At 42.6% G+C, this 65,216-nt stretch overlaps 3 protein-coding genes across 4 annotated transcripts; 1 reads left to right on the top strand and 2 right to left on the bottom strand.

Moving 5' to 3' along the window:
* Positions 1-4,584: 4,584 nt before the first annotated feature.
* LOC124135176 (neutral cholesterol ester hydrolase 1-like) lies at positions 4,585-35,286 on the bottom strand. 2 transcript variants are annotated; one of them, XM_048396282.1, is made up of 6 exons: positions 35,168-35,286; positions 9,937-10,101; positions 9,317-9,445; positions 8,856-8,976; positions 6,706-6,769; positions 4,585-5,468 (listed from the first exon to the last, which is right to left on the bottom strand). In XM_048396282.1, the coding sequence occupies exons 2-6, from the start codon at positions 10,087-10,089 to the stop codon at positions 4,688-4,690; spliced, it is 1,248 nt and encodes a 415-aa protein (XP_048252239.1). In that variant the 5' UTR covers positions 10,090-10,101; positions 35,168-35,286; the 3' UTR covers positions 4,585-4,687. The 2 variants fall into 2 exon arrangements, with proteins under 2 accessions (XP_048252239.1, XP_048252240.1); XM_048396283.1 differs by lacking the exon at positions 35,168-35,286 and adding an exon at positions 16,874-16,920.
* On the bottom strand, positions 22,180-25,676 carry LOC124135177 (chitin deacetylase 1-like). Its single transcript, XM_046500409.2, has one exon. It carries the CDS (start codon positions 25,598-25,600, stop codon positions 24,467-24,469), a length of 1,134 nt encoding a protein of 377 aa, XP_046356365.2. The 5' UTR covers positions 25,601-25,676; the 3' UTR covers positions 22,180-24,466.
* A 5,275-nt stretch (positions 35,287-40,561) lies between the features above and the next one.
* Positions 40,562-64,307, top strand: LOC124135242. Its single transcript, XM_048396281.1, has 19 exons — positions 40,562-40,704; positions 42,763-42,839; positions 42,980-43,095; positions 43,931-44,020; positions 45,138-45,278; positions 47,313-47,428; positions 48,117-48,217; positions 48,546-48,634; positions 48,795-48,910; positions 49,149-49,273; positions 49,917-50,006; positions 50,236-50,408; positions 52,565-52,660; positions 54,363-54,491; positions 54,993-55,139; positions 61,481-61,565; positions 62,177-62,289; positions 62,786-62,939; positions 64,150-64,307. Exons 1-19 carry the CDS (start codon positions 40,601-40,603, stop codon positions 64,209-64,211), a joined length of 2,124 nt encoding a protein of 707 aa, XP_048252238.1. The 5' UTR covers positions 40,562-40,600; the 3' UTR covers positions 64,212-64,307.
* Positions 64,308-65,216: the final 909 nt, after the last annotated feature.

Genomic DNA, 65,216 nt, shown 5'->3' with positions numbered 1-65,216 from the left:
CCTACCCTCCCGTATAGTAAATGGCCAGCACATTTTACCTCATGATCAATGCCAACCCACCTACTCTATCATAAATGACCAGCCCCTCTTCCTGCACCTGTGGTTACAATGTAATAACAAGTACATTTTCTAAACGTTGCTGTTTGGTTTCAACTGTCTGTGCCTTTGAATAGATTATGTCATTGGTGAAAACAGGTCACAAATTCTGTTACTTTATGAATTAAGATTATTGGACGATGTCATTCAATGTTGCAATAACCTTGAAGTGGTAGGTAGTTATGCTTGAAAAGCAATTAGAAATAAATATTCAATGCAAATAAATAAATACATGATAGTTCTGTTTGTTTTGCTATATCTGTTGTTCTTACAGTTATACTCAGGGAGTGGTGGTGGTGGGTGGGTGTTTGGGGGCACTCGCTGTGCCGAGTTGCATCCCTTGGGCTCGCCACAAACCGAAACCCGGTTCGCCTCGATTATGTTTCTAGGTTTGTCAGCACCATACTCGTGCTCGTGGGATTCACCGAAGTGGTAAACGTCTGAGACCTGCATCACTTCGGTCTTTCCTCCAACATTAAGCTGACACGCCGCGATACAACTGGAATACTGTTAAAAGCGGCGTTAAACCCAACTCACTCACTCCCAGGATTGTAATCGGGCAAATCCAGAATTAAACCCACAGAGGATCCTCGCATCAATGGCAGCAACTGTTGGGCTGGATGGGTATCTCTTCCACTTGTCTACAGTCTCCCCTCATTTACAGTGAACTGTTTTCAGGAAGACATTCCCAGTTTGGAATCCAGCTAAGAATCGTTTCCTTCACAAGGCAACTAAATGGATCGATCAGTTCGTCAGGCTCTAAATGGATCGTTTGATCAAGCTAGGTGACTTGGTTCATTGCATGTCCTCCTACAATGACCGCGTGGGACGTTGCTGGCAATGTCAATCGCTGGTTTGTCTGGTCCAGATTCGACTTATTTACAGGTCACAGTCATGTCCCTGGATCATTGCTGAATGTGGAGTTAAACAACAAACGTGAAGACAGTAGTTTAGAAGGAATTTTAAGTATGGCCACAAACCAAATGCATGTTCTGTTTCTAATGAGAACAAGACATGGTTCTGCCCTGTATGTTTTGCAGGTTTGAACTTTTCGCCTCCGTGGTCTAGTGGTAGAGCGTCCGCCCGGAGAGCGGAAGGTCCGGGGTTCGATCCCCGGCTGCGTCATACCAAAAGACGTTAAAAGATGGTACTTGTTGTTACCCTGTCTGGCGCTCGACATTAAAGTGCTAAAACAAGGACTGGTCGGCTCGGAGTCAGTATACTGTGTATGTGTGGGGTATTCATGTTAAACTGCGGCATGGTATCTCAGTGAGCTAGCACTATAAATCGGCATCAGTCCGGACTAGTACAAGCAGCCACACACACACGTGCATGCACGTCGCTATATAAGTGCAATAATCTTGCACACGACGTTAAACCAAATTTCACCTCACCTCACCTCAAAAGCAACATAGGCCAAATAGGCGAAGGTGGATATCTTGTCAAGATGGCGCTGAACTGTCTGACTGAGATACAGCCGAGCCTCCTGTCGGGGACCTGGGGGCGATGCATCAATGTATGATATATTGGGACATTCCAGATTAACGGGCATCCCCAAACAAAGGAACAATGAAGCAACGTCGTTTACCTTTCTTGACTAAGGGCCGCCTCCGTCGTCTTGTGGTAGAGCGTCCGCTCGGAGAGCGGAAGGTCCGGGGTTCGATACCCGGCTGCGTCATACCAAAAGACGTTAAAAGATGGTACTTGCTGTTACCCTGTCTGACACTCGGCATTGAGGGGCTAAAGCAAGGACTGGTCGGCTCGGAGTCAGTATACTGTGTCTGAGTAGGGTATTCATGTTAAACTGCGGCATGGTATCTCAGTGAGCTAGCACTATAAATTGGCATCAGTCCGGACTAGTACAAGCAGCCACACACATGGGCATGCACGTCGCTATATAAATGCAATAATCCTGAACGCGGCCTTAAACCCAATTTCACCTCACCTCACCTCTTGATTAGGATGAAAAAATATTTGAAATCCGACGGCGTTCTATTGAGACAGACATATTGGTATAATCGTGACGTCACTATATGGCTGAGATAATTCCGATGGGATGATAACATTTTAAATCTTAGTAAAGATGGTGTTTCAGCAGACAATAAGGAAAGCTTCATCATGTGTTTACCGTGTGTGAACAATCCGTTCAATCAAATGTACCTCTGCGACCAGAACATTTTAAATATCCACATCTGTATTCGTTTTTTTAACGTTTCCTAAAACACTTGCTTTGAAAGTAGTTCTGTCGTGTGGCATGGTGGAGTCCAAACAGGATGCAGGATAGTGATCAAATATACTACATATGCATGCAACCCGTGAAGACCCGGTGTAGAATAGGTCTTCAAAAACCCATGCTTGCCGTAAAAGGCGACTATGCTTGTCGTAAGGGGCGACTAGCGGGATCGGGTGGTCAGGCTCGCTGACTTGGTTGATGCATGTCATCGATCCCAATTGCGTGGATCGATGTTCATGATATAAATCACTGGATTGTCTGGCCCAGACTCGATTATTCACAGACCGCCGTCATATAGCTCGAATATTGCTGAGTGCGGTGTTAAACAACAAACCAACCAACCAGCCAACAGACACACATGCATGTACGTCGCTATGTATTGCAGTAATCTTGAACGCGACGTCAACCCCATTTCACCTCACCTCGAACCTCACATACATAAAGCACTTGCTGTTCAGTATATAAAGGTTTCAAGACTACGTGGAAACAGCATCTCAAAATGATCCGTGTCGCCCATGTACAGTTCCTGCAATTATCTGCACAATAATGAAAAGCTCAGAAATTCCTTTGAATCGTTTTATTATATATGACATCACAACTCACCCGAACGAACGAAATATGCTTTAAGACTAATTACAGAATATGTCAAACACCACATTGCTTTCCACGGTGGATCAGACACTGTTCATCTCTGTATAAGAGCAAAAAATGTGAGTTAGTGAGTTCGGTTTAACGCCTCTTTTAACAGTATTCCAGTTATATCGTGGCGTGTCAGCTTAATGTGGGAGGAAAGCCCGAAGTGATGCAGGTCTTAGACGTTTACCACTTCGGTGAAACCCACGAGCACGAGTATGGTGCTGACAAACCTAGAACCATAATCGTTGCGAACCGGGATTCAAACCCACAATCATAGGTTTCTGGCGTGCCCAAGGGACGCAACTCTGCACAGCAAATCGCGGCGCCTTAGACGACTGGGCCACCCGTGCCCCCGCAATAAATGTGAAATGGACATGTATTTAAAGATACATCCTCGTCAGAATGTCTGACACATGTGCATCTATACTCGCGTTGCAGGCAGAGTATAGCATACAATGAACCGCAAAGAGACGCTGGAGACACCCAATGTTTCAAATAAAATGCATTGTATTTGGACAATGATTAGTTGTTAGGAATGTAGTACTATTTAATGTAAGCAGAGGTGAGGAAGTTATTATTTTTAGATGCTCGAATTATCTGTAAACTTCTGGAATCGCATGGATGGATGTCAAGCGTTATAGAAACATATCGAATATTCTGTAATTTTCTAGCCGCTAGACTGGTCTGGCACTGTGTGGAAATTTCCAGAACCTTGTGAGACCACATAAGTGGAGTGGGTGCGTGCCTGTCTCATCTCACATTACATCAAGACCAGCTTTCGTGTGAAGATCACTTCTCACCACTCTCGGAAGCTTGACCACTGTGTTGGCGAGGTGTTTATTATTCTTGTCGTTGTCATTACTCACCTTTTATACTGCCATTGGATATTGTATATACCACTCTATTGTGTACTGCCATTGTAATTTGTATTCCTTGTTAGTTTTGTAATACAATTGTTGATTGCATACCAGTCGTTTGTTGTTTGCTGGTTTCACACTAAATTCTTGTACAGTAAACTACGTTTATAACGAACACACTTATAACCGACAGATATAACGAACTTATGTTTTGGTCTCGGCCATTTGCTGTATATGTGCTGTATATATGCATATAACGAACTGCGGTTATAACGAACTAAAATGAGTGGTCCTTTTGAGTCCGTTATAACCGTAGTTTACTGTACGTGCATATTTCTGGGTTTACATATTGTTTCAATTTGGGAATCGACACGTGACATATTCATACGCGATTTCGTATCTCTTTGTGACGACATTGTCATTAGGGCACCACCATTGCTAACACGCGAGATGAATTAACGTTAGCGTTTTCATTCATATATCTATTTATTTATCATACACTTATATATCTACGTATAAAGGAGAAAATGTATCTCCCTCAATGTGTCTAATTATCCTTTGTCCATAGCCTAAAATTAGTGAGTAGATGCAATACTAGACTGACCTTTAGTCCCAGAAATAAACTTATCTGATTTAAAATATGTATCTACAAAATATAAAAGTATAATCCAAATGGATCGCAGAACAATGCTTAATTCCTAGAGCCGAGGCAATCTAGACTTGCCCAATCTTTCTAGACTTGAGTTGGACTCTTTTATATTCTCTATGGTCTGGGAGACGGACTAATGCCATGTGTAATTCGACCATACTGTAATATGCATGGAGGGGGTACAGGAGAGGTACACACAGCGCCTAGAGTTTATGTTCATAAACGTTTCTTCAAGAAGGCCACAAGATCTGCCAGAGCTCGCTTGCCCACTTCAAAGGGGATCGGCCCGTCAAAGAAGAAGATCATTCCATGGAAGCCTTCTTTATAGTGGGCCAGATGTACATCCACGCCTGCATTCTTCAATCGCTGCGCATACATCAACCCGTCGTCGCGCAGTACGTCATATCCGGCGGTTAACACATAGGTCGAAGGTAGATCTCTGTACTCGGCGTCATCGGCCATCAATGGCGCGAAGTAGGGATCAAGTACTGTGCGTTCAATTGACGAGAATAGTTTTTCATTTCCGAAATCTGTGGGTTTGGATGGCGACTTCAAACTCTCTGTCCTGATGTGCTCCTTCATGTAGTATTTCGGGCTAATTCTTTCCGCGTATTTCGACTTCTTGATAGCAGGTGAAGTGTGCTTGTTGGCGAGGATGTCGTCCATGTGATCGTAGCTGATGTTGCCGTAGTTCAGCCAGTATGACAACATGGAGACGTCGTTCAGCATCCCGGGGATATACATCCTGTTCTCGATGTACGAAGGAGTCTGGAGATCAAGCAGCTGAAGACATGGGTATATCGGAACTTGGATCTTGATTTTTTTCTTCAGGCGGAGGGCCACTGCAGCAGTGAGATGTCCGCCGGCGCTGTCTCCAGATATCGCTACTCTCGTCGGATCTACTTTCAGCTTAGCGGCGTTGTTCAAAACGTACTCGGTTGCGGTGAGGCAGTCTTCAAAGGGAATAGGATGGGCATGCTCTGGAGACTGGCGGTACCTGTTTAAGGAAAATACAATGCAATTATTTAGTGCGCGATGGATATATTTGACGTTGGCACATAGTCCTTGAGGTTCATATACCTTTCGGGGGCGCGGGTGGCCCAGTCATCTAAAGCGCCGCAGAGTTGCGTGCTTTGGGCACACCAGAACCTATAATCGTGGGTTGGGATCCCGGTTCGCCCCGATTGTTTCTAGGTTTGTCAGGACCATAACCGAGCTGGTGGGTTTCACCAAAGCGATGAACATCTGAGACCTTCATCCCTTCGGAGTTTCCACCCACATCAAGCTGACACGCCGTGACACAACTGGAATACTGTTCAAAGCCGCGATTGGGCGGTCGGGTAGCCTAGTGGTTAAAGCTTTCGCTCGTCGAGCCGAAGACCCAGGTTCGATTCCCTACATGGGTACAAATGCGAACCCCATTTCTGGTGTCCCTCGCCGTGGTATTGCTGGAATATTGCTAAAGGCGGCGTAGATCAATACTCACTCACTCAAAGCGGCGAAAGCCCAACTCGCTCAATCACTCATATGTCATACAGTGCCCAATAATATAATAAATAAGCGCAGGGCGAGATGGATCTCTCAGCCATACGCAAGTGCTGAGGTTGAAGGGTTAGGACGTCCACATGCAAAGGTTCCACGAAGTTTTTTAAAGATCTGCATTTTCCCTTGTTCAGTGACATTATACAAAGTGTACTTATGGCAATGTTTGTTGGGTTCAATTACGACAAAGTCTACGTGTAAAGAAGGTTGATGAAAGGCATTTAGAGGTGATACACATGAGGAAGATAACTTATGGATGTCAAATACCCAACGTTTCGTATTGTCTGTTCTACAGTTGGTTGTTATCCCGATAAGCTGTAAAACTTGAGGTTCATAAAGAATTGAATTGTTGTCAATGCCGTGGTTATCGGAGGGTGAATCGTGCAATGGAGATTTCGTCTGTTTATGGAAAGGCTAGTGTCAATGCTTATCAGTCACTTGTTGATAGGCGTGTCACAACCAGATGAGCAGCCGTTACTTTCAGGATGTGTGTGTGTGTGTGTGTGTGTGTGTGTGTGTGTGTGTGTGTGTGTGTGTGTGTGTGTGTGTGTGTGTGTGTGTGTCTGATGAAAGAGTAAGCATTTACTCCAAAACGTTGTGTTCCTCATAATAAAGAAGTTGACATCCATATATTCTCTTCTTTAAGGTTAATGTTGTTCAGTTCGTCTGAAATCCTCTAACATGTATCTCACCCTACTGACACGACGACCATGGACACTCTCTTGGCCAGCTCCCTCATCGTCGGGTCGTACACACCTGGAAACAATGGTGACGAGTGTGACTACGTCGGGTTAACACCGTTCAAGATGTTAATATGGGTATTGAAGGAAACAATCGAAGGATACCCAAAACTGGAAGACCTTAAGTAACACGTGACCTTATTACGTCACAATGAATTCCCTTTTCGACGCCAGTGGACTACCACTGAGGATCCCCGTGCGCCAAAAAATAAGCCTCGTTTTTATGAAGCAGTCTTGAAATGTTCGTATGATGACTTACACCAATTCAATAACGGACGCCTAGTGTGTTTCTGAAGATTAAGCAAACCGTAGTCTTGTTTTTGTGACAGGTGAGTTGTAACCTACCTACAGACAGCCGGGACACCACCAATGCATGCGTCATGTGTCATGTGTCAGTTGATTGTAACCTAGCTACAGACAGCCAGGACCTGCCACCATAGACAGCCAGGAACAGGTTGTAACCTACCTATAGACAGCCAGACACTCCCACCACATACTGCGTCATGTGTCATAGTGACAGGTAGGTTGTAACCTAGCTACAGACAGCCAGGACCTGTAACCATCACGTCATGTGCCATGTGTCATGTGACATGGTGAAAGGTAAGTTGCAACCTAACTATAGACAGCCAGGACACCACCACGTCATGTGTCATGGTGATAGGAGAGTTGTAACCTACCTATAGACAGCCAGGACCAGCCACCACCATGTCATGTGTCATGTTTCATGTTGACAGGTAAGTTGTAACCTACCTTTAGACAGCCAGGACACCACCACCACGTCATGTGTCATGTGTCATGTGTCATTGTGACAGGTAAGTTGTAACCTACCTTTAGACAGCCAGGACATCACCACCACATCATGTGTCATGTGTCATGTGTCATGTGTCATTGTGACAGGTTAGTTGTAACCTACCTTTAGACAGCCAGGACATCACCATGTCATGTGTCATAGTGACAGGAGAGTTGTAACCTACCTATAGACAGCCAGGACCAGCCACCACCATGTCATGTGTCATGTGTCATGTGTCATGTTGACAGGTAAGTTGTAACCTACCTTTAGACAGCCAGGACATCACCACCACGTCATGTGTCATGTGTCATGTGTCATGGTGGCAGGTAAGTTGTAACCTACCTTTAGACAGCCAGGACATCACCACCACGTCATGTGTCATGTGTCATGTGTCATTGTGACTGGTAAGTTGTAACCTACCTATAGACAGCCAGGACATCACCACGTCATGTGTCATTGTGACAGGAGAGTTGTAACCTACCTATAGACAGCCAGGACATCACCACGTCATGTGTCATGGTGACAGGAGAGTTGTAACCTACCTATAGACAGCCAGGACATCACCACGTCATGTGCCATGTGTCATGTGTCATTGTGACAGGAGAGTTGTAACCTACCTATAGACAGCCAGGACATCACCACGTCATGTGTCATGGTGACAGGAGAGTTGTAACCTACCTATAGACGGCCAGGACCAGCCACCACCATGTCATGTGTCATGTGTCATGTGTCATGGTGACAGGAGAGTTGTAACCTACCTATAGACGGCCAGGACCAGCCACCACCATGTCATGTGCCATGTGTCATGTGTCATGTGTCATGGTGCCAGGAGAGTTGTTACCTACCTATAGACAGCCAGGAGATCACCACGTCATGTGTCATGTGTCATGTGTCATTGTGACAGGAGAGTTGTAACCTACCTATAGACAGCCAGGACATCACCACGTCATGTGCCATGTGTCATGTGTCATTGTGACAGGAGAGTTGTAACCTACCTATAGACAGCCAGGACATCACCACGTCATGTGTCATGGTGACAGGAGAGTTGTAACCTACCTATAGACAGCCAGGACCAGCCACCACCATGTCATGTGCCATGTGTCATGTGTCATGTGTCATGGTGCCAGGAGAGTTGTAACCTACCTATAGACAGCCAGGACATCACCACGTCATGTGTCATGTGTCATGTGTCATGGTGCCAGGAGAGTTGTAACCTACCTATAAACAGCCAGGACCAGCCACCACCACGTCATATGTCATGTGTGATGTATCATGTGTCATGTGTCATGGTACCAGGAGAGTTGTAACCTACCTATAGACAGCCAGGACCAGCCACCACCATGATAATACACCAACACCGGTCTCTGCTTCCCAGTACAGGAGACGGGCTCGTACACTCTCACATCCACTCCGTTAAACTGGGTGTCCGTTATCTACAGGTTAATAATGATAATCATATTTAGTTCGCTGACAGTAAAAACGTATAAACATTAACGTATACCGATATCACAGGTGGCTTATCACTGTTTTGTGAAACATTTTAACCACTGAACAAATTAATCAAAGTCAATCATGGTTCTGTTGTCGGTTTTCTTTCGGAGAATACTCTTCTTCCTGTCTGGGGAATTAACCCGTTTTAAAGAATACGCTCGCATGTGATGACACGGTGGAATTTAGACGGTGTGTTTGCTGTGTTATTTATGAAAATTAAATCTTTCAAATCTTCAGGCTCTTTGTCTGTAAATTGAAAACATCCCATGTGTAGTTGCCTACCTTTATTTCTGGATCTTCGCCTTTTCCAAACGGATTTCCGGTAATGAGCGTTGTCAAGACAACGTCCACCATCTTCCTGGTAAACCACGTGACACCGCCGGTAACGCCGAAATCATGGAGGGACAGTATCTGTTTTTTCGAAGAGGCGAATTTTGAGTTTTAGATTTATGTACCCACAACAGTACAGTAAACTACGGTTATAACGAACACGCTTATAACGAACTGACGGATATAACGAACTTACTTTTTTGGTCCCGACTGTTTGCTGTAGCTATACTGTATATATGCTTATAACGAACTACGGTTATAACGAACTAAAATTAGTAGTCCATTTGAGTTCGTTATAACCGTACTGTATTCATATAAATTTAACACAATCTTAAAACCTATATGTCAAGGGTTATTTCACATTACCCCTTTTCCATGGTTCAAAGAGAATTCTTTGATATTGACGTTCACAGCCACACTCTTTACGAGTAATAAATAATTCAGCAATATCCTTACATTCTGTTGTGTGGTTTTATATCGGCTCACTTTTCAGACGTTTTGTAGAAATATGTCAACATAGATAATGCACGTTTTACCAATCTAATCGACTTTTTTCAGTTATTAATACATACTAGTTTGCCATTAGTTCTGAGAGCAGCGTCCAGGATCCTGGCATTCCAGACTTCTGGCACCCCCTCGGGGACAGGCGTGTCCAGGTAACGGAACAAGCCGAAGGCCAGGTAGGACGCCACGACGGCCGTCAGCAGGTGCTTCATGATGGCCATCTTGATAATGACCTGCGTGGATGAACAGCGCATACGATAAGATGATTATGTTTCAAGGCTTGTCAGCACCTTATCAGTACTGGTGGGTTTCACCAAAGTGAGTGAGGGAGTTGGGTTTAACAACGCTTTTAACAGTATTCCAGTCATATCTCGGCGTGTCAGTTTAATGTGGGAGGAAAGCCCTAGGTGATGCAGGTCTCAGACGTTTACCACTTCAAGGAAACCCACGAGCACGGGTATGGTGCTGACAAACCTAGAAACATAATCGGGGCGAACCGGGATTCGAACCCACAATCATAGGTTTCTGGCATGCCCTTGGGACGCAACTCTACACAACGACTCGCGGCGCCTTAGAAGACTGGGCCAGCCGTGTCACCCGTGCCACCGAAGTGGTTAACGTCTTAGAGTGAGTGAGTGAGTGAGTTTGGTTTAACGCCGCTTTTAACAGTATTCCAGTTATATCACGGCGTGTCAGCTTAATGTGGGAGGAATGCACGAAGTGATGCAGGTCTCAGACGTTTACCAGTTCGGCGAAACCCACGGGCACGGGTATGGTGCTGACAAACCTAGAAACATAATCGGAGCGAACCGGGATTCGAACCCACGATCATAGGTTTCTGGCGTACCCAAGGGACGCAATAACGTCTTAGACCTGTAATACTTGCGGCTCCCTTCCTTAGCTGGCACGTCGTTATATTTAACTGAAATTCTGTTCTATGTGGCGTTCAAATGAAATCAATAGATACATAAATTGTTGCATATATTCTAGCCTTAAAAACAAATCGTACACCAAAGCAAGTTAAAGGTCCCGCAGCGCTACGATAGTGAACGGGGAAACGATAAAGCCGAACGCGTGGGATTTAGGGGGGTAAATAAGCGTGGAATTTAGGGGGGTAAATAAGCGTGGGATTTAGGGGGTAAATAAGCGTGGGATTTAGGGGGGTAAATAAGCGTGGGATTTAGGGGGGTAAATAAGCGTGGAATTTAGGGGGGTAAATAAGCGTGGGATTTAGGGGTGGAATTTAGGGGGGTAAATAAGCGTGGGATTTAGGGGGGTAAATAAGCGTGGAATTTAGGGGGGTAAATAAGCGTGGGATTTAGGGGGGTAAATAAGCGTGGGATTTAGGGGGGTAAATAAGCGTGGAATTTAGGGGGGTAAATAAGCGTGGGATTTAGGGGGGTAAATAAGCGTGGGATTTAGGGGGGTAAATAAGCGTGGAATTTAGTGGGGTAAATAAGCGTGGAATTTAGGGGGGTAAATAAGCGTGGGATTTAGGGGGGTAAATAAGCGTGGAATTTAGGGGGGTAAATAAGCGTGGAATTTAGGGGGGTAAATAAGCGTGGAATTTAGGGGGGTAAATAAGCGTGGGATTTAGGGGGGTAAATAAGCCTGGAATTTAGGGGGGTAAATAAGCCTGGAATTTAGGGGGGTAAATAAGCCTGGAATTTAGGGGGGTAAATAAGCCTGGAATTTAGGGGGTTAATTTAGCGTGGAATTTACGGGGGTAAAATACCATGGAATATACGGGGGTATATGCAGGACGTTAAATTTATTAGCACGAATTTCCAGTGCGGTATCCTTTGATGTTTAATCCGCCAAACTGTTGCTGTCTTCAGATTCAAACTAGAGCGCCATCTGGTGAGCGATGTTAGTGGCTTTTACTACTACAACTACCTTTGCCGCAGAGACTACTGCTACTACCATTACTGCAGAGACTACTACTGCTACTTTTACTGCAGAGACTACTACTACATTTACTGCAGAGACTACTTCTGCTTTTACTGCAGAAACTACTACTACCATTACTGCAGAGAATACTACTACCTTTACTGAAGAGACTACTACTACATTTACTGCAGAGGCTACCACTACCTTGACTGTGGAGACTACCACTACCTTTACTTCAGAGACTACTACTACCATTACTGCAGAGACTCCTGCTACCTTTACTGCAGAGACTTCTACTGCTACCGTCACTGCAGAGACTACTACTACCTTTTGTGCACAGACTACTACTACCTTTACTGCAGAGACTACTACTACCTTGACTGCAGAGACTACTACTACCTTTACTGCAGCGACTACTACTACCTTTACTACAGAGACTACTACTACCTTTACTGCAGAGACTTCTACTGCTACCGTCACTGCAGAGACTACTACTACCTTTACTGCAGCGACTACTACTACCTTTACTGCAGAGACTACTACTACCTTTACTGCAGAGACTACTACTACCTTTACTGCAGAGACTACTACTACCATTACTGTAGAAACTACCACTACCTTAACAACAGAGACTACTACTACCTTTATTGCAGAGACTACTACTACCTTTACTGCAGAGACTACTACTGCTACCTTTACTGCAGAGACCACTACTACCTTTACTGCAGAGACTACTACTACCTTTACTGCAGAGACTACTACTACCATTACTGCAGAGACTACTACTACCATTACTGCAGAGACTACTGTTACCTTTACTGCATAGACTACCACTACCTTTACTGCAGAGACTACTACTACCATTACTGCAGAGACTACTACTACCATTACTGCAGAGACTACTACTACCATTACTGCAGAGACTACTACTACCTTTACTGCAGAGACTACTACTACCATTACTGCAGAGACTACTACTACCATTACTGCAGAGACTACTACTACCTTTATTGCAGAGACTACTACTACCTTTACTGCAGAGACTACTACTACCATTACTGCAGAGACTACTACTACCATTACTGCAGAGACTACTACTACCATTACTGCAGAGACTACTACTACCATTACTGCAGAGACTACTACTACCATTACTGCAGAGACTACTACTACCATTACTGCAGAGACTACTACTACCATTACTGCAGAGACTACTACTACCATTACTGCAGAGACTACTACTACCATTACTGCAGAGACTACTACTACCATTACTGCAGAGACTACTACTACCATTACTGCAGAGACTACTACTACCTTTATTGCAGAGACTACTACTACCATTACTGTAGAAACTACTACTACCTTTATTGCAGAGACTACTACTACCTTTATTGCAGAGACTACTACTACCTTTATTGCAGAGACTACTACTACCATTATTGCAGAGACTACTACTACCATTACTGCAGAGACTACTACTACCTTTATTGCAGAGACTACTACTACCTTTATTGCAGAGACTACTACTACCATTACTGCAGAGACTACTACTACCATTATTGCAGAGACTACTACTACCATTATTGCAGAGACTACTACTACCATTATTGCAGAGACTACTACTACCATTACTGCAGAGACTACTACTACCTTTATTGCAGAGACTACTACTACCATTACTGCAGAGACTACTACTACCTTTATTGCAGAGACTACTACTACCATTATTGCAGAGACTACTACTACCATTACTGCAGAGACTACTACTACCTTTATTGCAGAGACTACTACTACCTTTATTGCAGAGACTACTACTACCATTACTGCAGAGACTACTACTACCTTTATTGCAGAGACTACTACTACCATTATTGCAGAGACTACTACTACCATTACTGCAGAGACTACTACTACCATTATTGCAGAGACTACTACTACCATTACTGCAGAGACTACTACTACCTTTATTGCAGAGACTACTACTACCATTATTGCAGAGACTACTACTACCATTACTGCAGAGACTACTACTACCTTTATTGCAGAGACTACTACTACCTTTATTGCAGAGACTACTACTACCATTACTGCAGAGACTACTACTACCTTTATTGCAGAGACTACTACTACCATTATTGCAGAGACTACTACTACCATTACTGCAGAGACTACTACTACCATTACTGCAGAGACTACTACTACCATTACTGCAGAGACTACTACTACCATTACTGCAGAGACTACTACTACCATTACTGCAGAGACTACTACTACCATTACTGCAGAGACTACTACTACCATTACTGCAGAGACTACTACTACCATTACTGCAGAGACTACTACTACCATTACTGCAGAGACTACTACTACCATTACTGCAGAGACTACTACTACCTTTAGTGCAGACACTACTACTACCTTTATTGCAGAGACCACTACTACCTTTACTGCAAAGACTACTACTGCTACCTTTACTGCAGAGACTACTACTACCTTTAGTGCAAAGACTACTACTGCTACCTTTACTGCAGAGACTACTACTACCTTTAGTGCAAAGACTACTACTACCTTTAGTGCAGAGACTACTACTACTACTACTACTACTACATCTTCGTCTGAGCTTACCTCTTCAACTAGGGGCGTTCGGGTAGCCTAGTGGATAAAGCTTTCGCCGAAGACCCTGGTTCAATTCCCTCCATGGGTACAATGTGTCCCCCGTCGTGATAGTGCTGGAATATTGCTAAAAGCAATACTCACTCATCTTATCCTTAACCCATACCATCTAAGAATCAGTCATGTAATACCTCAAAATCAAGATGACCGTACAACGCCCTAGGTAGCCGAGGGTGGCCACAAACAGGACGGAGAGAAATTCGGATCACAGACATTCCCATAGCCTCAATTGGCAGTCAACATACTAACACCTGTTCACCTGTAAGTATATCAGCATATTGCCTTTACACTCTGTGAACCTATATAAATATACTCTGCCAAAAAAGAAAGAAGTTATTTTAGATGTTTATTATATATACCGTATAAATAATCAACAGATGGTAATCATGTTTTCAGTCTTGCAGTGTGAGGTCGGGCGTTGTCTTGTTGGAAAATGACGTTTGCTTGTTGCATAATGGTGAGGTGAAATGGGGTTTAACGTCGCGTCCAAGATTATTGCACTTATATAGCGACGTGCTTGTATGTGTGTGTGTGTTTGTGTGGCTGCTTGTACTAGTCCGGACTGATGCCGATTTATAGTGCTAGCTCACTGAGATACCATGCCGCAGTTTAACATGAATACCCCACTCAGACACAGTATACTGACTCCGAGCCGACCAGTCCTTGTTTTAGCCCCTTAATGCCGAGCGCCAGACAGGGTAACAACAAGTACCATCTTTTAACGTCTTTTGGTATGACGCGGTCGGGGATCGAACACCGGACCTTCCGCTCTCCGGGCGGACGCTCTACCACTAGACCACGGAGGAGGTATTGTTGTATAATAGGAAGGACGTGTGGCCGAAGAGCCTCATCCGTGTAATGTTGTGCCGTAACATTTCCCTGAACTTGCTGCAAGTCTGTTCTACCCACAGACTGCCCACAGATGGGCTTCCGTCAGTCGTGGCATGTTTTAGCTGTTCACTTGCTGCAAGATCGCGATGGCATGCAAATGTTGTTTTTATAGCCCAACAAGTGATGTTCCACGTGCATGTCATGTTGGTGTGTTTCGGCGACAGGTTCTCACGTGGTTGGGTTTTTGCGATTTTACCATCTTTTCACCAAATTTCTGCAGTACCGCATTCCTTCCGCACAAATCGACCCCAATCCATTCAGAAATGACGAATTCATTTTTTGTATTAATTTTGTATCTTTATCCTGTATCTTTATAAATCTAATGCCACGTTTGCCTGTAGTAGCGTTCGTATCTGCCTAACTTATAGTGAGTGAGTGAGTGAGTGAGTGAGTTTGTCTTTACGCCGCTTTTAGCAATATTCCAGCAATATCACGGCGGGGGACACCGGAAATGGGCTTCACACATTGTACCCATGTCGGGAATCGTACCCGGGTCTTCGGCATGGCGAGCGAACGCTTTAACCACTAGGCTACACGACCGCCCCTCCTAACTTATAGTAACCTTGTGAGAGGTGCTACTTTCACGTGAGACCCGCTGAGAGGTGTTACAATTGAATTGTATGACCTGGGTTTTACTGTTGAAAGTTATAAACTGGCGTTGGTTAAAGAGCACATTTTAATCACAGCACAATTCCATGACCTGAATCGAACCTGCAACCTCATTTATCGTGTTTAATAGTGTAACCCACCGTCTCCCCACTGATGAAAGGGTGTTCAATCTTACATGCCATGACTTCAGTTGTGTACATGCTGCACGATGTCTCGAGCGCTTTCATTGAGTTCCTTTTATACCGCGACGCATTGTATTGGTTCACTATAAGGTATCCCTATGTTTTCCTATTCTTTCTGGTATTTTTTGCATTTATACGGTCCATAAGTCCGATAAAACACTCCTAGGTTTTGGCTGAAAATGTAAAACATCGAGCTCGGGCTTTTCCTTCGCACGCGGTTTTACATTTTCAAACAAACCTAGGAGTGTTTTATTCTCAACATATATACCTCTTATTACTTGGTTGTAGTCACCTCAGCTTGGTAACGGTGTAAGAATCTACATCGAAAGGTTGCTAAATGCAACAACCCAAACGTTATAGTATTAAAATAAATGCAACAACCCAGAAGTAAAGATATTAAAATAAATGCAACAACCCAGATGTTATGGTATTAAAATAAATGCAACAACCAAGAAGTTATGGTATTAAAATAAATGCAACAACCCAGAAGTTATGGTATTAAAATAAATGCAACAACCAAGACGTTATGGCATTAAAATAAATGCAACAACCCAGAAGTTATGGTATTAAAATAAATGCAACAACCCAGAAGTTATGGTATTAAAATAAATGCAACATCCCAGAAGTTATGGTATTAAAATAAATGCAACAACCCAGAAGTTATGGTATTAAAATAAATGCAACAACCCAGAAGTTATCTTTAACGTTGTCGGTTTTCTTTTATATATATATATGGTATCATACATTTAGTTCCTACCTTGTATTCCAAATGTTAACCTTTCCAACACTGCCCTGAAGCATGTGGTCACTTCCCATATGCCCAGCCCACATATATCCTGAAAGTAACGGCTACTCATCTGGTGGTGACCCGCCTATCAACAAGTGACTGATAAGCATTGACACTAGCCTTTCCATAAACAGACGAAATCTCCATTGCACGATTCACCCTCCGATAACCACGGCATTGACAACAAAAATCAATTCTTTAGGAACCTCAAGTTTTACAGCTTATCGGGATAACAACCAACTGTAGAACAGACAATACTGATGAACACACACAGCAAGTTAAGGAAGAGAACATATGGATGTCAACTTCTTTATTATGAGGAACACAACGTTTCGGAGTATATGCTTACTCCTTCATCAGGTGAATGAATGTCATGAGGCAGTGAGCTCTCTCTCTCTCTCTCTCTCTCTCTCTCTCTCTCTCTCTCTCTCTCTCTCTCTCTCTCTCTCTATTTTGCAAGGAATTTTTGTTGTTGAGTATATATGTTCAGATAGGGACAACAAAATTGATAACTTAAGTACTGGCTTCCATACAGTGATAGTTATTTTCAACATGTAATAATAATAAATATTGTGCAAATCCACAATGCGCCAAATCCACGGCCTAAAACATGCCCAAAGCGATGCATTATTACCCCAGTCAATGTATTAGTGTGCAGTCGAGTTTCATTCTCCGTTCCATGGTTATGATACAACCAAAGCTGCATTGTGTGTGTGTGTGTGTGTGTGTTTGTGTGTGTGTGTGTGTGTGTGTGTGTGTGTGTGTGTGTGTGTGTGTGTGTGTGTCTGTGTCTGTCTGTGTCTGTGTCTGTGTCTGTGTGTGTCTGTGTGTGTCTGTGTCTGTGTCTGTGTGTGTCTGTGTCTGTGTGTGTAGAACACAAGGTACACACTCCAGGGAGCAGACAATTACATATGTGTGTGTGTGTGTGTGTGTGTGTGTGTGTGTGTCTGTGTGTGTCTGTGTCTGTGTGTGTCTGTGTCTGTGTGTGTCTGTGTCTGTGTCTGTGTGTGTCTGTGTGTGTCTGTGTGTGTCTGTGTCTGTGTCTGTGTGTGTCTGTGTCTGTGTGTGTAGAACACAAGGTACACACTCCAGGGAGCAGACAATTACATATGTGTGTGTGTGTGTGTGTGTGTGTGTGTGTCTGTGTGTGTCTGTGTGTGTCTGTGTGTGTCTGTGTCTGTGTGTGTCTGTGTCTGTGTGTGTCTGTGTGTGTCTGTGTGTGTCTGTGTCTGTGTCTGTGTGTGTCTGTGTCTGTGTGTGTAGAACACAAGGTACACTCTCCAGGGAGCAGACAATTACATATGTTTTTGTGTGTGTGTGTGTGTGTGTGTGTGTGTGTCTGTGTGTCTGTGTGTGTCTGTATGTGTCTGTGTCTGTGTCTGTGTGTGTCTGTGTCTGTGTTTGTGTCTGTGTCTGTGTGTGTGTAAAACACAAGGTATATTTCTACATAATGATTTGCTTGCTTCGCTTCAAAGGGCTGAGATGTAGGCCGTGGATATGCTGATATTATATGAGTTTTATAACTGACGAAAGAAATTGTCTTTCCAGTTTGTGCTGACCCGTTTCTAGTCATGTGCTGCGCGCAGGAACACCCTCAAGGCTTGGCGTTCTGAATCAATGTTGGAGTTAAGTTGGCTGATGCCTGTCATTATCATCCTCCACGTTTCATGAAACAAACACTCTACCTTCGTGAACTCGAATCATTTTTTGTTTTAAACACGTATATTTAATAATTAGGGTTGACTTAGTCTGTCTTACAGACCCTGATACACATATATATTAAATACAGCCCATGCAAGTCTTTAATGTTTGGCAAGTCTAGATTACTGCAGTAATGAAAATGAAGAGAGTGTCTGGGCTCCCTTTTATTATATTTTTATTAAGATAATTGAACAACTGGTTTTTTTCTGTACAATATGTTCATTTCAGAGACTAGATGTTAGTCTAGGGTTGACTCCCAAGCCACACATAATGGTAGCTACCATTCAGTAGCTCCAGCTAGAGAGACTGACCTATCGATGGAGTGTGAGTGGGTAGAATGGTTTTACGCCGCTTGTAACAATATTCCAGCAATATCACAGCGGGAGACACCAGAAATGGGTTTCACGTATTGTACCCACGTGGGGGAATCGTATCCGTGTCTTTGGCGTGACGAGCGAATGGTTTATCCTCTAGGCTACCCTACCTACATCCTTTTACGTACAGTAAACTACTGTTATAACGAACTCAAAGGGACTACTAATTTAAGTTCGTTATAACCGTAGTTCGTTATAAGCATATATACAGCATAACTACAGCAAATAGTTGGGACCAAAAAGTAAGTTCGTTATATCTGTTATATTCGTTATAAGCGTGTTCGTTTTAACCGTGGTTTACTGTATTGGGTTTTGAGGGTTGGGTGTTTTGCAAACAATATTTTGTTTCAGAAAAAGTTGGAAATACAGTAAACTACGGTTATAACGAACTCAAGGGGACCTCTAATTTTAGTTCGTTATAACCGTAGTTCGTTATAAGCATATATATACAGCATAACTACAGCAAATAGTCCGGACAAAAGACTAAGTTCGTTATATCCGTCAGTTCGTTATAAGCGTGTTCGTTATAAACGTAGTTTACTGTAGAAGTATTCTCATTCTTGAGTTGAGTTTGGAAAACACCTAACAATCGAACATTTCCAAAACACGTTTCCTGTTGGGTATGCCTGTATAACTTTAATCGTAATGACTATAACACTTATAAAATGACAGACATCGACACAACTTTTCTTTGGGTACATGTTGTGATCACAAGTTACTAGTGTGTTCATTGTCATGCAAGTTTTGTTGAAAACATATCACTAAATGAGTCGTTAATACTTATTTCAATTTCTACACAATCACATTTATAAACCTCCCAATGTACAAATATTCAATATATAGTAGCAAGGGTGTGCGCATCCATGCGCCCTTTTAATGGATATACGTATGCACCATATGATCTTAGATCTGAATACATGATTGTGTCAAAAGTAAGTTAATCGCACTTTTGGATGTTCTTAATATCATCCCACATGCATATGCTTTGTTTGTTTGTTTGTTTGTTGTTTAACGCCGCACTTAGGAATATTTCAGCTATATGAGTGTAACTTCTTTGAGTGGCATTTAGAAGTTGGAATAGTAACTAAGACAAAATTGTTATGGAATAGCAACTTCTTTATTACAATTGGGCGACGTTTCGGTGTAGATTCTAACACCGTTATCAAGCAAATGATGTACAAACTAGGTATGAGCATGATATATATACATAACAATAGATAGATGTATATATAACAGATAAGGTTGATGTACACTGGTAGATTAGGTAGTTATGATAAGACAAGTGTATACAAGAGATAGGATTGATGTACAGTAATTGTTGTGTTGTGTTAATCTCATACCCATCAATTACTGTACATCAATCCTATCTCTTGTATAAACTTGTCTTATCATAACTACCTAGTCAATCAGTGTACATCAACCTTATCTGTTATATAAACATCTATCTGAGTCTGGACCACCTAATCCAGTGATTGATATCGTGAGCATCGATCCACGCAATTGCAATACGATGACATGCAACAACCAAATGAGCGAGCCTGACCACCCGATCCCGTAATCGCCTCTTACGACAAGCATAGTCGTCTTTTACGGAAAGCAACATTCATATGCTAATTTATGCAAATTGTTGGATCATATTGCTAAGTGAACGATACAGAGAGATCCAACCACCATAGTCAACGAAACATTTACATTTGTGACTTTATACTTTGGGGAAAGGAAAGATAAATTCCAGATGTCCTTGACTTTGTGCATATAGTGTGCGTTTTATTTTGATATGTGGGGGCAGGGATCGAAGCACCACCCTTCAGCTCTCCTGGCAGACGGTCTATCCACTAGACCACGGCTCTGCCCTCTTATTTGTGAGTTACGCATCATTTTTCACATGTTAAAATACACGTGAGTGTATTCTGTTCTAGGTCACGGTGACCTTATCAAGAGGACCCTGTAGCCCCCATGAATCATGGTTAAACTGTAGCACCTGACATTCACACGTCACCCTATGTTAAATCTGTGACACAATTAATAAAATACCAAGACAGCGCTTGCGGAAAAAATCGACAGCCATATTTTTCATTTATTGCAGAGGTTGATATTTACCCCGAGTTAAGCTGTGTGTCAGTAAAATTGCCACAATAGGGTGTTGTCTTTAGTAATTCCCATTTTCGTAGGTAAAGAATTCAAAAAGTCTGATAAACAGTAAATTTCTAAACGGAGTCGAGACAGATGAAGATTATTACCCTACTGTGTTTCCGTGTCGTCAATATATTATACTAGGAATAGAAATTGTATCATGCATATATTTATTCCAGATGTGTTTTATTATGATACGGAAACATACTAAGGGTATAATCTCTATCACATTTGACCAACCATGAGATAAGGGACCTTATGGGTGAAAAATCACATTTTGACTTTTCATTATCTTTTTAAACTAGAGTATCTTCTGTACAACAAATATGATTGGCAAACTTCAATTCATATTTATTACAGGGATTCGTGGCATCAAACATTTGGCCTCATTTCCCGGCTTATAACGGTTTATGTAACAATTGCTGTACAGCTTGGTTTGGTTTGTTGTTTAACGCCGCACTCAGCAATATTCCAGCTATATGACGGTTGGTTGGTTGGTTGGTTTGTTGTTTAACGCCGCACTCAGCAATATTCCAGCTATATGACGGCGGTCTGGAAATAATCGAGTCTAGACCAGACAATCCAGTGATTAATATCATGAGCATCGATCCACGCAATTGGGATCAATGACATGCATCAACCAAGTCAGCGAGCCTGACGACCCGATCCCGTTAGTCGCCTTTTACGACAAGCATAGTCACCTTTTACGGCAAGCACGGGTTGCTGAAGACCTACTCTACCCCGGATCTTCACAGGTGCCCTGCTTGGTATATACACTACTTGTGGCAGCCAAGCCTCATACTGCAACTAATCTGTTGGACATAACATCACAGTTGACTTCTCTATTGGTGACAATAACAACCTACCTCACTTATTCAAATATAAGGGGGCACGGGTGGCCCAGTCCTCTGAGGCGCTGCTATTTACTGTGCAGAGTTGCGTCCCTTTGGTCAGATTGTGGGTTCGAATCCCGGTTCGCCCCGATTATGTTTCTAGGTTTGTCAGAACCATATCCGTGCTCGTGGGTTTCACCGAAGTGGTAAACGTCTGAGACCTGCATCACTTTGGTCTTTCCTCCCACATTAAGCTGACACGCCGTGATATAACTGTAATACTGTTAAAAGCGGTGTTAAACCCAACTCACTCACTCACTATTCAAATATAAACCATAAATATTGTGCGCTGCCCCCTACCAATTTGGATCACAGCTTTAAAATCATCATGGATGCTGTCGAAGCATATTCTAAAACATAAGTCAAAAGAGAAGAGGAACTTATTGAGTGGCTTTCATGTTGGTCACGTCAGGGCGTGATGTTGCCCTTGGTGGGATGCATCACTGAAAAGAGGAAACAGAATTGGAATAATCCCATTCGTCCCAGCTAGCATCCATCCAGAGTCTGGCTCCCCTACAAACCACTATCCACATGATTGTTTAACAAGAGGGATGTCTTCAACTTTCCAAAAGTCAACTTTCCCAAATGTCAAGGGAAATTAGTGCAGCTCCAGCGTTTGGTGTCTACATTTTACAACTTTTGAGATACAACAGATCATGATCTTTCTATGAACATTTCAAAGGGAGTCATACGACTCTTTAAAGTTACATCATTCAAGACCTCAGAAAAGCTTTAAAAAGGTTTTATACATGTGAGTGAGTGAGTATGGTTTTACGCCGCTTTTAGCAATATTCCAGCAATATCACGGCGGGGGACACCAGAACTGGGCTCCACACATTGTACCCATATCGGGAATCGAACCCGGGTCTACGGCGTGACGAGCGAACGCTTTAACCACTAGGCTACCCGACCGCCCCTTTATACATGTGAAGGACATTTCCACATTTGACGCTTCAGATACAAACAGGTATATGAGTCGTACCATATGCTCCCGTGTTTGTTGACTTGACATTGCATGTGTTTGTGACGCGACCCGACACTGGGGCAGGATACGCTCACCACACCCCGTATCGTCACTATTTCATTGTTATTAATAAAATAACATGCTCATGATAAAGTCGATCGTACAATGGACATGCGTACATGTGAACACGCCCCCTGTTTGCTTAATGAGCTTTGTTATTGCACAGCTTTACAAAATAACTCCCGATGTTCCTTCTGAAGCCAACAGCCGGGTTGCATGTTCAATATATCTAAGTGAGTGAGTGAGTTGGGTTTAACGCCGCTTTTAACAGTATTACAGTTATATCGCGGCGGGTCAGCTTAATGTGGGAGGAAAGCCCGAAGTGATGCAGGTCTCAGACGTTTACCACTTCGGTGAAACCCACGAGCACGGAGACAGCTTATCAGTATATCAGTGATGGTTGAACGAACTGAATCAAACTTGTCATGGCTGCCACTTTGCCACAGGCTAGCCATCAGTAAAAGCATCCTTAATTAACGCGTTTTTCGCCCGTTGAGAACAGTGACTGTCAGGGTACAAACAAATGTATATTTATTTCCATCATAAGGAAATTATACAATTTGTGGTTTTGATGAAAAATATATTAAAAAAGATCCTAATACAGTTGATGAGCACACGACGTGTGATAAAACTAAACCACCAGTGTCAACACGGCAGGTGCATATCAAGTTCCATAAATATCTTCTTTGATAGGCATTTAGAAGATGGAGTACTAAGTAAGGATACGATTTATGGATGAACAACTTCTTTATTACAATTAAGAGCGACGATTCACTTGTTTGATAACGGTGTTATAACCTATACCGAAACGTCGCTCCTAATTGTAATAAAAAAGTTGTTCATCTATAAATCTTATCCTTACTCAATAAATATCCTCCATCGAAAGAATTTCTTGTTGAACAAAAAACGCCTGCTAAAGAATATGTTGTGAACATAGGTGTAAACAATGCTGTGAACGTCACTGTCTGGATCGCCATGAACATCCCTGTCGTGAACACCATTGTGAACACAACCATGAACATCAGTGTGAACGCAACTGTGAACACTGCCAGGAACATCACTGTAAACACCGCGATGAACACCATTGTGAACACTGTAAGGAATATCACTGTAAACACCGTCGTGAACACCATTGTGAACACAACAATAAACATCATTGTGAACGCAACTGTGAACACTCTAAGAAACGTCCCTGTAAACATCGATGTGTACACCATTATGAACACCGTCGTGAACCCTATTGTGAACACAACCATGAACATCTGTGTGAACAATGCCAGGAACATCACTGTGAACACAGCCATGAACATCGCTATGAACAAACACCACGGTAAATACTACGGCGAAAACCGCTGTGGACACCATGGTGAACACAGCTATGAACACTGCTATAAACATAGTAGCGAACACTGCCGTGAACACCCCTACCAACAACAGATCACGCCCAAGCAGTGACAAATACATATCCAATCACAGAAACTCCAAGAACAGAAAACACATTGAGGTTCACTGAAACCCCATCACCCAGAGCGCCGGGACACTTCCAGGGCTTGAAGTCATGAATATCAGTCAGATTCGTCGGGTGCTGCATCCACTGGACCAACTGATGCATGGTGACAATATACACGTCGTTCAGATCCAGAAGCGAAAGGATAAACCTATCCAAGGCAGAGTTATGGTAGTCGGTATTCAGCCATCCTGGCTTCATGTTCACGATAAAGGGAATCTTTTTACTCCGATAGAAGTTGTAAAAGTTTCTCCACAGAAGTTGAAAAGCATCCGATTCCGTCTCTGGCTTCACGATGCACCCACCTACCGTCATACAAGGGTATTTCTGCTTGTGGTCCAACAGCGCTATAACGGGGATCTCCCATAACGTGTAGTTATTGCTTGGGCATGGCTTTGTTTCACATGGCAACGGCCATCTGTGTTGTAGGGTTCCAGGCCATGTGATATCGTCCTCAAGGGACCTTCTCTGAACGTATAGACTCGAGTCGTACTCAAACCCGTTTTGTTGCAGTATCTTGAACTGTATATCCCCCGTTGGTTGAATATGAGGGCTTCTCCATCCACGAATCTCATTGAGCGGAATTCCCGCCTTTTCTGATAATCGTCGTCTGTTTTTGAGAATCTCTTCCAGCATTTCCTCCCTGTTGGCTTCCCTCCAGAACGATATAGGCAGCTTACCCGTCAAGCTGTTCCCAGCTATCTCCAGACCGTGTCGGTACAGGTCCCGTACCATGCTGTGATTGGTGTATCTGTCTTTCGCGAACAGCGTGGCTCGGATGGGACACGAATTGGGATTTCTGTAAATCTTCGAAAAGAAATGTTTGTAATACCCGTAGCTGGCTCTGTTCACAGATCCGTCAAACGCAAAGACAACAATCTGAGGAATGTCCTCAGCCGCAAAGCCGCTCGGGGGAGCAGACGAGTTGAGACAGAAACACTGTGGCAGACGACAATTGGAACCCTGAACGCATTGTTCAGCACCAGACGTAGAACCGTGGCACGCTGCTATAAACATCCACAACAGACCCGTCATGTAGAATATGATCTTTAACGTCGACGACATTTTCACATCAACATGTAAAATTCGTCCTTTCTGACTCGTCAGTGTAACCCCTCTGTCAAACCCGCGCCCAAGACGTTAAACAGTCTGAGCGGTTTGTATATATTGCTACCGGTGCATCCGGAGATATGTTCAGGTGACGTGACCAAAGGGCGTTATTGATGTCATGAAATAATGCCTAGGGCTTGGTTCGTGTTCGTCGGCTCATCCTGTTCAGAGCTACACAATAGTCAGATGTAAGTGATTAATAAATCTGCTTGTTACTGTACGAAGATTCATTATAACGTTGCAATTACGTTAAAGAGACTGTAGGTTAATCGGAATTCACAGGTTTATTTACTTTCTGAGTGTGATGACACTCTATCCCTGATTTGATTTTAAATATGATTTTACACTTTAAATCAACGTGAGGCAGATCGTCAGAATCATAGCTTTGTCAACGTGAGACGAGCACCAGAGCCCCAGAGCCCCAGAGCGTTGTCAGTGTGAGAGGGACAGATATTGTCGAGTGGAATCATTGAGGATACAGTGAGTATAAGAGTGTTGTCAATGTGTCAGGTCCTTGATTAAACAGTGTATTATATATTTATTCTTTCATGATAAATACCCTTGATAGGCATACGTCCCTTGACTGTATCAGTTCCTGTTTTCCTGTAAGCACACGCTGCACTATAATTTTCAAATTATTAAATTATTGTCGCGTAAGTGTTTCGTCACCAGTTAGGTCCTCACGGTCACATCTCAATCAACATCTTCTTCATCATCGTCGTCGTCATCGTCATCATCGCTACTATCACCATCACTCATCTACCATCATCAACGCCATCGTCATCTTAATTGTCACAACCGCTACCATCATCATCATCACATCATCATCATCATCATCACGACCGTTCCAACATCATCATCGACATCGTGATCATCATCACATCATCATCATCATCATCATATCATCATCATCATCATCATCACGGCCGCCCCAACATCATCATCACCATCGTGATCATCATCATCATCATCATCATCACCATCATCATCATCATCATCACGACCGACCCAACATCATCATCACCATCGTGGTCATCATCATCATCATCATAATCATTAGCAGCAGCAGCAGCCCCCACCATCACCACCCATCATAATCGTCGTCAACATCATCACGACCGCCAGCACCATCATCACCCATCATCATCTAATGAAGCCGCTTGTCAACTTAACCTGACCAAGTACAAGTGTACCAGTTCCTACATTCATGACGTCACTCATCGCCAACCCATCATCTTGGACATCTAGCGACTTGTCAACCTTCTCTTCAACAATACCCATTAATCTTCCCCGTTACAATCCCGTGCAGCAGTTACAACAAACCACCTATTGGTTACTATCACTTAAACGATGGCATGTAAAATATCCCGGGGGTCTGTCATAAAGGTCAGCAAGTGCTACCCCCACCTCTCTCTCCCCCATCCACCCTCCCTTAACGAGCCCCTCCTTGGTTGAGACAGATCAGTCCGTACATCTCTGGCTATGGCGAAACAAGATGTGCCTTGCAGGGAAAAGAAATTATGCAAAATACACGAGCTACACACTGTGCGTCCTCGGGCGAACAAGCAAGGTATTCCTGTGTTTTTACAGCGCAGTGATATGCCCCGAGGGAAGGCTTCGTCCTCATATATAAAGGGGAACGCCCGGTACGCTCTCGACGTTATATATAACATGTAATGAGGAAGCGACGGAGAGTTTTAATATTTGCATGAGGTACACGTACGTTTTCAACCTCAATATAACTTCTGTCAGAGAAATTCCTATTTTTCCAAATTATGATGAAAATACTAAAAATCATCGTGATTGTTATGATCGTATTAGCATTATTATCACTATTATTGTTATTGCCGTTATCATTATTGTTAGTAGCAAAATTACCATTTGCAAATAGTGTTACTGCTGTTGTTAGTGTGATAATTATCCTAGTGTTATATTTATTATTTTCATAATAATAATTCTATGTCATTATTATTGTTGCTATTAGTATATGCAGATTATTATAAATAAATACAGCAAAGAGGGTTTGGGTGATCCTGGCACAGTCAGGCTGGTTAGGCTCATCATCAGCTCAGGGCCCTTGCCCCCTCTACACGCAGCCCAGACAGCGAATGGGACATTTCCCAGAAAGCGCTGCTAGTCTAACCCACCCAGAACTTTTCGGAGAATGTGAACGCTCCCCAACACTGCAGCCTTCTGCATCACCCAGATTGTCAGAAGGGCTGTATTCCTGGTAGCAAACCCGGGTACTCTTCCAATGTCAGTCAACAGATTGGAAGCTATCAAACCTAAGGCGCCGAGAACAATGGGGAGTCGAACAACTCGATACTTGGGATGCAAGCGTACGCGTGACATGTCGAAAGCTAGGTCCGCATATTTGCCATGTTTTGCCTGAATCTTGTCAATCACGCCAGCGTCGAAGGGACAGAACATTCTATGTATGTTCTAGTTACTTCTTGTTTTGTATGACACTAATTTGATCCTTCGTGACCAACTCGTGTTATTCCGGGACAAGTCTTCTTGCAGGTTACGGAAAAGGGCGAGTGGTGACGAATGTAATTTGATAGATTACTTCGGGGCAAACGTAACAGATAAATATCACATCAGTGTCGGGTATGATTTCTCATTGTCACGCCCTGGGGTCAGTTCCACAAAGCGATCATGGCGCTACGATTGTTTATGTTATGTGTGAGAGTGACAGTCCTCCTGGCACTGTGATCGCGTTGTGGAATGGGATCCTGGTCTTTATATCGAATGGGGTGACGACAACCCTATAAATATAACATAATACTTAATACGTTCAAACCTTTAGTCACTTACATATTAACAGTTTTACCCGCCAAATGTGAGTGAGTGAGTTGGGTTAAACGCCGCTTTTAACAGTACTCAAGTTATATCACGGCGGGTCAGCTTAATGTGGGAGGAAAGCCCGAAGTGATGCAGGTCTCAGACGTTTACCACTTCGGTGAAACCCACGGGCACGGGTTTGGTGCTGACAAACCTAGAAACATAATCGGGGCGAACCGGGATTCGAACCCACAATCATAGGTTTCTGGCGTGCCCAAGGGACGCAACTCTGCACATCGAATCGCGGCGCTTTAGACGACTGGGCCACCCAAATGTGGATTAAGCTCACTTTAGCTCAATTCTTAACCACAATCTTAGCCACATTCGATCACATGGAATCGGAACGTTCTTTGTACGGGAAATTCAATTTTTAATTTTCTCATGAAAATCTAAACCTCTCTGGTGCATTTGGGCGCACTGTTTCGTTTGCATTTGGTTACACACGTGTGTGTGTGTGTGGCTGCTTGTACCAGTCAGGACTAATGTCGATTTTTTAGTAATAGCCCACTGGGGTAGTATGCCGCAGTTTAACATGAATAACCCACTCAGACACACGAGCCGACCAGTCCTTGTTTTAGCCCCTTAATGCCGAGCGCCTGGCAGGGTAACAACAAGTACCATCTTTTTACGTCTTTTTGTATGACGCGGCCGGGGATGGAAACCCGACCTCCGCTCTCAGTGGGGACGCTCTACAATTAGACAGTCACACTTTTTTTATCAATAGCATGTGAGTGGTCTAGTGTGTGTCTTGTGTGTGTCTAGTGTGGGTCTAGTGGTCAGAACGTCTGTCCTGAGAGTCGTAGCAAAAAACGTTAAAAGATGGTACTTGTTTGGCGCTCGACGTTAACACGGACTGGTCAGCTCGGAGTCAGTATACTGTGTCTGATTTGGGTATACATGTTAAACTGCAGCATGGTATCTCAGTGAGCTAGCATATATAGCTACATGTATATATATTAGGAAAAAAATCGTACATCGATTAAAGGATTATGTACGTTGAAACGTCACTTTGGCGTTTACTCCCACATTAAGCTGACACATTGTATGTTTGTTTGTTGTTTAACGCCGCACTCAGCAATATTCCAGCTGTATGACGTAGGACTGTAATCAAGTCAGGACAAGACAATCCAGTGATTGATATCATGATCACCGATTTACGCAATTGGGATACGATGAAATGCAATCAACCAAGTCACCAAGTCTGACCACCCGATCCATTCACTCACTCTTACAACCAGCACCGCCTCCGTGGTCTAGTGGTAGAGCGTCCGCCCGGAGAGCGGAAGGTCCCCGGCCGCGTCGTACCAAAAGACGCTAAAAGATGGAACTTGTTGTTACCCTGTCTGGCGCTCGGCATTAAGGGGCTAAAACCAGGACTGGTCGGCTCGGAGTCAGTATACTGTGTCTGAGTGGGGTATTCATGTTAAACTGCGGCATGGTATCTCAGTGGGATAGCACTATAAATCGGCATCAGTCCGGACTAGTACAAGCAGCCACACACACGTGCATGCACGTCGCTATATAAGTGCAATAATCTTGGACGCGACGTTAAACCCAATTTCACCTCACCTCACCTCACCTCACCTCACAACCAGCAAAGAATCCCCGTGTGCAGCCGCGCTGTAATACTGTTCACGGTGACACTAATTCCCTCACAGCGAGCAAGAGGCGTCTAACGGATAAATAGTTCACGTACTTTTAGCGTAAAGAACATATTTGAAGGAACTTCATTTTCTATAAACGATTATATATATTATTTCGTTTCGAAATTTACTCACAATCTTTTGTTAAAGATGTTTACTTTCTGATTATCTAATGTCACACAATCGAGTATGTGAATGGTCTAGTGTAGGTAAACCAATAGCTTACCATTTGGACAGTCAGATTAAATAATGACTTTAGAAATACCCCACTTTGAAAAAACTTACATACCCTTACATATCCTTAACGATGGGGAGCGGTCGGGTAGCCTAGTGGTTAAAGTGTTCGCTCGTCACGCCGAAGACCCGGGTTCGATTCCCGACATGGGTACAATGCGTGAAGCCCATTTCTGGTGTCCCCCGCAGTGATATTGCTGGAATATTGCTAAAAGCGGCGTAAAACCATACTCACTCACTCACCTTAACGATGACAACGGACAATCTTATTTAAAAAACGTTAAAGCCAGAGCATATTTAGTTGCGATTATCTGACGATACAGATCCCATTGGGCCATCTAAACGGAACTGCGGTTAGAAACATATGAATGGATCGCTGAAGGGGAAGCATGTGCTGTCTTACCTGTAGCACCCGCCACGCACATAATTTGCATAAAATATAAGTTTGTTGTCTGAAGACGAATGTTTAATGTTATGAAACACGTCACGTCACACACGTCACGTCACACACGTCATGCGCAAGAAGGGTTGGCCGATCCTATCTATCTGCATGACATGAAAGGAAAGAACATAGACATACATGCGCTGTGTGTCACAAAGGATACAAGGGGCGGTCGGGTAGCCTAGTGGTTAAAGTGTTCGCTCGTCACGCCGAAGACCCGGGTTCGATTCCCGACATGGGTAAAATGTGTGAAGCCCATTTCTGGTGTCCCCCGTCGTGATATTGATGGAATATTGCTAAAAGCGGCGTATAACCAAACTCACTCACTCACAAAGGATACGATCACCAGGCGACTACGCAACTTGGCGACCCATGAATATCCGGGTAGAATAGGTCTTCAGCAACCCATGCTTGCCGTAAAAGGCGACTATGCTTGTCCTAAGAGGCGACAAATGGGATCGGGTGGTCAGGCTCGCTGACTTAGGTGATGCATGTCATCGTATCCCAATTGCGTGGATCGATGCTCATGGTGTCAATCACCGGTTTGGCTGGTCTTGAGATACCATGCCGCAGTTTAACATGAATACCCCACTCGGACACAGCATACTGACTCCGAGCCGATCAGTCCTTGTATTAGCCCCTTAATGCCGAGCGCCAGACAGGGTAACAACAAGTACCATCTTTTAAGGTCTTTTGGTATGACGCGGCTGGGGATCGAACCTCAGACCTTCCGCTCTGCGGGCGGACGCTCTACCACTAGACCACGGAGGCAGTTGCACCCAAAGAGCAGAGAGACAAGGTCATGGTACGTGAAACTTGTTAATATAGTCACTAGTATGGAAACAACAGCCGATTATGACACCTCGACCAGGCTAGAGGGTTTGATCGTAACAGATAGAAGGCTGGATGTACCCATATCAGAGCAACACGGGGCGATTCGAAGCTTTTTCAATTTGACGTGTTTCTAATCTACTTGCCAAGTGCAGTTTGGATACCTACATTTTTTAGAAGTCGCCTCGTAACACTAGGCAGATGACATAGTGACAGCCTGCCTTTAACAAAATCCACCAACGTATCACATATGTTTGTTTTGTACGCGATACCTTACGCGAACTTTTTTTTCTGTATGTTAATTTACATTCGGTTTTATTCAAGGAATTGTAATTTGAATAAATCACAACACGAGATTTAACTTGAAAAAAATACTAAGCTTATGAAGGATGGGTGCTATTATCCACCAATGGGTGCGCCGCACGCAGCCGGAAGTGACGTACTGTGCTGTTGTGACAATGCTATAATTCAACAAGTAAATAATATATTGCTTCTGTTTTATTCTTTTGACTTTATATCTTTCTTTTTTGTGTATAATGTATCGCTCATTTCTTTGTGCATATTAAATGGGTGCAGTAACCAGGCTCTGCGATCTGATGGCCAGATCGAGTCTAGGTTTAGACGTTTTGATTAGATCAAAGCGTGAAGATAAGAGGTGAGGTGAGGTGAAATGGGGTTTAACGTCGCGTCCAAGATTATTGCACTTATATAGCGACGTGCATGTACGTGTGTGTGGCTGCGGACTGGTGCCGATTTATAGTGCTAGCTCACTGAGATACCATGCCGCAGTTTAACATGAATATCCCACTCAGACACAGTATATTGACTCCGAGCCGACCAGTCCTTTTTTTAGCCCCTTAATGCCGAGCGCCAGGCAGGGTAACAACAGGTACCATCTTTTAACGTCTTTTGATATGACGCGGCCGGGCATCGTACCCCGAACCTTCCGCTCTCCGGGCGGACGCTCTACCACTAGACCACGGAGGCGGTCCGTGAAGATAAGACGTTGTCTCTGCATAATTAGAGTTATGGTTAATCGTTAGAGTAGATTGCCGGGCTACAGAAAGTATACGCCCATGTTTGATGGTGGCTATGAACGAAACAAAATGGTAATTCAATGGTGATGTATTTGATACGGGTATTATAGTTGTGTTTTGGACCTAAGTTTGCAGTGTTTCAGCGACAATTTTCAGCCTAGTAGCGTTTTGAAAACGTTTGTAATTTTGGGGTCAAATGCAATTTTCAAGTGTATTTTTATACAGACGGGAGACCTTGCAGATGTAGTTTCGGCAATGACATTGTCTTTCTATCTACGCAGGGGCGGTCGGGTAGCCTAGTGGTTAAAGCGTTCGCTCGTCACGCCGAAGACCCGGGTTCGATTCCCGACATGGATACAATGTGTGGAGCCCATTTCTGGTGACCCCCGCCGTGATATCGCTGGAATAAAGCGGCGTAAAATCATACTCACTCACTCACTCACTATCTACGCAACTACGTCAGAAATATATATTGTAGGTAAATACGTTATGAAAAGAAACGTCCGTAAAATATGTTATATTTCTCATCAGAGTAAGTTCACGCCGTTTCATTAGTACATCTCTGGGACTTACAAGAAACGGTCTTCACACATTGTAAGGCCAAATACGTTATGAAAGAATGTCCGTAGAATACGTAACTATATTCTTGCTAAGAGTGAGCGAGGATGGTGAATATAAGCTTCACACGGTCGGGAATTGGCTGTGCAGAGTTGCGTCCCTTAAGCCTGCAGCTTCCGGTTCGCCCTGATTGTGATTACCAGCCTTGGCTTGTCAGGACCAAATCCCCATTGTAGGTTTCATCGAAGACATGAGCGTCTACTGGCATCGCTTTGTCGCACAATAACCTTACACGTCGCAAATACTGTGAACCACATGGCGAATATTTTAAAAAATCGGCCAACTCGATTATATCATTTGGAAGTGCTGAATGTGACCCATTGTTACACTGGATACTAGGGTGACTATTGGTCTGGAAATCACTATTGCGATAACAATTGATAGTGAAAGAAACTATTGTGATAACTATTGATATTGCAAGCAACTATTGGGATAAATAGCGATATTTTTCAGTGTATCATTTTAGATGGATTTTAGAGTTGAATTAAACCTTGGAACTGAAGTTTCCTTTGAATGTGATAACCATAACAACAAATAAAAGGTAATGTTTGAGATATGACTGATTGTATTTTCTTTACCCTAATAATTTAAGATAAAGAAACTGCCACATTACCATGTGTAAATTACTACCACTCATGATCAAAAGAAAAAATGGACAAATTTGAAAAGCATTGCATGTACATGTATTTTATTGAAACTGTAAAACTATGGTAAATAGTAAAAAATACAATCGAAACTATCGAAACAAGCACATTGTAACACTGGATACCGTACATAGTGAGATTATCAAGCATATTGTAACACTGGATACCGTACGTGGTGAGATTATCAAGCATATTGTAACACTGGATACCGTACATAGTGAGATTATCAAGCATATTGTAACACTGGATACCGTACATAGTGAGATTATCAAGCATATTGTAACACTGGATATCGTACATGGTGCGATTATCAAGCATATTGTAACACTGGATACCGTACATGGTGAGATTATCAAGCATATTTGTAACACTGGATACCGTACACGGTGTGATTATCAAGCATATTGTAACACTGGATACCGTACATAGTGAGATTATCAAGCATATTGTAACACTGGATACCGTACATGGTGTGATTATCAAGCATATTGTAACACTGGATACCGTACATAGTGAGATTATCAAGCATATTGTTGCACTGGATACCGTACATGGTGCGATTATCAAGCATATTGTAACACTGGATATCGTACATAGTGAGATTATCAAGCATATTGTTGCACTGGATACCGTACATGGTGCGATTATCAAGCATATTGTAACACTGGATATCGTACATAGTGAGATTATCAAGCATATTGTTGCACTGGATACCGTACATAGTGTTGTTATTATTATGCATATTGTTGAACAGTTACCTTATATTGTGATTATCATGCACATTGTTGCATTGGTTACCTTACATAGTGTGATTATCATGCATAATGTTACACACCTTACACTACTGAATAAACTACTACTACTACTACTACTACTACTACTACTACTACTACTACTACTACTACTACTACCACTGAAAATACCAGTTTTTACCCTGAGTTTTCAATTGAAAATCAAATATATAACAAAATCAACCGACATTTGGACATCGTACGAGTTGTGTCTTACAATGAATAAAAACACCTTCAGCAATTAGTCATCCAAAACAGATGACTGCTTACCCTGAGTTCCCGTCTGAGCCCGTGGGGCTGACGCATATGTGGACTGTCTTGGAGTGACCCAGGGGCAACAACAGCCCCAGACACAGAGCGACTACCCACGCCATTGCTTGGTTTCAAGTGTCACAGTCACATAACATATCGGCCCTTTTACATAAAAGAATAGCTTACCCTGAGTTCCCGTCTGAGCCCTTGGGGCTGACGTAGATGTGGACTGTCTTGGAGTGACCCAGGGGAACAACAGCCCCAGACACAGAGCGACTACCCACGTCATTGCTTGGTTTCAAGTGTCACAGTCACATAACATATCGCCCTTTTACATAAAAGAATAGCTTACCCTGAGTTCCCGTCTGAGCCCGTGGGGCTGACGTAGATGTGGACTGTCTTGGAGTGACCCAGGGGCAACAACAGCCCCAGACACAGAGCGACTACCCACGTCATTGCTTGGTTTCAAGTGTCACAGTCACATAACATATCGCCCTTTTACATAAAAGAATAGCTTACCCTGAGTTCCCGTCTGAGCCCTTGGGGCTGACGTAGATGTGGACTGTCTTGGAGTGACCCAGGGGAACAACAGCCCCAGACACAGAGCGACTACCCACGTCATTGCTTGTACCAAGGGATGGTTTTATGTTACACTGACGTGAATGAGCATTTGGGCATTGTTGACCCCGCCTGGAGATAATACTGCATGCATGTTGTCCCGATTATTAAACCCTGGTTGTGTGACGGAGCCCATTGTAGAGAAATATTTAAAACGCCTGTCTGCGTTTTGCCATGCGGATCTCTGGGTTTACTTGCGATATCTAGTATGCAATATATGCAATCAAGTAAAGGCACAGCAAATTGATTATTTGCCTACCTGAATGCAATATCAAATATCGCGATAATTATCGTCCTACAAATCATCGCGAATTCAATTATCGCACAAAATATCAATGTGCACAACTGTCATGTATAATATAACTTTATACAATCGCCATACTCAATCGTCATACAAATAATTATTATCACGATACAAAATATTGCAATACACATTCGCCTTACAAAATACTGCACAATACAAACTATCGGTATGCATGACCTACATTTGTCAATGACACACATAGATACTCTTGAATCCTGATTTGTTTTAGTCGTTAGTGGTTGGTTGCTCGGTTGGTTGGTTTGTTGTTTTACGCCATACTCAGTAATATTTCAGCTATATGACGGCGGTCTGTAAATAATCGAGTCTGGACCAGACAATCCAGTGATTGACATCATGGGTTCGATCCACGCAGTTGGGATCGATGACATGTATCAACCAAGTCAGGAGCCTGACCACCCGATCCCATTAGTCGCCTTTTACGACAAGCATAGTCGCCTTTTTACGGCAAGCATGGGTTGCTGAAGACCTATCCAACCCCGGATCTTCACGGGTTAGTGAGTTTGTGAGTGAGCTAGTGAGTGAAGGTCGTTTAATGCCATAGTCAGTGATATATCGCCTATACCACTACAGCCCGTACACAGTAAAGTCATGATCAGACAATCCTGCGAATGTAAGCATGACCAACGATTATTTCCGTCGGGTGCGATGTCACCCATTCTAACGTCCTTTAACTTTTCACATTTACCACATTTCGTACAGAGTCATTTTTTTACTACGGAACCTTGTATAACAACGCTCAAGGCAAAGCAGTAAGCCCGGCCGACCAGTGCATGTAGACAGACGTGCAGGTGATGTTGCAGCGAATGATGTCACGGCCACCGTCGAAGCTGGTTGAATGTAATTGTTGACGATGGGTATGAATAAAATAATGTTGTCGTGGAAACAGGATGAATCGTAATTATCTGTAAATAGTGTTGTAAAGTGTTGCCAGTGATTTAGTAACACATCAATGGACACATTGCCATGTTCCATGTGTTGTGATCTGTTTGCAATATGGAACATAACCGTTAACTTCTCCCGAGATTCCGATTGTAGCGAAACTTGTGTTTTATATAATTAGGGGTTAGGTTTAGGGCTAGGGTTTGGTTATATGTGTTTTTCTTCACCTTATTGACGATTTGCATACATTGAAAACCATTCCACGACGAACACATCGCCAATAACCGCTCATCCATATATCATTCGGTTATCAGAAATTTCATAATACCATGAACTGAAGATAATGTAGTAATGAATGTACAAGACTATAATTCAGAGATTTGGTGAACGGAATAGAATCGCAAAATATGAAAATTGATCAGACAAGATTAATTCTGTTTACCCAACAGAAATGAAGAAACACACGATTTCAACCATATTCGTGATTGTTTTTTTTCCGGTTGCAAACAAACAGCAACGAAACAATCTTTAAATCTTTACATTTTGTTATTAGTTGCATCCATTTGATTGTTTGTTTGATTCCTTGTTTAATTATCTCAATGAATGAGTGAGTGAGTTGGGTTTAACGCCGCTTTTAATAGTATTCCAGTTATATCGCGACGTGTCAGCTTAATGTGGGAGGAAAGCCCGAAGTGATGCAGGTCTCAGACGTTTACCACTTCGGTGAAACCCACGAGCACGGGTATGATGCTGACAACCTAGAAACATAATCGGGGCGAACCGGGATTCGAACCCACAATCATAGGTTTCTGGTGTGCCCAAGGGTCGCAACTCTGCACAGCGAATCGCGGCGCCTCAGACGACTGGGCCACCCGTGCTCCCATCTCAATGAATGAGTCAGTGAGTGAGTGAATGAAGGTTGTTCTCGGATCACTCTTCGAGATATCTTGAACGCCACAAGTTCTATTATAAAGATAAGGATTCATTCATTCACTGACAAAAAAACCCGGTCAGTCAAGAGGGCCTTTCTTCTTTCGAACCAATCTACATTCAATATTTCTTCATGTGGTACAAACAATTTACAAAACATGTCCCATTTTTTATCCTGAACTAAATCCAACTTTACACTTAACACATACTGAAGACCCTTTGAAGACCATGTCAGACAACATCTATTGCATTGAATGTACCCTTTGTGGATGGACTTTTGTTGGATAGGCAACAAACAATATCGAAACGAATCAGCCATCGGGTATCAACAGAAATGTTTCCAATGGTGTCTACCAACAATTTGATTCTGAAATTCACTCCATCCTTTGCATGAAAGTTAGGATTTTCCATCTATCAGAAAGTCTTAGATGCACTCGACCTTATAGTATGTCGGGGGAAAATCAATCAAACCCACATGGAATTAATTACAAAATAACAGACGTTGGCGGTCTTTCTAATCTGTCTGTTTCAAGCGTCCCAAATAGGCAGCCGTGGTCACACGAAAGAATGAGGTGAGGTGAGGTGAAATGGGGTTTAACGTCGCGTCCAAGATTATTGCACTTATATAGCGACGTGCATGTACGTGTGTGTGTTTGTGTGGCTGCTTGTACTAGTCCGGACTGATGCCGATTTATGGTGCTAGCTCACTGAGATACCATGCCGCAGTTTAACATGAATACCCCACTCAGACACAGTATACTGACTCCGAGCCGACCAGTCCTTGTTTTAGCCCCCTTATCCCGAGCGCCAGACAGGGTAACAACAAGTACCATCTTTTAACGTCTTTTGGTACGACGCGGCCGGGTATCGAACCCCGGACCTTCCGCTCTCCGGGCGGACGCTCTACCACTGGACCACGGAGGCGGTCCACGAAGGCCAATTGATACCATCCTTTTGAAACATTCGTTGCCCCTCCTTCGGGATGCATTTGGGTTGCACAACGTAAAATTGTTCTCTGTATCGTTGAAAGAAATCAAACGACTCCAGCAACTTTTGCTGATGGAATGGTCGACAAAATAAGAGCCCACAGTATCGACTTGAGAGTATGGTTATGGCTATTGCTTAGAACCTTTTGCCAAACCAGAAACAGATACAACTAAGACTTTATCTTAGTCATCAACTGATTACCCACCCGAGCTAGAAATAAAAGATCTTTTTCATACTTAGATCTATTCTTAACTATCCATTTTCTGTGTGTATTGCTAAGGAATAGCGTTGTTGCTTTTTGGTTTTGTGTCACACCCTCGTGCCCACGAAAATCATAAGCTTTGGATTAGTACGCAGTAGTTTGAATTACATCACGGCACGTGCAATACAATGATAAGAATAACGACGTCTGACCAGAGCCGTGGAGATCCGGGTTAGGATAGGTCTTCAGCAACCCATGCTTGCCGTAAAAGGCATCTATGCTTGTCGGAAGAGGCGACTAACGGGATCGGGCGGTCAGGCTCGCTGACTTGGTTGATGCATGTCATCGTATGCGAATTGCGTTGATCGATGCTCATGATGTCAGTCACTGGATTGTCTGGTCCAGACTCGATTTTTTACAGACCGCCGTCATATAGCTGAAAAAATGCTGAGTGCGGCGTTAAACAAGAAACCAACCAACACACAACAACGTCTGAGAAAGTACCACCCTACAGCTACTGAAGTGTTCCTGACCCCGAGTTCCCGTCTGAGCCCGTGGACCTTCCATAGATGTGGACTGTCTTGGAGTGACCCAGGGGCAACAACATCCCAAGATACAGCACTAACTCTTACGTCATCGCCGGTAGCGATGTATTTGTGGGTGGCACTGGCGTCAATAGAAAGGACAACATGTCCTTGACCTAGTGGTGTGCCGGGAGAGCCTCAGTGTATAAACTGGTGCATTAATAGCCTCTACACCCTACAGACCTAACAGCGTATATGCTCTCCATGCAACCATATTCACAAACAGTAGTCATTATATTAATAGCATACATTCAGACGATAATGATGTTTGTTGGTTATGATATGTTATATGTGTTGTATTTTGTTCCTAAAGCCCGTTTAGAGAGATCCTTTAAGCAACAATTCAGGAGTGAACTTTTTGTTGCTTTCGTTGTTGTTTTCTGTTGAAGTAGCTGGTTACATCAATTACAGAACGCAACTAGCTTTCTAGAAACGTATGCGTGTTACACTTATAACTGATTGTTCAAAAGGCTTTCTGATTAATACTTTTCAGCTACAAATGAACTATTTATATCGTATCGTATCATACAATCGACTCAGCTTTTTAGAGGAGTGAGTTGGGTTTACAGCTGCTTTTAACAGTATTCCAGTTATATCACGGCGTGTCAGCTTAATGTGGAAGGAAAGCCCGAAGTGATGCAGGTCTCAGACGTTTACCACTGCGATGCAACCCACGGGCACGGGTATGGTGCTGACAAACCTAGAAACATAATCGGAGCGAATCGGGATTCGAACTCACAATCATAGGTTTCTGGCGTGCCATAGGGACGCAACTCTGCACAGCGAATCGCGGCGCCTTAGACGACTCGGCCACCCGTGCCCCCTTCATATAAATACGATGTATTATTTTTTACAATATTAGTTGACATAACTAAGCAAATATGCTATTTAAGTAAGCCGTTATATAGAGTTCCCAATCTTATCTACCGACACATTAAGCTGAAGAATAATCCAACACGTAATAATATCAGTAAAAACCAGTTTCTTGTATCTCTAAGGAGATCAAGGCCAAGTTCTCCACCTGCTTCTTCCCGCCCATTGCACGTGCATAGGACTCGTATAATCTTCAACACTGTGACACTTGAAACCAAGCAATGACGTGGGTAGTCGCTCTGTGTCTGGGGCTGTTGTTGCCCCTGGGTCACTCCAAGACAGTCCACATCTACGTCAGCCCCAAGGGCTCAGACGGGAACTCAGGGTAAGCTATTCTTTTATGTAAAAGGGCCGATATGTTATGTGACTGTGACACTTGAAACCAAGCAATGACGTGGGTAGTCGCTCTGTGTCTGGGGCTGTTGTTCCCCTGGGTCACTCCAAGACAGTCCACATCTACGTCAGCCCCAAGGGCTCAGACGGGAACTCAGGGTAAGCAGTCATCTATTTTAGATGACTAATTGCTAAAGGTGTTTTTATTCATTGTAAGACACAACTCGCACGATGTCCAAATGTCGGAACAGAAATTAGATCTCATAAACCGAGGAGCAAAGGAAACTATACCTATCTGTTGATTTTGTGATTTGTTTGATTTTCAATTGAAAATATCTTAAAAAGAAAACTGGTTTATTGCTTATAGCGACGTTTTCTATGTAGATTCTTACACCGTTATCAAGCTGGAGTGACAACAACCAAGTGATGAGAGGTACAGTCGAAACTCGTTGTGTCGAACTTGGATGTGTCGAATTTCCGGTTTGTCGAACTCATTTCGGAGACCCAAGTATTCAAATTAAGCATAAACTTTCCCTGATGTTTCGAACCCCGGATAACTCGAACTTTTTCAGGTCCCCACGAGTTCGACACAACGGGGTGCGACTCTATATGTACATGGTATGTTTGATAAGCAGCAGATTAACATTAACAACAATAGACTTGGTAACGGTGTAAGCATCTTCATCCAAACGTCGCTATATGCAATAAACAAGAACTTGTTATCCATAAAATCTTCGATACTATACTCGTGCAGCCTTGTCAAACGTAACTCACTGCTGTTCGCCGACGATGAACACAGCATTTTTGCATACATTAGTAACATTGTATTATTGTTTTGAAATTCCAGTGTTTAAGGTGTAAGCATGATATCTAAACATTGGAATAGCAAATGTCAGGTATAGTAATAAATATACACATTGGAAGCTGTCAAATTACGAATGCAGTGCTATATTCAAGGTGTCACCTCGCACAGAACAGCTGCTGTCTACATTACATATATAGCGACATAACCCTTCCCATATCCAATAGAAATCTCTGCATAAAGCAGAGACGAGTGTACGATTCCGACTATATCATAAGCACATGTGTATGAATCACTCTCAAATAGTAATGATACCAGGTGTTCCCCACCGATCCCACCCGTCACAAACACATGCAAAGGCAAGTCAATTGTTCACAGGAAAAAACACGAGAACATGTGGTACAAGTCAAAATAGGGAATTGCATAGAACATCATTTTTGTCACTGATGCATCACTTTTGGAAATGTCCTCTACAGGTCTACCAGAAGAATATATTTAGATTCTGATTGCAAATACGAGGCACCAAAAGGAACCGCACACATGAGTTTCATATTCACAGTTTCTTTAGGTTCTTAGTATATGTATACTTGCAGAGCATATTGAGTATAGCTCAGCCACATCATACATTTATCACGACTGATCACCTAGAACACAAAACATCTGATCAAACATTAACTGACCATCTCGTTTTCTTTGTGACTGATATGTTTGATATAAATCTTGTACAGTGTTGTGTAGACCCAGATCCCTCGGTAAAATAACCCGACGATACCGAGATCGGGTGGTTCGAATGTTGTGGTTGCTCGTGCTATCTACCACCTGTGCCATGTCTTGATCACTTTCAATATCACCTCCTCAGAGAGTTTACTACTATGGTGAAGCAAACGAGCACGGGTATGATGCTGACAGACCTAGAAACATAAAAAAAAATGGAATAGGAACCACCTCCCACCCCCTCACACACACACACACACACACACACACACACACACACACACACACACACACACACACACACACACACACACACACACACACACACACACCACCCCAAACACCACCACCACCACACACATACACACACACCCCACACCCCACCACCCACACATACACACACTACACCCCAAGCACATACACACACACCACCCCAAAGGCGAAGGTACTGATCACAATTTTGAATAAGTGATGTTATATAGTGCTTCCTAATGTTTATAGTCATAATGCCCTGAAACCGTGCCTTGTAATTAGGTTGGATGCGTCCCACCCGGTTGCCACCCTGGACAAGGCCAGGCAGTTACTGGACAGCAGTGGGATCAAGGACAACAGTGAGTAGGTTCTGCAGCTCACCTTTCAGAATGTTGTGTACATGAAATAATGTTATATATTTTAAGACTGTGTTGCTGTATCAAACATGTATTCCATAGAATGTAACTTTATTCCTTCAACACTTCTTTCGTCCCCGCAGCGGTGTACGTGGAGCTGATGGGAGGCTACCACAACTTGCAGTCCACCCTACACTTCACCCACGCCTACTCCCAGCCTGTCACCTTCAGAGCCTACCAGGACCAGGAGGTCCACGTGGTGAGTAGAGACACGTGGTGAGTGGGGAGGTCCACGTGGTGAGTAGAGACACGTGGTGAGTGGGGAGGTCCACGTGGTGAGTAGAGACACGTGGTGAGTGGGGAGGTCCACGTGGTGAGTAGAGACACGTGGTGAGTTGGGACACACGTGGTGAGTCTAGATACAACTCGTGAGTGACAAGATCCATGTAATGAGTTGTTACATACGTTGTAAGTTGGGAGCTCACCGTGGCGAGTGACGAGGTCCGCTTGGTGTGTGTAGAGGTCCACTTTGTGAGTGGGAGGTCCACGTGGTGAGTATCCACAGAGCAGATGATTTAATAAACTCACTATTGTCTTCTGCTCCGATAGTTCATGTTCTCCCCTGTCAAGACGTTAAAGGTGAAGTATGATGGGTTGCAGAACGATCGAGTCGAATCCCCATCAATTATAATTATCCGAATATAAGCTAAGATATGCACCTTCAGGGCGAGGCAACGGTTCCTTCTTCTCGTTCTCAGCATGATTAATGTACTGACGTTCGGTTCTAGTTGAACACAATAAAAGGCAACACATTTACCTTCAGTGTGATATTATTGTCACAGGCACATAACGTTCATAATCTTTTTCTGTTGTGGGGGCGGTCGGGTAGCCTAGTGGTTAAAGCGTTCGCTTGTCACGCCGAAGACCCGGGTTTGATTCCCGACATAGGTACAATGTGTGAAGCCTTTTTCTGGTGTCCTCCGCCGTGATCTTGCTGGAATATTGCTAAAAGCGGCGTAAGACCATTTTCACGCACTCACTCACTCACTCACTCACTCACTCACACACTCACTCTTCTGTTGTGACGTCACCAGACAGGAGGCAAGAAGATCCCAGCAAACCTGTTTACCCACGTGACAGACAGCAACGTGCTGAATATGCTGCCATCAAATTCAAGGTCCAAAGTAGGTTGAATAATTATACAGTCATTCTTGTTCAGTCAACCTTGATTATTTTGGATTTTTGATGATGTCCATCATATTCGTTATCACATGAACACTTACATTAAAGCCTCGTATTGTTAGACTGTAATCAGCATGTAACTTTGTGCAAAACTGATCCCACCGTGGATGTTGCATTAGAATAATTACTCAAAGGAAAAACACCATACAGCTGTATACAAGCCTTAAAATGGCTTAAGTACCAGATTTTGTTTGAATGGTTATTTAAGTGTAGATTTAGTTGACTAGTTTGATCATGAGTACACACGTACTGTAAGTCGTGAAATTAATGCGTCGCCAAAAGAATGCGACCGCTGGCCCCTAACCAAGAATGCGACACAATATGAATGCGACACCCCCTCCTCTCAAGCATCAGTGGATTTATATATAAAGAAAATGTCTTCTGTTAGGTTTACAGGAGAATCCTCACCTTAATCCAACCTTGCATTATTCCAATCACACACCAAATAGCACCGCTTATTAGCGCTGAGTAGGGTACTTCCGCTAAAACAATACATAGTGTTTTCCTAAGAAGAGCAGATACTTTTTGTGTATTTCATCTGAAGCGCATGGATACTGTTATTTCAATCATCTCTTTTTTTGTGCTATAAACATACTTGACATTTACTTAACATTGTCTCATAATATACAATTATACTGATCTCACCAGACTAGCCCTGAAGGCTTTGACGAGTCAGTTACCACATTTTGGCTGGCACAGATTCGCACTGATAATGAATCATTGTTTGTAAGCATCATTCGATTCCCCACATGGGTACAATGTGTGAAGCCCGTTTGTTGTGTCCTCCGCCGTGATATTGTTGGAATATTGCTAAAAGCGGCGTAAAACCATATATTTTTCGTTGGTTTCGTTTAGTAGCAAAGATTTGTAACCTCCGTCGCTTTCGATTGTGAGCTGACATGAATGCAGAAATAGGTCCAAAGGCAGTGTCTAACCACCCATTTCGTTAAGCCACAACAATTCTCATTACCAAGTCAGGAGGCATACACCCATGCAGCTATCCACGCCCGCAGAGCTTTGTAACAAACGATCTGGGCTGGTCTTGGTCTTCTATTATAGGTGATGCAGGTGCATCTACCTAGTGCAGGCGTCACTAACTACGGCAAGATGACCAACTTTGGCTTCTACCGCTCACGGACTGCTTGGCTGGAGATCTTCATCAACGGGGAGCCAGCCAGATTGGCCCAGTACCCTAATGAGGTAGGAGGGTAGGAAGGGAGAGCCAGATTGGCCCAGTACCCTAATGAGGTAGGAAGGGAGAGCCAGATTGGCCCAGTACCCTAATGAGGTAGGAAGGTAGAGCCAGATTGGCCCAGTACCCTAATGAGGTAGGAAGGTAGAGCCAGACTGGCCCAGTACCCTAATGAGGTAGGAAGGTAGGAAGGTAGAGCCAGATTGGCCCAGTACCCTAATGAGGTAGGAAGGTAGGAAGGTAGAGCCAGATTGGCCCAGTACCCTAATGAGGTAGGAAGGTAGAGCCAGATTGGCCCAGTACCCTAATGAGGTAGGAAGGTAGAGCCAGATTGGCCCAGTACCCTAATGAGGTAGGAAGGTAGAGCCAGATTGGCCCAGTACCCTAATGAGGTAGGAAGGTAGGAAGGTAGAGCCAGATTGGCCCAGTACCCTAATGAGGTAGGAAGGTAGGAAGGTAGAGCCAGATTGGCCCAGTACCCTAATGAGGTAGGAAGGTAGAGCCAGATTGGCCCAGTACCCTAATGAGGTAGGAAGGTAGAGCCAGATTGGCCCAGTACCCTAATGAGGTAGGAAGGTAGAGCCAGATTGGCCCAGTACCCTAATGAGGTAGGAAGGTAGGAAGGTAGAGCCAGATTCGCCCAGTACCCTAATGAGGTAGGAAGGTAGAGCCAGATTGACCCAGTACCCTAATGAGGTAGGAAAGTAGAGCCAGATTGGCCCAGTACCCTAATGAGGTAGGACAGTAGAGCCAGATTGGCCCAGTACCCTAATGAGGTAGGAAGGTAGAGCCAGATTGGCCCAGTACCCTAATGAGGTAGGAAAGTAGAGCCAGATTGGCCCAGTACCCTCATGAGGTAGGAAAGTAGAGCCAGATTGGCCCAGTACCCTAATGAGGTAGGAAGGTAGAGCCAGATTGGCCCAGTACCCTAATGAGGTAGGAAAGTAGAGCCAGATTGGCCCAGTACCCTAATGAGGTAGGAAAGTAGAGCCAGATTGGCCCAGTACCCTAATGAGGTAGGAAAGTAGAGCCAGATTGGCCCAGTACCCTAATGAGGTAGGATGTAGGGCCAGATTGGCCCAGTACCCTAATGAGGTAGGAAGGTAGAGCCAGATTGGCCCAGTACCCTAATGAGGTAGGAAAGTAGAGCCAGATTGGCCCAGTACCCTAATGAGGTAGGAAAGTGGAGCCAGATTGGCCCAGTACCCTAATGAGGTAGAATGTAGAGCCAGATTGGCTCAGTCCCCTAATGAGGTAGAATGTAGAGCCAGATTGGCCCAGTACCCTAATGAGGTAGGAAGGTAGAGCTAGATTGGCCCAGTACCCTAATGAGGTAGGAAGGTAGAGCCAGATTGGCCCAGTACCCAAATGAGGTAGGAAGGTAGAGCCAGATTGGCCCACTACCCCAGTGAGGTAGGAAGGTAGGAAAGTAGAGCCAGGTTGGCTCAGTACCCTAATGAGGTGGGAAGGTAATGCCAGATTGGCCCAGTACCGTAATGAGATAGGAAGGTAGAGCCAGATTGGCCCAGTACCCTAATGAGGTAGGAAGGTAGAGCCAGATTGGCCCAGTACCCTAATGAGGTAGGAAGGTAGAGCCAGATTGGCCCAGTACCCTAATGAGGTAGGAAGGTAGAGCCAGATTGGCCCAGTACCCTAATGAGGTAGGAAGGTAATGCCAGATTGGCCCAGTACCCTAATGAGGTAGGAAGGTAGAGCCAGATTGGCCCAGTATCCTAATGAGGTAGGAAGGTAGAGCCAGTTTGGCCCAGTACATTAATGAGGTAGGAGGGTAGAGCCAGATTGGCCCAGTACCCTAATGAGGGAGCGCCAGGCACATGACAGCAAGTTATTGTATATAACACTGTGTGATTTCTGTGGGTGTAACAATATCACCAGGCAATAGCGTCTCTAAAAAAGGTCATTGGCGATTGTATTTTGTGATTCTATTTTTGTGATACTCCAACTAGAGGTTCTCTCACAATGACTTAGAAATAGGTAAATTACACAGTTTCGCACTGACATTTTGTTATTTTTTTCTTCAGAAATTCCTGAACGTCGACTCTGTTCCTGGTGGCAGGCGTGGCAAGGTCTTCACCTACAGCACACACGAAGACTCCAGATGGGTGCACGAGAAGGAACCATGGGCTTACGGCTTCTGGTAAACTGCAACATGACCTTAGAGTAACGAATTGTAAAACAATGCAGTCAATAATATCAACCATACCCTGCTATTTCGAATAAGAACGGCTCAGTGAATAAAGTGTTGATGCTTTGCCTGTGGACATAGCACGATGTGATAAGATTGAGTGCCACATGGGTTGTGATCCATCCATTTTTTGTCCAAGTCCCGTGAAGGGACATATTTTACGCATGACCGGACACTGGCCCATTTGGTACACCAGTGTAGCAGCCAAAACATTTCCGAGTCCGTTGATGAGATTCGAACCACGGACCCTCTATCCGAGGTCGGACGCCTTGTCTACATGACCAAACAGGTTAACCCCATCAGCAAACTGACAAAGGATGCTATCAGGGGGATGTATCCACGCCTTGTTACACGATGTTACCAGTCTTCTTAATATATAGTGTCCAGGGGCCCGTTCCACAAAGCCATCTTAGCGCTACGACTGACGTAAGTCTATGTTAAAGTATGGGAGTTACGATCGTCTTAGCGCTACGAACGCTTTGTGGAACGGGGCCCAGAATTGGCTGGCATTTTGAGGAATCGGTTGAGTGGTCTTGTTTGAGTTTGATGCCGTCATTGGTTTTTGGTTATATGTTGGTTATAAGAATGACACCAGAAGGTGTAAGCCATTCACATCTTTTCAAGCCTGCTACATTTACAGGTACTGGAGCTGGGCGGACGATGCTGCAAGGATCAGTCACATCGACACCCACAAACATCAGATCACTCTGGCAAATGATACACACTATGGACTCCGAGTTGGTCAGTTTGAGCTAAGTGCCTTACAATGTATACTTCTCCGTCTTTAATTACTTTAATACTAATTATATTATATAGAGAAGTATTTGCTGAAGTTTTGCTCATTATAACAATTGAATCAATGTCATTTTATGTCACGTTTTTTCACTTTTGACTATTCATGCATATAACATGTCGTTCTCTTCACACAGAAAAGCTCTCTCGCGTGTCATTGGAAATAAATAAATTATTCTGTAATTACCTGTTTCTTCTTTAAACTTGTTTATTGAGACAAGGCCTTTACCCAGACAAAAATCAGACATTGCATAAAGTGTTGTTATTTTTTGTCCAGGTCATTACAATCCGGCCCATCTGGCCGGGTACAGCACTCAGGGCGGGTACTTCCGGGTATTCAACATGCTCTCAGAGCTAGATCAGCCGGTGAGAAGAACACCCCCCTTCTATTTATCAGAAATGTATTCTGTGTCTGTCACTGCCATGACATTCTTGAAAATATGTTGACAGTGGCAAGCGATTATTCACATCACTTGCCGTTGTTAATCTGATGTAGGTTCATGTCTAGCGTTATCCTTCTCTACAGGGAGAGTACTATCTGGACCGGTCCAATGGCAACTTGTACATCTGGCCCAACACAAAGACGGGCACCTTGGCCTCTTCTGACGATATCACCGTGTCTCTCATCAACGACTGCATCAGGCACGTGTTTTCGTCAACTCGAAAGGGCAAAGTTTCGTATTTACCAAATTGACAATAGCTTATACATAAATATAAGTTGCATACGTTCCATATGACTTCACGCAGCCCAGATAGTAAGAACGAGATGCTCAGCATCTCTATAGTTTGTTTACTAGTTCAGCTTTGAGCAGATCAAAATGTAAATTTCAGATACAAAAAGAGTTTTCAATATGATATATGTACCTTTGTTCTCTGGCAGCATGGACCGAGGTGTGGGAAACCTCAATTTTGAGGGGTTTACTTTGGAGGTGTGTCGCCACGAGGGCATCAGAGGAGACGGTCTACACAACATTAACATTCAAAACATGGACATTAAAAATTTGGGTGAGTTTCATGAGTAGAGACTACGTTTCGACAAGTATAATTGAGTCAAAATGAGCTAATAAGGGTAGTCGCGAAGAATAATGACATGATGGAAGAAGACTACAAAAGTTTGGGGAGCTTCATGACGCGACTATTTAGTCCACCGTCATATAGCTGGAATATTGCTGAGTGCAGCGGTACTGTTATATCAAAGACAGATACAAACGCATGCATATTTACATCAAGAAAAACGTTTTGTATATCGATCACAGTTTTGCCTTCCCTACTTTGTTTAAGTTAATATTAAAGTACGAATTATTATCATCATCACCATACCATCACCATCACCTTCTTCATTATCATCATCATCATTACCACCACCACCACAACCACCATCAGCATCATCATCATCATTATCACCAGCATCATCATCACCACCATTATCATCATCACCACCACCACCATCATCATCATCATCAACATCACGTCATCATTATCATCATCATCATCATCATCACCATCACCATCATTATCATCATCATCACCATAATCATCACCACCATTATCATCATCACCACCACCACCATCATCATCAACATCACATCATCATCATCATCATCATCATCTTCATTATTATAATTATAATGATTATTATTTTTATCAGGTTCGTATGGCGTCCACATCACCGGAAGTAGCCATATTGTTATATCCCGGTGTAATATCCATTACACCAACGGAGGTGTCGCGATCAATGGTAACACAACAATTCACTGATTTTACTCTGTTATAGATCTTTTGTATGGTGCGATTGATTATTAATCATTGTATTAATTATTGGTTAAATAATCCAGTCTCATATGCGAAGACCATTTTCTTATACAGGCCGCGCCAATAGCATTGCTGAAAGAATTTAGAAGTTGATACCTCTACCCGAGGATTTCTGGTGTCTGTTGTTACCGATTTCTTCATTTGTAAATTTTCAGGTGGCAACCAGAAGACGCTTGTGTCTTCAGGAAATATAGTCGAAGACAACCATATTTGGATGGTGGCCCGTGTCGGTGCTGTTGGATACAATGCTGTGTCTATCGGGGGCGTTGGCAACGTTGTCCGCTACAACCACCTGCACGACGGTCAATACACAGGGTTGATGTGGGGGGTATGCGAAACGTTAATTGAACATATTTTTGTCTTCTTTGATAGTCATTTAGAAGTTGGAGTACTAAGAAAGGATAACAATTTATTGATGAACAACTTCTTTATTACACTTAAAAAAGACGTTTCGGTGTAGGTTCTAACACTGTTATCAAGCAAGTGAAACCAACAGCCTAGAGAGTAAGGATAACAACTTATGAATGAACAACATCTTTATTACAATTAAGAGCGACGTTTAGGTGAAGGTTCTAACACTGTTATCAAGCAAGTGAAACCAACAGCCTACAGAGTGAGCATAACAATTTTTGGATGAACAACTTCTTTGTTACAATTAAGAGCGACGTTTCGGTGTAGGTTCACTTGCTTAATAACGGTGTTAGAACCTACACCAAAACGTCGCTCTTAATTGTAATAAACAAGTTGCTCATGCAGGTGTAGGAATACATAATGTGGCGTGATATGAATCAGGTGATCGTATAATTTATGCACAAAACTTGGCACGCCTACACAGTCAGTAGCCAATGAAAGGAGAGTAGGATCAAAACAATGTTCATTGGACCTGTCAATTAAGGCAATAGGCGAAAAGAACTGCAACAATCAGACTGTAACGAACCGGAAGAGATATGTCCGGGAGAAGGCGACTGTTTCAAATAACATGGTCAGTTACCGCCAGATTCAACATGACTTCCGTGATGACGGTAAAACACAGTTGGAAAAATGCTAGTTAGAAATGAAACCGGAAGACATGAAAGTTGAACCGAGGCTAGCGGGAAAAAAACAGGCGAGCGAGCCTGCACGTTTGCTGTTTCATTCATTCTCGGCCTTCGGTTTCAAAGGGTTGTTTGGACAATGAGTATGCATGAAAGTTCTAAATGTCCTGTGCATGACGATACACGTGAGCAGAAAGGAAATTCCCTCGCTGTAATATTGGGATTCCCCGACATTCCGCAGTTATAAAAGTAGTGCGCCTCGGTGGGCGTGGCTTAATTTTTTACATTCATTGGGAAATGAATGCAATAACACGTGACCAATTCAGCTAATCAGAATGCAGGAAAGTCAATGAACACAACGAAAATCTAATTATTCATCGTTGATCCTAGAATTCCTACATTAGACGCAACCAATGACACACCTGCTAGCAAAGATTATCCCTCTGGTATTCACAATCAGCTGAATTGAATTTTTGAGGGCACATAGCTTAATGAAAAAAAGCAACAAGGCCCGAAATCAGAGCGTGAGGTATTCTAACAACCAAAAGCGACAAAACCCTTTCTATAATCATAAGAAACATCTGAAAAGAAAACTCCATTGTGCGCTTCACTTGCAAAAGCAAGTCAATAGTTCACCTGAACATATGGGAACATATGGTACAAGTCAAATTAAGGAATTGCATCAATATTGCCACTAATGCGTAACATTTGGAAATGTCCTCAATATTGGCTACATACCACTTTTTGAAAGTTTGACTGAGGCCTCGAATATTTAAGGGGGCACGGGTGCCCGCGATTCGCTGTGCAGAGTTGCGTCCCTTGGGCACGCCAGAAACCTATGGTTGTGGGTTCGAATCCCCGTTCGTCCCGATTATGTGTCTAGGTTTGTCAGCACCATACCCGTGCTCGTAGGTTTCACCGAAGTGGTGAACGTCCGAGACCTGCATCACTTCGGGCTTACCTCCCACATTAAGCTGACACGCCGTGATATAACTGGAATACTGTTAAAAGCGGCGTTAAACCCAACTCACTCACTCACTCGAATATTTAAAATGTTGAAAAGACCCCAATCCGTTCATATGAACGGGGGCGGTCGGGTAGCCTAGTGGTTAAAGCGTTCGTTCGTCACCCCGAAGACCCGGGTTCGATTCCTGACATGGGTACAATGTGCGAAGCCTATTTCTGGTTTCCCCCGCCGTGATATTGCTGGAATATTGCTAAAGGCGGCGTAACACTATACTCACTCACTCATAAGACTTGGGAGCATCGGGATAACCTAGTATTTACAGTGTTCGCGCGTCGTGCCAGAGACATAGGTTTCATTGCTGAAATTGGCGTGAAATCCTATTTTCTAACTCTCTCACTTTTAAAGGACATGGTGTAAATAGGACAGATTTAATATAAAAACCCAATAATAAAGCTAGTGATTAAATACTTTCTTGGTTGCCAGGGTAACGACAACATAATGGAGTACAACCATATTCACCACATGTGTGTTAACACCAGCGACTGTGGCGCGGTGCATGCTGGGAGAGACTGGACCGCAGTGAGTAGCACAGTTGAAAGAGGAAATTAAGATGTACTTTGCATGCAGAATGTGATCAAAATATTGTATTAGTGAGAAACGGTACACACTGTTCATACTATACACACCTTAAATTACTGTTACGGGAGCCTGGGTGGCCTCGCCTCACGTCAAGGTCCGGGGTCAATCCCAACATCTGTACCTTGTGTGAAGCCTATTTCTTGTGTCCCCGGCCGTGATATTACTGGTATATTGCTAATAGCGGCGTAAAGCCATATTCACTCACTCACCCCACTTGAGTACAAAGTGTGAAGCCTATTTCTTGTGTCCCCTGCCATGATATTGCTGGTATATTGCTAAAAGCGGCGTAAAGCCATATTCACTCACCCCACATGGGTACAATGTGTGAAGCCTATTTCTTGTGTCCCCTGCCGTGATATTGCTGGTATATTGCTAAAAGCGGTGTAAAACCATATTCACTCACTCACCCCACATGGGTTCAATATGTGAAGCCTATTTCTTGTGTCCCCTGCCGTGATATTGCTGGTATATTGCTAAAAGCGGCGTAAAACCATATTCACTCACTCACTCACCAACCCTACATGGGTACAATGTGTGAAGCCTATTTCCGGTGTCCCCGCCTTTGATATTGCTGGTATATTGCTAAAAGCGGTGTAAAATCATATTCACTCACTCACCCCACATGGGTACAACATGTGAAGCCTATTTCTTGTGTACCCTGCCGTGATTTTGCTGGTTTATTGCTAAAAGCGGTGTAAAATCATATTCACACACTCACCCCACATGGGTACAACATGTGAAGCCTATTTCTTGTGTACCCTGCCGTGATTTTGCTGGTTTATTGCTAAAAGCGGTGTAAAACCATATTCACTCACTCACCCTACATGGGTTCAATGTGTGAAGCCTATTTCCGGTGTCCCCGGCTGTGATATTGCTGGTATATTGCTAAAAGCGGTGTAAAATCATATTCACACACTCACCCCACATGGGTACAACATGTGAAGCCTATTTCTTGTGTACCCTGCCGTGATTTTGCTGGTTTATTGCTAAAAGCGGTGTAAAACCATATTCACTCACTCACCCTACATGGGTTCAATGTGTGAAGCCTATTTCCGGTGTCCCCGGCTGTGATATTGCTGGTATATTGCTAAAAGCGGTGTAAAACCATATTCACTCACTCACCCCACATGGGTACAACATGTGAAGCCTATTTCTTGTGTACCCTGCCGTGAATTTGCTGGTTTATTGCTAAAAGCGACGTAAAACAATATTCACTCACCCACCCCACATGGGTTCAATGTTCGAAGCCCAATTCTTGTGTCCCCTGCCGTGATATTACTGAAATATTACTGTAAGTGACATAAAAGCATACGCATTCACCCACTCACTCACTCTTACAGGTGATTTCGTGATTCAGAAAAATGAAGTCTCGACAATATGAAACCTTCTTATTCTTTGCTAATTTCTGTAATAATTTGCATCCGTTGGTGATATTCTTGACATACAGTCGAACAGGCACCAAATAATAATCCGGCATACATCAAAGTTGTCATTTCACACGGGTTCCTGGTGTTAACTGCTGTACAGTCAGGCTCTGGAAACCTGAAGTTCCTTTACAGGTGTAATCAGGCATCAATCAACTCTTTTCTATGATGATGAAAATGATGAAACATTATTTCCATGGTAACGACATTCTCTGCAGCGTGGCAACGTGATCCGATACAACCACATCCACCACGTCTTGAAGCACATGCCGGGGGCTGATAACAGAGGCATCATGCTGGACGACCAGTTCTCCGGCGTCCACATCGAGCACAACGTCTTCTACGAGGTAAGCGAGATGTACCAAGTTTCAAACACTCATAACATCTTAATATCGGTGGGGGCACGAATGGCCCAGTCGTCTAAGGCGCCGCGATTCGCTGTGCGGAGTTGCGTCCCTTGGGCACGCCAGAAACCTATGACTGTGGGTTCGAATCCCCGTTCGCCCCGATTATGTTTCTAGGTTTGTCGGCACCATACCCGTGCTCGTGGGTTTCACCGAAGTGGTAAACGTCCGAGACCTGCGAGACTCACTCACTCACTCACTCAATAGATATTTGTGTTTTAAACGGTTTTGCATTTCAGTTGAAAAACACATTCAGAACAGACAATGCCAATCACAGCTAGACGTTGAATAATGGAAAGTATCGACGAATCTATTTTAAAGTGAAAATTCCTTTAAGAAGCAAAAACAAAATATTTTTGTATTCCACATTTACAATAGCAGACATTCACAGATAGTCACGTTAGACCCAGTCGTGAATTAATAAGACGATTTATTTCATTGTAGAACCAATTTCACGTCAACATCGGCGGCGGCCGTGACAACCTCATACGCTATAACGTCTTCTACGACGCCACCAGCTACCCCATCAACGTGGACGGCCGTGGTCTCCGGTATAATAGCAACCAGGCGACACTCCAAAATAAATTGAAGGTAGGGATAGTCAAATTAGGACATTTAGACAAATAGCAGTCATCCCCATGAACACTGACTGTGTTGCCCAGCTGTCTTAGGCCCCGCAATTCGGAGTTCAGAGTTGCGTCCTATTATTGCACATGCGCGGGTTCAAACGGTTGGTTTGCATGAGTTGAAAGAACAAATGTCAAAATTATGAAGAAAAGGCCTACAAATAATGCCTAAAAGACATGGGAGTCTCTATAGAAATCTGGCGTGGAAGAATCGGATGCGTTACGACACCAAGAGGGACAAAACAGATAAGTAAACTCCTTTCCTATGACCCCAATTCAATGTGGACGCCATTTACAGACCTGGCTTACCGAGTGACGCTCACGACGGTGTTACTCACTTCATTAAGGGTGATATCAACAACACTTTCAACCGCAATACTATCGCTTGCCGACTCGTTCCCATTATCCAACAAAACCACATCACCAGACCCCATATCCATTCCCCAAAACGGATACCTCGACTTTGTTTACATGTCACGAATTTAGGATACACTTCTGCCAAAATTGTCTCTCTGTTCCGGATACGTCGCATCATCTGGCCCAGAGAGCATCAGGATTACTACCTCAACACCCTGCAGATTTACCAAAAGCTACAATAAGTACAGCTCGAGATGATGTTTCGACTTCATATAAAGTGTTGAGTATCATATCGATGTTACTGCCTCGTTCTGGCGTCGAACCCAGGACCTGAAACACGTAACAGTACAACAAACACGTAACAGTACAACAAACACGTAACAGTACAACAAACACGTAACAGTACAACAAACACGTAACAGTACAACAAACACGAAACAGTACAACAAACACGTAACAGTACAACAAACACGTAACAGTACAACAAACACGTAACAGTACAACAAACACGAAACAGTACAACAAACACGTAACAGTACAACAAACACGAAACACCTCAAATTGACAACGGGTCAGGAATGTGAAACTTCAGACTTTGAAAAGCTACTATCCGAGGTAAAGAATGTATCTGCCAAAGTCGATAAATGCCAGGCAGATTTAACAACAAAACTTAGGACAATGTCCGAGTCAATTAACTCTCCTACCAGCGTTAGCGCCCTGTCTGCGAGATGTAACAAACAATAATGGATGATTCAAATGCACTTGGTGAGAAATGTAAGCTTAGATCTGATAAACTGATTTATGAAAATGGAAAGTTTCTCACATATGACCTTGAAAATGAAAGGCCAGTTGAGATTAATAGAACTGTATTAAGCGCAGGTCGGGGCCGCGGCCGTCCCTCGTTTCGTTCACGTGGAGGTCATGGTTAGGGCGGACCCGCACGTGGCGTTTACAGCTAGGATCTCGACCGGGCCGTGGATTGTAACGGTAAAAGAAGAGACTTTTCGTTCATGCCATGGAACGTTAATGGTTTGAATCGCAAGTTGAAGAACAATTCCTTCGTTGAGTGTTGCTCTTCATTTGAATTGTTTTGTTTAACAGAAATTTGGAGCAACTGTTCTGAAGACGATATGAAACAAAGCTTCACCAATCACAATATTATGATAAACTTTCGTGAATACAATACAAGAGTTGGTGTCGCTCTTTTCGTCAAATATGAACTTCTTAAAGGCGTTAAACATGTTGATTTAACTTGTACCGACTGTATATTTATTATACTTGATCACGTGTTTTTGGGTTTACCACGTGATACTTTACTTTTGTTTTCTTACGTACATCCTGAAACTACGCCAACAAACACTGATGTCCGTGATGTTAGAGGTATTGATTATCTTGAGCAATGTTTACAGAAACTTTGTAAATTTGAAGATCTTTCCATTATACTTGCAGGAGATTTAAATGCAAGAACAGGTATTTTGCAAGATTTTATTACATCTGACGATGATGAGAGTGAAAAATATATCTCAACATTAAATGAAAAGGAGTATTCAGGTGATACATTCAATACTCCGAGGTTCTCTCAAGACACTGTTATTAATGAATATGGTAAAGATCTTATCAGTGTATGCTGTACATTTGATATGCATATTCTTATTCTTATTCTGATCATTTTCCTATATCATGTTCCTTAGTTGGTGATTCTCCATAGCTTCAACATTCAGAATCAGAGACTATACCAAGCAAGTTTGATAAATATGCCTGGAAGGAATCTCGGGCAGCAGATTTTATTGATACATTGAATGTGAATATTGAAAAAATAGATGTAGACTATTTTAGTTCTCTTTGTAATCATGACACTTCAGAGGCAGCAGAACTGTTATCTACTACCATTCAGCAGTGCGCAGGTGAAAATAATATGAAAGTAAAATGTCGAACTTCGAATGTGTGCACAAATGAAGCTTGGTATGATGACGAATGTCACCCATTAAAAACTGAGAAGTATATGTACCTTGATAAATTTATATTGTCAGGAAATCTTGATTTTTTGCATAGTTTTAGACCTACAAGAAAAATAAGTATAGAGAGGTTTGTCGTTCTAAATCATCCGTATATGCAAATACACTTGCTGTAGATATTGTCAACTCTAGTAAGCAAAATCCCAAAGCATTTTGGTCTGATGTAAGGTCCATTATAAGAAATCCTAGTAATAAATGCCAAGGCGATATAAGCAGTAAAGCATGGGTTGAATACTTTACTCAGGTGCTCAATATTCAAGACAATGTTACAGATACAGAATTCATGTCTTTTTTCAGCAGTTATATTGATGATATAGATAATTTGGAGATTGATGTGGGTATAAATGACATGATAAACCAGCCCATAACTGAAGAGGAGATCATCTTTGCCATTTCATCTTTAAAAAATAATAAAGCACCTGGCCCTGACGGCATTCCCCCTGAGGTCTACTGATGCGGTGGGAGTATTTTGTTACCTTACCTTAAGATTTTGTTCAATTTCATATTTACGAAAGGGACATATCCTCCACAGTGGTCAAAGAGTATTATATTTCCTTTACATAAGAAAGGATGTAAAAGTGATGTTAATAATTATAGAGGCATTTCTTTGATGGACATATGTGGGTAAATATATACCTTTATTCTTAACAAAAGACTCAACGATCTTGTTTGTTTTTATGACAAGTTACAAGAGTGTCAGGCGGGTTTTCGCAAAGGATATTCTACAGTTGATCATGTTTTTACTCTACAGTGCCTAATCCAAAAATACCTGTCTAAATCAAAAGGTATATATGTTGATTTTCAAAAGGCTTTTGATTCGGTGAATAGAGATTTGCTATGGTATGTTTTATCTACAAATTGTATCAATGGAAAGATGTTGAATATGATACGTGTTATTTATGCAAAAACAATTTCTTGTGTGAAACTTGATAACTTTTCTTTATCAGATTATTTCGAATGTCTTAGTGGAGTTAGACAAGGTTGCGTTTTGAGTCCTCTTTTATTATCTATTTTAATCAATCAATTGGAAGACTCATTACAGACGTATTGTGGTGGAGGTACATGTATATTTGTCGGAGAAGATTTTAATGATCCGTTTTTATTGTTGTATGCTGATGATCTATGTTTATTTGATGACTCAGTTATTGGTTTGCAAAGAAAAATTAATGTTTTATCTTTTTTTTGTAACAAATTGGGTTTGAAAGTTAACTTTGATAAAACCGAAACATTAGTTTTCCGAAATGGTGGAAAACTTTAAAATGTTTTAAAATGGTTTTATGATGATGTACATATAAAGATAGGAACATATTATAGTTTTTAGGTGTTGTATTTTCAAACCGATTATAATGGTCAAAATGTGTGCAAACTTTAGTCCAGAAAGCTAATAAAGCTCTTATTCTCTTAAGCAATTACACATTACACATTAAACCTAACTCCCTTCCTTTACCAATATTGTTTCAAATGTTTGATACGCAAATAAAACCAATATTATTTTACTGTTCAGAAATCTAGGGAACCCACAATTGGAATGTTTTAGAAGCCATATAAACTAAATTTTGTAAATATTTACTTGGTGTCGGGAAATCTTGTACAAATGTTGCTATTTTTGGTGAATGTGGACGCTATAAATTTTATTGTGAGACTTATGTACATTGTTTGAAATATTGGTGTAAACTAACCACTATGTCAAATGAAAGATATCCTTGACAATGTTATAATATGATATATAGATTAGATCAAGTAGGAAGAGTTACATGGGCTACTAACATTAAGAATATTTTGTATTTATATGGTTTTGGTTTTGTATGGGAAAATCAATCTGTTGGTCACACTGATTTATTTATATGTGAGTTTTCACAAAGAGTTAAAGATTGTTATATACAAACATGGCATTCACAAGTTAATGATTATAACATTTAGAATTTTATTCATCGTTCAAAACAGCATTTGTAATTGAACCGTATGTTTTAAAAATCACTTGTAAAGAACTAAGAAGAATGTTATCACTATTAAGAATTGGAGAATTACATATCATGGTGAATATTGGAAGAAAAAGAAATATTGATTTTAATCTTAGATTTTGTCCTTTTTGTAAGAACATCATTGAAACTGAATTGCGTGTTATGCTATCATGTCCATTATATGATGGTATCAGACAGAAACACATTCCAAATATATATTGTAAATCTTAGTTATTTAACCATTTAAGCTCAGGCAAACTAACTGATTTACTTCAATGCTGTAAATATATTAAAGAGGCTATTGTATTACGTTCATCCCATTTGTAATACTTGTTAAATGTTGCACCAATATGTATATTCTATATGTCAATATTTATTTGTACTTTGGCATGTGGCCTATATACTGAATAAAGAAATTGAATTGAAGTTGCGTCCCGTGGGCACACCAAAAACCTATAAATCCCTGTTCGACCCGATTATGTTTCTAGGTTTGTTAGCTCCATATCAGTGCTCGTGGGTTTCACCGAAGTGGTAAACGTCTAAGACCTGCATCACTTCGGGCTTTGCTCCCACATTAAGTTGACACGCCGTGATATAACTGGAATACTGTTAAAAGCGGCGTTAAACCCAACTCAGTCACTCCTTGCTGATACGATTCTCTTTGTATACGAATCTAATTCTTTTAGAATTTCAGCTAATTCAAAGAAAGGGCACGTTGCCAAAAGGTTAAAGATGTAGTAGAAACGTATTATTGTAACATCACGCATGGACATCGTAAAACCGTATGGTAGACAACGGAGCAATGTACTGAATATGGCATGTCTGATTTTCATTGAACCATGCATATACTTTGCATATCTGTTTTTCCTTTGTCATTCACAGTGACAGTGCGTCATATTGACTTAGTTTAGATAGTTTGGGTGTGAAAGTCTTTCGTTATGTTTACCACGAGGATATGTCAACATGGACATGCAGTCAAACAGTTCTGTAAAAATAGATGGTGTCCATATCGTTATCCACGGTACTGTATTTATTCACGATATGGAATTACCATGGGTTTCCCAAGACATGTGGAAGTAATCCTGCGTCATTGTTAGAATACAACATCATGAAAAATATCTGGTCATGCCATTATCATCAATGACATGCCAGGTCTTCACATTCATGACATCATCATCAATGACATGCCAGGTCTTCACATTCATGACATCATCATCAATGACATGTCAGGTCTTCACATTCATACCATCATCATCAAAGACATGCCAGGTCTTCACATTCATGACATCATCATCAATGACATTCTGGGTCTTCCCATTCTGACATCATCATCAATGACATGCCAGGTCTTCACATTCATGCCATCATCATCAATGCCATGCCAGGTCTTCACATTCATGACATCATCATCAATGACAGGTCAGGTCTTCACATTCATACCATCATCATCAAAGACATGCCAGGTCTTCACATTCATGCCATCATCATCAATGACATGCCAGGTCTTCACATTCATGCCATCATCATTAATGACATGCCAGGTCTTCACATTCATGCAATCATCATCAATGACATGCCAGGTCTTCACATTCATGACATAATCATCAATGACTTGCCAAGTCTTCACATTCATGCCATCATCATCAATGACATGCCAGGTCTTCACATTCATGCCATCATCATCAATGACATGCCAGGTCTTCACATTCATGCCATCATCATCAATGACATGCCAGGTCTTCTTTGGGCAGGAGGAAGTTTCGGTCACATGTATCTTTGACTGCGCTCTTATTTGTTTGTTTCAGACTGTCCCATGTGTGACCACCCAATTGTAGTTATGACATAGTGTTACAAGGATTCGAGGTGTGTTAAATGGCCTATTATGTTTACTTTGTTTGTTGTTTAACGCAAAACTCAGCAAAATTCCACATTCATGACTGTAGCCTGGATCAGACGCTCTTGTTTGCTTCCAGACCCTTCCCTACACCAGCAAAACGTGGGCAGACAAATACCCAAAACTGGCCACCATCGACTCCAATCATCCTATGGCACCAATGGGTAATTATAAAAGAGATACGTCGATACTTTATCCGTTGAACATGTGTTATATTATTAGTTTAGTTTGTTTGGTTTGTTTGTTGTTTTACGCCGCACTCAGCATTATTCCAGCTATATGACGGCGGTCTGTATAAATAATCGAGTCTGGACCAGACAATCCAGTGATTGATATCATGAGCATCGATCCACGCAATTGGGATCGATGACATGCATCAACCAAGTCAGCGAGCCTGACCACCCGATCCCGTTAGTCGCCTTTTACGACAAGCATAGTCGCCTTTTACGGCAAGCATGGGTTGCTGAAGACCTATTCTACCCTGGATCTTCTATATTATTAGTACCACAATGAACGTTTAGATCTTTATCACAGCCCTTATACCTTCTCTGGTGATATATTGTTAAGACATGGCTTGTTTGCCAAGAGGATATCTATGATCATTAAATGTTTTGTTTGTTGTGGGTTAGTGGGTATCTAAAGCCTTCGCAGATCACCAAGATTCAACATGGGTTTAATGTGTGAAGCCAATTCTTTGTGTCTAAAACGTAATTTGTCTAATATTGTAAAATGCTGTGAATACCCATGTTCACTCACTCACAATGTCTGTTACTAGGCAACCAAATCTATGACAACGCCTTCTACAACAGGCACGGCTCAAGTGTCGTTCAGTACCACACCTCTGGTATCGTCAAAAGGGAATATTTTGATGTTCATGATAACTTCAAGGTAAATCTTTGTATGCTATATAAACTTTTTGTTTTCAATGATTTGGACCGTCACCGTGGTCTACTGGTAGATCGACCGCCCGGAGAGCGAAATGTTCGGGGTTCGTTACTGCCCGCGTCATACAAAAAGACGTCAAAAGATGGTACTTGTTGTTACCAAGCCAGGTGCTCGGCATTAAGGGGCTAAAACAAGGGCTATTTGAGTGCAATAATCTTGAACGTGACCTTTAAGCTCACCTCACCTACAATGTTTAATGCGCATGCCCTGTTCTTTTTATTCAAATGTGTTTTTAATGACAAATTCAGCAATATTCTGGAACAAGTGATTGACATAATGAACAATGATCCTCACCGTCGGGTAACGGGTCACAGTAGCAACGGAATCACCGAGCCTGACCAAACGATCCACTTCTTACTCGCTTCTTACGAAAGCCTTGGCGGCTTCGGACCTATTCTTAGCCAGAATCTTAAGTTACTGACCTTCATTTTCTGTTTAGGCCAACCCTGCGGATTTTTGGTCTCCTAATGAATATGACTTCCGGTTCCGGTGTTCAGCGGAATCCTGGGCCAAACTAGAGTCCGTACCCCAACCTATCGACATCAACGCTGTTGGCCCACGGCAACCCACAGGACCTAAATATATGCAGAAAGGTACTACGACTTTGACATATGCCTTCATATGCTCTGTTGAGCAAAAAGTGACAGTCTTCCTTGGTATATTAAAGACAATCAATGACATTAAATCAGTGAGTGAGTTGGGTTTAACGCCGCTTTTAACAGTATTCCAGTTATATCGCTTAATGTGGGAGGAAAGCCCGAAGTGATGCAGTTCTCAGACGTTTACCACTTCGGTGAAACCCACGAGCACGGGTATGGTGCTGACAAACCTAGAAACATAATCGGGGCGAACCGGGATTCGAACCCACAATCATAGGTTTCTGGCGTGCCCAAGGGACGCAACTCTGCACAGAGAATTGCGGCGCTTTAGACGACTGGGACACCCGTGCCCCCCAATGACATTAAGAAGCTGAAAACTTCCTTGACAAATTGGTTTTCATCATAAACACTTGCTTCTGACGAATTGCATAAGATAAATAATGGACTAGAAAGCACGGAAAAGTAGATACCTTTGTTGGCTCACGACTGCGTCTTGTATGTACCACCAATGCAAACTGGGTAACTTGACCGGCGTAATAGAAAAAAAACCTACATGAGTTTTAATTTCCTTTGTTACCTGAATTTTATATAGAAAAATTAATCATTCAACTAGAACATACAAAACACTCACCAGCTGGACAGTCAAGAGCCAATATATATACCTCATTGACACTGTATGACTTTTGTCGTCTTTAAGTATTCTCACTTCCAGTGAAAGGAATTAAGATACAAGCAATTCACAAATGACATAGTCTGTTTGTAGTGGCACCTAAAGGTAGGTGATAAACGAGAGGGAATCAGGGGCGACTGGGTAGCCTAGTGGTTAAAGCGTTCGCTCGTCACGCCAAAGACCCGGGTTCGATTCCCGACATGGGTACAATGCGTGAAGCCCATAATCTGTTGTCCCCAGCCGTGACACTGCTGGAATATTGCTAAAAGCGGCATAAATGAATACTCACTCACTCAATACGTTTCAAATCAGACCAGCAGATGATTTGACTCAGCCTGTTGACTTACCACGTAAAGAGTTTGACTGTGTCTCAAAGGTCATGGATATATTTTATTATTTGCTACTGCCGGATCGTGTTGATTAGAACACACGGTTATGGTTATCTGTACAACCGCGTAGGAAACATAACGTGTTCCAGGGCAAAGCTATTTCATGGATATTTGATGGATAACTTGTTGAATTGATGTCTTCCAGCTGTACCACAGCATCACATCACGTCACATCCGGCTTCATGCAGCGGATCTATCATCGGATAATGCCCACCTCTGCGGAGTGCCTTACCAGAATTTTTAACGTGATGACTTGGATATTTTTCTTTAATGATAATGTGAATAAAGTTACATCCAGGTATTTGAAAGGCATTTAGAAGTGATTCACATAAGAAAGAGAATATATAAATGTCATCTTCTTTATTATGAGGAACACAACGTTTCGGAATATATGCTTACTCCTTCATCAGGTGAATGAATGCCATAGTTTCCACCTCTTGTTATCTTATTAATTTTGTTGTCCTTACATGTACATATATATGCTATATGCCGCATGGCATCTATTCACCTGATGAAGGAGTAAGCATATACTTCGAAACGTTGTGTTCCTCATAATAAAGAAGTTGACATCCATATATTGCCTTCCTTAAAGTTATATTCGTTTGGTTGTCTTAAGGATCATACATGACTTATGGCAGTGCGTGATTTGAAACACTACACAAGTATCAGGTCTTTGAAAGGCAATTAGAAGTGATACAAATAAGGAAGAGAATATATGGATGTCAACTTCTTTATTATGAGGAGGGGCGGTCGGGTAGCCTAGTGGTTTAAGCGTTTGCTCGTCACGCCGAAGACCCGGGTTCGATTCCCGACACGGGTAAAATGTGTGAAGCCCATTTCTGGTGTCCCCCGCCGTGATATTGCTGGAATAAGCGGCGTAAAACCGTACTCACTCACTCATTATTATGAGAAACACAGCGTTTCAGAGTATATGCTTACTCCTTCATCAGGTGAATGAATGCCACGAGGCAGTGAGCATATATATGTACATAAGGACAACAAAATTAATAAGATAACAAAAGGTGGAAAATAACAAAGGGTAGAAACTAACAAGGGAAGCCAACAGATGATTAGTGCTGATATGTGATTAACAATAGACAATGGAAGCCAACACTTTACAGTATTTAGCGCTGATGGTATGGAAGCCAGTACATAAGTATCATAGATAAGTAATAGGTAATGAATGAATGATGTTTATTCTCGTAAATCACG

This window comes from Haliotis rufescens, unplaced genomic scaffold (assembly GCF_023055435.1).
Source record: "Haliotis rufescens isolate VD_foot unplaced genomic scaffold, xgHalRufe1.0.p SCAF_15, whole genome shotgun sequence".
Taxonomy (NCBI): domain Eukaryota; kingdom Metazoa; phylum Mollusca; class Gastropoda; order Lepetellida; family Haliotidae; genus Haliotis; species Haliotis rufescens.
Note: the sequence above shows the minus strand (reverse complement) of the source record. Positions and strands in the feature narration are given on the sequence as shown.

What these genes read in the sequence shown, in the direction of transcription:
- LOC124135176 (XM_048396282.1), bottom strand. Translation starts at nt 10,089, where the DNA reads ATGGCCATCATGAAGCACCTGCTGACGGCCGTCGTGGCGTCCTACCTG. An exon ending in TCAGAACTAATGGCAAACTA is followed by an intron (nt 9,446 to 9,936) that starts GTATGTATTAAT and finishes TCGAAAAAACAG; the next exon opens with ATACTGTCCCTCCATGATTT. An exon ending in CTGGTCCTGGCTGTCTATAG is followed by an intron (nt 6,770 to 8,855) that starts GTAGGTTACAAC and finishes CATTGTTTCCAG; the next exon opens with GTGTGTACGACCCGACGATG.
- LOC124135177 (XM_046500409.2), bottom strand. Translation starts at nt 25,600, where the DNA reads ATGTCGTCGACGTTAAAGATCATATTCTACATGACGGGTCTGTTGTGG.
- LOC124135242 (XM_048396281.1), top strand. Translation starts at nt 40,601, where the DNA reads ATGACGTGGGTAGTCGCTCTGTGTCTGGGGCTGTTGTTGCCCCTGGGT. An exon ending in AGGACCAGGAGGTCCACGTG is followed by an intron (nt 43,096 to 43,930) that starts GTGAGTAGAGAC and finishes TGACGTCACCAG; the next exon opens with ACAGGAGGCAAGAAGATCCC. An exon ending in CATGGACATTAAAAATTTGG is followed by an intron (nt 49,274 to 49,916) that starts GTGAGTTTCATG and finishes TATTTTTATCAG; the next exon opens with GTTCGTATGGCGTCCACATC.